The sequence below is a fragment of the Glycine max genome, chromosome 9 (assembly GCF_000004515.6).
Source record: "Glycine max cultivar Williams 82 chromosome 9, Glycine_max_v4.0, whole genome shotgun sequence".
NCBI lineage: Eukaryota > Viridiplantae > Streptophyta > Magnoliopsida > Fabales > Fabaceae > Glycine > Glycine max.
Window position 1 is genome coordinate 20,686,422 of NC_038245.2, and position 64,792 is coordinate 20,751,213.

The following is a 64,792-nucleotide window of genomic DNA, read 5'->3' on the forward strand; positions in this document are numbered from 1 at the left end:
AGTGATATAAAAATATGTATTCAGTAATTAGAATGGTGAAAAAAATGCAAATGATTAATAATTAACTAACATTAGATTGCTTAAAAATTAATATACTAATGATTAATAATTAAACAAATTTATATGACAATGATTATGTATGTACATGTTGAACTGAATTATGTATTTTATTGAATGATGTATTTATTAGATTTATATGACATTTTAATGAAAATGTGTAGTAAATTTGTTTTTTTGTAAACAATTATATTTGTGTCGATAATAAATGAGGTGATTTTATAATTTTGTCGTTGAATTGAATTTGTTAAATGTTTTATTAAGATGGACGAAGACCAGTGGATGTGTGATAGTATGATGTCTGAAGAAGTTGATATGAATGTTGAAATTGAGGAAGATGCTGGCATTAAAGTAGAACACGTTGATTGCTCTGATGCCTTTAATACTTCTCAGGTATTTGTGTAATTTGTTGTTATTGGTATAGTAATTATATTACATAGAAACTTATTGATGCCAAACCTTATTTGAATTGTGTTATAGTTGTTTGCTAGCCGTGATGAAGGTTTACAATGGGGTCGATCGGTGGCTCATAACATTGGATTTGTTGCCATTATAATGAGGTCAGACACCAATACTAGTGTTCAAGGAAGAGCCTCATTTCTGTTGATAGATTACGAAAGGAGTGGTGAGTATAGGCCTAAGAAACATAATTTGGTAAGAATATGCACTGACAGTAGAAAATGTGGATGCCCGTTTAATTGCGTGCGAAACCAATTTTGGGAGGAGAAGGATGGATGGTGAAGTTAATTTGTGGGGTTCACAATCATGAAATGACAAAGTCATTAGTTGGGCATCCATATGTGGGTCGACTGACAAAGGATGAGAAAATTGTTGTTGTTGATATGATGAAGTCCATGGTGAAGCCAAGAAATATTTTGTTGACGTTGAAGGTGCATAATGACAACAGTTATACAACAATCAAACAAATTTTCAATGTCAGACATGCTTACCGTTCTTCCATAAAAGGGAATAACACCGAAATGCAACAACTGATGATGCTGCTTGATCGAAATGCAACAATTAGCATAGGCTGAAGGATGATAATGTTGTACGTGACTTGTTCTGGAGTCATCCTGATGCAGTAAAGTTAACCAATTCTTGTAATTTGGTTTTCTTGATCGACAGTACCTACAAAAAAAAATAGGTACAAATTGTCGTTGCTTGATATTATTGGTGTTACACCAACATGAATGACATTCTCTGTTGCTTTTGCTTACTTGGAAGGAGAACGTGTTAATAATATTGTTTGGGCTCTACAGCGGTTTCGGGGTCTTTTCATGAGAGTTGATGCACTCCCCAGGGTTATTGTCACCGACAAAGATTTGTCTTTGATGAATGCAGTGAAAACTATATTCCTAGATGCTATGAACTTGCTGTGTCGGTTCCACATTGACAAGAATGTGAAGGCAAAGTGCAAAATCCTGGTTGCTTAAAAGAATGCATGGGATTATGTGATGGTGGCTTGAGGGAGTTTGGTTGACTGTCCATGTGAGAGTTCTTTTGATGAGTACCTTAAAAACTTTGAAATGGCTTGCTCTCAGTGACCTATGTTTGTGGACTATGTGTGTCAAACATGGGTGATTCTGCACAAAGAAAGAATTGTGAAAGCATGGACCAACAAAGTGATGCATCTAGGAAACACAACCACTAACAGGTATCAATATTATTTTTTGTTTGTTTCATTTGTTTAAGTGTTGACTTAAATGAAAATGTTGCAGTTGTTTACATGTTGTTGTATATTTCATTTGTAGGATTGAGAGTGCTCATTGGTCATTAAAGAGACTCTTACAAAACTCTCTTGGTGACATACGCAGTGTTTGAGAAGCAATGAATAATATAATGATACTTCAACACACCCAGATTAAAGCATCTTTTGAGACAAGCATGCACATGGTTGGACATGTCTTTAAAGTTACCTTGTACAAAAAAAAACTACTTGGCATGGTATCAAGGTACGCTTTAAATGAAATTACTACTGAGTATGAGCGTGTACCTTATGCAGGCAAAAACCCTTCACATTGTGGATTTGTCATGAGGAGTACCCACGTCTTCCATGTGCATGTGAGTTGTATAAATATGTTGTTAGTTATATACCACTCGAGACAATCCACATTTTTTGGCGGAGACTTAGTTTTTCATATCAAGGGTTATGTGAGACACAAGTGATCATAATTGAGGAGATGGAAACCATATCGAAACGCTTTGAGCAGATCGATGTTTATGAAAAAGTACATTTGAAGTCAAAGCTGTGAGAAATTTCTTATCCTGATATAAAATCCATGTGTCCTCTTCCAGAAAAGGTGAAGACCAAGGGCGCTCCAAAAATATCATTGACCAAACAACAAAAGTCAACAAAATGCGATCCGTCTTATTGGGAGTACGTTGATGCGTTACACTCTGTGTAAAATAGTAATTCTTTAGTGAAACATAGTGCATCATCATCTGAGGAACCAATACAGAGAAGGATCAATTTCATTCGTGCATCCAGGATTCTATTGAAAACATTATTCATGTCAAAATGGATGGTAATTGTGGTTATCGGGCAATAGCTGCATTATTGGGTATGGGTGAAGAATCGTGGTCATTGGTGCGCAACCATCTTTATAAAAACCTGACAAGCTGGTCAGAGAAGAGTATATCAACATGCTTGGTAGCATAGAGAGATTTGAGGAATTAAAGCGTTCCCTACTTGTTGACTGATTATCTATGTGATGTAGCTCCATGTGGAGCTTGTAGGCCTTGGATCTTCTTCATCAATGGATTCCTTTGCTTCTTGAATATCATGACAGTGGAATGGAGAAGGAACAAAGATGATTGGAGATGCCACTTCAAGGAGAAGATGAGTCAAGAAGAAGTTCACCATGATAGGAAACCATGGATAAGAGCTTGAAGGTAGGAGAAGATGAGTGAAGGGAGAGGGAGAGAAGGGGCACGAAATTTTGTGCCTCAAATGAGGTCTGAACTTTGAAGTGTAATTCTCAAATGATCAAAGTTGAAAAAATGCACACTCATGGCCTCTATTTATAGCCTAAGTGTCACACAAAATTGGAGGAAAATTTGAATTTCTATTCAAATTTCACTTGAATTTGAAATTGAATATGTGGAGCCAAATTTTGGAGCCAAAATTTCACTAATTATGATTAGTGAATTTTAGCTATGGTTCAACTCACTAATCCAAGATCAAGTCCAAGATTCCCCACTAAGTGTGCTTAGGTGTCATGAGACATGCAAAGCATGAAGAACATGTACAAAGTGTGACTATATGATGTGACAATGGAATGTAGCAAGAAAATGCTCACTCCAAACTAAAATTTAATTAGATTGGGCTTCTACCAATTCAATTAAATTTATTTCCCAACACACACATCAAATATTCACTTAATACATGTGAAATTACAAAACTACCCCTAATACAAAAACTATAGTCTAGGTGCCCTAAAATACAAGGGCTGAAAAATCCTACATTTTTAGGATACCCGACCTACATTATGGAGCCCTAAATACAAGGACCAAAAATAATGAAACCTTAATCTAATATGTACAAAGATAAGTGGGCTCATACTTAATCCATGAGACCTAAATCTACCCTAAGGCTCATGAGAACCCTACGGTCTTCTCTTGCATCTTTGGCCCAATCTTCTTGGAGTCTTCTATCCAATGCCCTTGGGGGGGTAGGATTGCATCATTCCCTCCCCCTTGAAAGGGATTTGACCTTAAATCCAGAGGTTCTTGAAACTCTAGGCTTCTTTCCTCAACCCCTGTAAAAAGAATAAAAACATATATATTAGTAGTGTTTGGTATGTTTGATGCAATCCTCCCTAAGAAGGGACTAGTCACCTGAGCCATGAGCAAGAGGCTCCAAGAGGATTGGGCTAGAGCTGATGAAGAAGGCCCTAGGGTTCTCATGAACTTTAGGGTAGATTTTTGAGCCCATGAGCCAAGGTTGGGTCCACTTATCTTTGTACATATTAGATTAAGATTTCAATATTTTTGGGCCTTGTATTTAGGACTCCATAATGTAGGTAGGGTACCCTAGAAATGTAGGATTTTGCAGCCCATGTATTTTAGGGCACCTAGACTAGTCTTTGTATTAGGGGTAGTTTTGTAATTTCACATGCATTAAGTGAATATTTGATGTGTGTGTTGGGAAATAAGTTTAATTGAATTGGGAGAAGCCCAATCCAATTAAATTTTAGAGGGGGAGCTGAGCATTTGCTTGCTACACCCCATTGCCACATCATATAGTCATACTTTGTGCATGTTCTTCATGCTTTACATGCCTTATGACACCTAAGCACACTTATTGGAGAATCTTGGACTTGATCTTGGATTAGTGGACTAAACCATAACTAAAATTCACTAATCATAATTAGTGAAATTTTGGCTCCACAAATTCAAGTGAAATTTGAATAGAAATTCAAATTTCCCTCAAATTTTGTGTGACACCTAGGCTATAAATAGAGGTTATGTGTGTACATTTTTTCAACTTTGATCATTTGAGAATTACACTTCAAAGTTTAGACCTCAATTGAGGCACAAAATTTCGTGCTCTTTCTCTCCCTCTCCCTCCACTCAACTTCCCCTACCTTCAAGCTCTTATCCATGGCTTCCTATGGTGGTGAACTTATTTTTGACTCATCTTCTCCTTGAAGTGGCGTCTCCAATCATCTTTCTTCCATCTCCATTTCGCTGCCAATTGATCTTCAAGAAGAAAATGACTTCATTGATGAAGAAGATCCAAGGGCTACAAGCTCCACATGGGGCTACATCAACGTTGGAGTAAGGTAAGGTCTGAAAACCCATTTCATGGGCATCTTCCCATGAGGGAACATGGTTTCTCACCAACTCAATGAGTGGTGCTACAAGTATAAAAAATTATGGGACAAAACTTTTGTAAAATGTTGTTTAGTCATGGAAGCCCCAAATTTTTCTTATACTTGGTGGAGTGGGCCACTCAGGAATGACCTTTATTATCTTAGTGTTTGTGGGAACCCCTTGATTACTTTTTAAAAAATTAAAGAAAGTAATTGAATAAAACATACCTTTTTCTGTATTTTCATGTTGATTATTCCTACCAAAAAGTACGCCAAACCTAAGGTGTCCCATATGAGCACCTAAGTTTGTATTGAAACTAAAAATAAGAACAAACCTACCTAATGAGTTCCTATCTACATGAATCTTGAAGTTGTTGGGCGCATAAGTGGTTTTACAAAAGAGGGTTGTGCCACTCAACACATTCATCATATCTCCTATTTTAGGGATTTGATGCCTAATAATACCTATTTTGGGCACCAACAAAGCACAAGGATTTAAGCTCTTACGAACCAAACCCTCCTCCAACAACTTCTTTACTTGAGGAATAATATCAAGCCCAAGAGGTGTGGCAGTGCTAACAAGTGTCTTTTTACAAAGGAGAAGATGTGAAAGTTGTCTAAGAGGGGAAGTTTCTTTAATATTTGTCTTTATTTCAAAATGACTTTCCTTCTTAGCTAACCTCTTGGAGGAGACACTTACCTCCTTACACTCCTCCTTAAACATTAAAGGTTGTCCTTCTTCTTGGGGGTAGATTTCTTCACTAGATTCTTCCCCTTTTGCTTCTTCACTTTCGCTAGAGGATGGGGAAGTAATAGCCTCATCTTGGCTACTATAAATGTCTCGGTCCCTCATAATTATGGTTTTCTTGGTGGGGTATTGAGAAATAATGTGTCCTCTTCCAAGACATTTATAGCACATTATAGAACTAGTCTTGCATACTAGCTTTAAGGGGTTGATTTTATATTGTCTTTCCCTTATCATCTTTGGGCTTAGAAGGTGTCACCCCTAAGATTCATTGACCTTGGTTTTTCTTTGGATAAGAGTGAGAGCCATAAGATTTTGAAGTAGACCGAACAAAAATATGATTAGAAAGTAGATCTATAAAATTTGAACCATAGAAATGCAAGAACAAGTGCACATATAAGATTTAATCGGTTTATGTTTTTTAATCAACTCTAAATAGCACCAAAACACAAGACAATGGAGGATATACATGGAGAAGAAGATGAAGAACAAGGAATTAAAGTGAATTGACCGAACAAAAAGATAGAGGAAGTAAAAGAACATCACCTAGATGAAGATGCTCTTGATACCACATGATGTAGCTCCTATGTGGAGTTTGTAGGCCTTGGATCTTCTTCATCAATGGAGTCCTTTGCTTCTTGAATATCATCGCAGCGGAATAGAGATGGAAGAAAGATGATTGGAGACGCCACTTCAAGGAGAAGATGAGTCAAGAAGAAGTTCACCATCATAGGAAGCCATGGATAAGAGCTTGAAGGTAGGAGAAGATGAGTGGAAGAAGAGAGAGAGAAAGGGCACGAAATTTTGTGCCTCAAATGAGGTCTGAACTTTGAAGTGTAATTCTAAAATGATCAAAGTTGAAAACATGCATACACATTACCTCAATTTATAGCCCAAGTGTCACACAAAATTGGAGGGAAATTTGAATTTCTATTCAAATTTCACTTGAATTTGAAATTGAATTTGTGGAGCCAAATTTTGGAGCCAAAATTTCACTAATTATGATTAGTGAATTTTAGCTATGGTTTAGCCTACTAATCCAAGATCAAGTCCAAGATTCTCCACTAAGTGTGCTTAGGTGTCATGAGGCATGTAAAGCATGAAGTGCGTGCACAAAGTGTGACTATATAATGTGGCAATGGGGTGTAGCAAGAAAATGCTCACCTTCCCCTCTAAAATTTAATTGGATTGGACTTCTCCCAATTCAATTAAATTTATTCCCCAACACACACATCAAATATTCAGTTAATGCATATGAAATTACAAAACTACCCCTAATACGAAAACTATGGTCTAGGTGCCCTAAAATACAAGGGCTGAAAAATCCTACATTTTTAGGGTATCCTACCTACATTATGGAGCCCTAAATACAAGGCCCAAAAATAATGAAACCTTAATTTAATATGTACAAAGATAAGTGGGCTCATACTTAGCTCATGGACCCGAAATCTACCCTAAGGCTCATGAGAACCCTAGGGCCTTCTCTTGCATCTTTGACCCAATCTTCTTGGAGTCTTCTATTCAATGCCTTTGGGAGTAGGATTGCATCACTATGGTGCGTAAGTTCATTGTTATGTCACTTTTTCTTAAAATAACCTTTAAGTAATTGTCATTTGTTGTCTTTTACATGTTGGTTACTATGAACAAGTGGATGAATATTATGGATATGGGATATGTCATTGCTTCACGATACAACATGATCATTATTTATCTTTCACGACAACAAAGCATGACATTTTTCCCTCTTAGAAGTTAACCACCACTAGATTCTTCTGTGCACCGCATAATATGCATTGGTCATGTGCATGGAAATCATTTTGTACAGGTAATTGCATAATTATGATGCTAGTATAATGGTGACACTGTGGTTGGTTATCTTACGTTCAATTTGTCATTCTCAGGCAAAGCAGTGGCCTACTCCGTACATAGGTAGAATGAAGCGTTACACAAATTTGTCTAGGCTGAAAACCGAATTTGTTGATTTAGGTGAACCATGAACATAAAATATGTTATTACCACTAACGTTTGTGTAAATAATTATTTTTTTGACATTTATAATTTTGTTTTCAGTCATTATTTTTAAGTTAGGAAATAATTAAGTACTTTGAAAATAATAAACATACAGTTTCATTAGCTAATGGACACGAATTCAAACATTACATTAACTTCAACATAGTTGAAACCAAAAAAATGCATGAAAAACTACAACTATCAAATACCAATTTTGCATTGAATCATGTTTACTAAAAACAGCTAAAATTTCTATTGGTCCAAATTGTTTCCAGTAGTTAGACTGGACTAAGACCTTTAGCACGTCATTGTCTGTTTTTAGCTCAATAATTTCAAATTTGATAACTTTATATGAGTACTCATAATGACCTGGTTGTCAAAAAAACAATTGCCTTACCCTTTGTGATTCATGAATACCATAAGAGGAAATCCCTTGAGGTGGAACTTGCTTGATCAAATCCTATCGATGGTACATCCCGAAGGAATGTCAATTTTTTTGGGATTTTTCCTGTGAACGAGTAATCAAGAAAGTCATGTTGGCGTGACATGTTCCACCTCCCGTTGTAATATAGTAGGGCATCATGAGTAGGGGTCATAGTGACTTCATGTAAGTTTAATATGTCCTTTGGTGTTCTACCAATGGTGCATAATAACTCAATCGGGCGAACACACGAGAATTGATCATTACGCATTAACATTGTATTAACATCATCATCATTTTTCAATTGCATAGATTGAAAGGGAAATTGGTTACCTACGTTTGTGAATGGCCGTCGGTAGTATATTTTATCCAAATATTGATCGTCGGTTAGCTGAAGGGTATTGTGCATTCTGCTTTTTAGTGTTTGAAAACCACAATCGTCAGGTACTCGAATGGGTATTGGAGTGGAACTTTGGAAATAAATACCAGTTTCGTTGTGAATAATCGATCCATTCGGAAAAATAAAAGCTAATCTGGAGTTCACAATGGTTTGACTGCTTGTTTCTTCCAAAAATGTCATATTTTGTTGTAAAATGTGGTTTCTGAAGTTGGATTGGGGGAGAGTCTGTGATTTTTGAGAGTGTTGGTGTCGTATATATAGATGGTGTTCATTGAGACTGATTGTATTATTTTTTTTAAAATAGAAGCACGCAAATTTGTCAATGTCTTGTCATGTAAAACAACTGAGTACTCATTTCTATGTCAGTACATACGTGTACTATTCATTTTTTTTAAAAAAAGTACACATGTAATTGACAGTGTGTTGTCAACTTTGACAACGATTTATGATTCTACATGCTTTATTTTTAGTCCACTGGCAGCCACAAGGCCTTCAATCTCTGGAGCAGGGCTTCCGAACTTAGTCATCTTCCTTCCATGGGAAGATAGCTTTAGCTCAGGACTTTCCTGCAAACAATAATATCAATCATGTAAAAAATATTAACTTGTAAACTACATGCTTTATGTTTTTTAAAAATTACATACCTCTCCATTCCAGACACTCAGAGCAATGTGATTTTCAAAATCTCTGAGAATTGATGTGTCATAGGGTCCGCTTGGAAAACCCTCAACATCAGTAGGAGGATCCTCAATAGGTGCTTCTTGCTGCTCTTTGTGTAATTCCTCTACAATAGTAGGGGGCATCATTATCATCATCACTTGCTAGTGTCCTCCCCAAGGCTTTTCCTATTACTCGGCCTAAAGCACGACCAAGACTTCTAGCTCTAGTTTTAATCATTATCTGCATAATTTTTGTTTCAATCTTAAACTATTTTCAATTTTTGTTTCAATCTTTTTTAAAAACTAACAATGTTAAAATATTTTGGCCAAACTAATCTAATCTTACTTTTGCAAATCTAATGTAATCTTATTCTTAGTTTTCGAAATCTAATATACTCTAATGTAATCTTAGTCTCAGTTTTCGAAATCTAATCTACTCTAATGTAATCTTAGTCTTAGTTTTCGAAATCTAATCTACTCTAATCTTATATTAATAAACTTAAAAATTAAATCACATAACATAATAATAAAAATAATTCAACGCTAATAAAAATATACCACACCACATAATAATAAAAATAATTCAACGCTATTTTTTTTTACGAAACAACATAACAACACCAATTTGATTCAAAAAAATAATTCCAGTTTATTAGTTTCAACTAAATTTTTTTTTAAAAAAATATCATACAGATCACTATGGTTCATACGGATACGCAATCCGTATGAACCATACCGATCAGCTGTATGGTATCCACGCTAAATATTTTTTTTCACTCAAACTATATATTTTTTTTCAAATAATTGTCAGTAAAATTATTTAAACAAATAACTAATTTTTTTTTACGAAACATAACAACACTAAAAAAATTTCAAAAAATAATTCCAGTTTATTAGTTTCAACTATTTTTTTTAAATATACGGATCAATGATTCGTATGGTATCTACGCTAATTTTTTTCAAATAATTATCACTAAAAAAAGTAAATAAAATAACTAATTTTTTTACGAAACATAACAAAACAAAAAAATTACAAAAAATAATTCCACTTTATTAATTTCAACTAATTTTTTTAAAAAAATATACAGATCACTGATCCGTATGTTTATACGGATTAGCAGTCTGTATGAACCATGTATGGTATCTATGCTAATTTTTTCAAAAAATTTAACGAAACATAACAACACTAAAAAAATTTCAAAAAATAATTCCAGTTTATTAGTTTCAACTAATTTTTTTTAAAAAAATACAGATCACTGATTTGTATGGTTCATACGAATTGACAATCTGTATGAACCGTATCGTATCTACGCCGATTTTTTTTCAAATAACTGTCACTAAAAAAAGTAAATAAAATAACTAAAAAATATTTTACGATACATTAAAACACTAAAAAAATTTTAAAAAATAATTTCCAGTTTATTAGCAAAAAAAATAATTTCAACTAAAAGAAATTTTTAAAAAAACCATATGGATCACGTATCCGTATGAACCATACGGATCCGTATGGTTTTTACGCAAAAAACAATTTACAAAATAACAAATATTTTTTTACAAAATAACAACAGTAAAAAATTATAAAAAATAACTATTTTTTTTACGAATCAGACAACAACAAAAATTGTAAAAAATATCATATGGATCATTGATCTGTATGAATACTACGGATGATACGTTCGCATGAACCATACAGATTAGTGATCCGTATGGGTTTTTTCCAAAAAAATAAAAATCCGCCATTGACAGAAACCAAACAACAAGAAGAAGAAGAACATCGTTTTTCACACATTCATTCATTCAAACAACAAGAAGCAGTAACACAAGAAGCAACAACAACAAGAACATCATTCAAAATAAAAAACAATGGCAATGGGAAGAACGCAATTGAAATATTTACCTCGAAGGAGAACTCGAAAGCATGAACAAGAACAAGCAGCAAAGCATGAACAAGAAGTAGCAATGCACGAATGCCAAAAAATGAAGCACGAATGCCGCAAGAAGCAGTAACACAAGAACCAACACGAACAAGAAGAACTATTAACGCAAATGAGGAGAACTAACGCGAAGAAGATGGAGCAAGGTGAACAACACACAGGAAGGCGAAGAAGAAACACGAAGCGGAAGGGGCATCATGAAGGCGAAGAAGAAACACGAAGTGGAAGAGGCACTAGGAACACGAAGAACAAACACGAAGCGAAAGAAGCAGAACACGAAGAAGAAGCAAGAAGGTGAAGATGAAGAAATGGAAACGGCGCAGATAATGACTCGTATGGACGAGTCACTATTTCTTTTTAAATGCATAGGGTGAAGGGCATTTTAGTCCTTTCACCCAAGTTACTGGGTGTCCCAACAAAAATGATGAGTGTCCAAAGCAACTCTCCACTGTTTTTTTTTCTGTCAATATGGACTTTAATCCTAATCCTAACACAGCCCAGCATAACCCTAGTAGCAACTGACATGATAACCCTAGTAGCAACTGACATGGAACTCCTTGCGATTAATAAAACAACCCTTCTTAAAGGACAATTTCTTCCTACACCTTAGAACTTGCTTGCTGTACCCTAATCCAGAATGTAACTTACATTCCAGATTAGTCATTTTGGAATGTAAGATTTACATTTCGAAAAGACTAATCCATAACGTAAAATTACATTTCGGATTATGCTTTTCCAAATGGTTAAAAAGGTGTAAAAAAACAAACCTGGAAGTGCAAGAAACAAATTGTCTTTGTAAAGTTGGTTAAGTAGGGTGAAGCATGATGGTGGGTTAATTGGTTTTGGTGGCAACAAGTCGAGTTCTAAGAATTAGCTAGATATGGTTGTGTAATCCTTGACATGAAAGGGTTGATGGTATAAAACCAAGCACGGATCCGAAAATCTAATAAAAGGAACTCCTATAATTATTTAAATATCTAACTTTTAATAAATAATAATTAAAAAATATATATTTACTAATTTTACGCACAAATTTAAAAATATTTTTTATTTTAAATGATATAAACCTTAATTATTATTGTAATAATAAGTAACATCAAATACAACTAATTTTATATAATTTTGCACTAGCTAGTTATAACCTTAATCATATTGTAGTAATAATAACACAATTAATTTTGCACAATTTTACACTAATTAATCTTTATCAATTTCTTAATAACAATAAACAAAACTAATTTTACGCTAGCCAATTTAAAAGTATGTTATATACACAATAAGTTCTATTGGAAGGGGCTAGGACCCTTGCCTTCTCCCATCAGTATCCGTCCTAGTGTAAAACTGTCGCCTCTGGAAAAGAATAAGAATAGTAGGATTTTGGTCATGAAAGGCATATTGAAGCTACATGAAGTACGTGCTTGGTTCACTATTGAGGATACACGTTGAGTGCAAAATCACATTAAAAAAAATAATGTAAAAGCAACTATTAATCTATATCTAGTAGCAACCAACTTCTTAATGTAGTAGCAGACTTATATACACATGAGGGTGTGCAAATGCACCTCAACCTTTCATAAAATTATAAATAATCATCATCAAATTTTGTATTTCACTCCCCTTACATATATATATATATATATATATATATATATATATATATATATATATATATATATATATATATATATAAACTTCCTTTTTTATTTTAATTAGTTCTAAGACATAATTATTTGATTCGAAATATTAAAATTTTATGAATTTAACATTTATGTCTTTTTTATATTTATGATAATAATAATTTTTTAAAATAAATTGTCCCTTTGACTCAAGTTCTAAAATCTGGTATCAAACACACAAGAAAACTGTTGGTACGTGGAATTATTATTATTATTATTATTATTATTATTATTATTATTATTATTATTATTATTATTATCCAATTAAAATTTGTTATATGTCATAAATTTGTTTTTTAGAGCAATGTCATAAGTTTATTAATTTTTATAATAAGTTATTACTTTGTTAAATTTTATAATAAGTCTGATTAAATATAATTTTTGATTAGTTGATAGTATAAAAACTTTTACGTTAGAATTTCATGTATATTAAACTCTATTATTATCTTCTCCCTGTGAGCACTTGGTCACCAAATTTCGCTGCTTCCACTACAATGAAATTGTGCCCTTGAAGCTATACATGGGAAAATTTACTTCGGAATTTGTGGAAACTGATATTTACCTAACTAGCTGTGGTTAAAGTTTTGATCCATAATCTATCAATCCTGTGAATTAACTCACGTGAAATTATTTAATTGGTGGTCTCAAATTTAAATTATGAATATACAGTTATGTTATATACTTGAAGGAAAATTTTTATTGTTCATAGTGATTTTACTAAATTCAAACAGATTTATTTTAAATAAAAAATACATATAGTCTGAAAAAAAAATTCAGATTAACGATCACTAGCATGTTATTGAACATGTGCCCCCCACATATTATCTGTTCACTTGCAACCGTAATCGCATAGGCCATGATGTTTAGCAGTACACACGAGGAGCCAGTGGGGGAAAGTGTGATGATGATATTGCAGACTAAAGTATGTATCAAAATCAAGAGGAAGAAGATGTGGGATTGCAAGTGGGTGATGGTGTCGCACCCTTTCAGTTATTTTTCTTTTTCTAAATTATTGTGTTTAATAGTTTATTGACTTGTATCTCCTGAAATGTTAGGGAAGCTGCCAATAGAATAGACCTGTGTCATTCCAAAGAAAGGTCATCAAGAAACGTCACCCTTCCCTTTTTGTTATTTCGGAAACTCTGGTTCAATTGCATGCTTAGGAAAAAATGTTATTACAAGGATTTTTTTTTTTTTAACCATTGAAATAGCATATGGACATTCTGGGAGCGGTTGGTAACTGGATACTCTCCTCCGGTGTAGTTATATTGTTAATGTGAGGAGTGTTAGGAAAAGACACTAATACACTTCTTCTAACATAATTTTTTTAATTGGTTAAAATTTATTAAAAATTATAAATAAAAAAATATAATTAAATATGACATCAAACCCATAAAATTATATTTTTAATAAATTTCACCAAAAAAAATCAGGTTCAAAAGAGTGTGTTAAATAGTCTATTCATGACATTAGCTTCCTTTGGGATAATCTTATTTCTCTACCTACTTTGTCTCAAAGTTGTGTGTCATCAAAGTATACTTTAATTGAATTATTCATTCATCTTATAATTCTCTAGCCAGAGTCTAGTAGTTTTGTCAATTTGTTAGATAGGTGCAACTTGGTCAATCATATGTGCAACCATTGGATATAAATTCTCTTGGCATAATGGCCTATATGTCGGGCACTGCTTTCACCTTAATTGAATTACTTTATTACTTTATGCTAAGTATTCTATTGCGTTTAATGCTTTCAACAAAGGGTGTTGTGCATGGCCTAAATGAAGTTAGGGATGTTTCTCTTCATTTTAACCAAGTTTTTGGATACAGTTTTGAGAAGAAACATTGTTTTAAGGCTAGACTGAAGAGTATTCTACGCATATTATTATATGTTTATATATCTTCTTTCCTTAGTCAACCTTTGAGAAGTGAGATTTTGAGGTTGCAGCACCAGTTTCTTCCAAACTCAAGTAATTGGAGATATATTAATAACGTTGTCACTCTCGTCGATGGAATTCACTGATGATGATAAGTTAAAGGAAGGGGCATTATAGTATTTTACAGGTTTGTTGATGAACTGAGGAGTGCCCTGAATTCAACCAAATTAAATAAAAGCTCCTAGCCCAATTGGTTGAGCCTTCTTTATTTTCACCTAAAACTTGATGAGATATTGTGGGCGGTGATGTGTGGCCAATGGCCAAGATACATTGGTCAAAAGGGTTCTTGAGTCCTCTTATCTGGGAGACATCCTAAAAAATAAACACTTAAACTCACAACTTGTTACCTCAGCTAAGATTATTTCTTGAATTAATCAAGGATCCAATAAATTAAAGTGCATAATAGGCGTGTGTTAGATTTGTTCTTGGACAAAACACTAAGGAGGGTATTATTTGGATTTTAGCAAGAGTACTAAACCACTCAAGTAATAAAGTGATAAGTAAAGTATCATTTTTCAAAGGAACTTTTTGCGATAATTGGATAATTAGTAGTAAAATTTTAGACTAATAGATATTGGAAGAGTTAAAGTAAGTAGATCTAAATAACAATATGCATAAAATCAAGAAAATTAAGGAAAGAATTAAAAATCTACACAATTAAGGAAAGAAATAAAAAAGGTAAATAAAGGAAAGAAATAAAAAAAGGGAAATAAAGGTAAGAAATATTGATTTGAAGATTGTAACGAAAGTAAATCAACATACATAAGATTGCATAAAAATAAGAATTAAAAAACAAAAAGATTGAGTTTTGAAATTATCAAACACTTGGCGTGAACAGAAAATGGGGATTCAATCAAAGAGAAAGATCGTTGGGGTTTAACTTCATTGGACTTCTTAACAGGCAGTCACCATAAATTACTATTCAATTAAATTTATATTATCATTAACCCACAAAATTATTCAAACCTTAATCCCTTAAGTGAGAGAACCTAAGTTCCTTAATTTCATCATCAATCCCTTGAATTAGTGTAACCAAGGTACTTGCATTAAGAAAAATGGTTTTAATGATGACCAGTCCTTTTTATCCTATCCCTAGGCATAAAAACAATTGGTTGTCTTCTTTAGTTCATAATTCAAAAGAATTTTCCAATTACAATTGAAATTATATAATCATGCAAACGGGTGATCAAGTTATATACAAGCATTAAACATAGAAGAAGAACAATAATAATACTTTATTGAATAGAAATAAGATAGCAATTACATGAAAGTAGGACCAACTGCATTAAACCCAACAAAAGAGAGAAGTAAGGACCAAAGCTGTCAAGAACGTCTCAGTCTCCTTTTTTCTCTACAACATCAAATGTGCATCCCCTAAACTAGATTAGACTTTTTCTATTTAAAGCAATGGGCTAAAATATAGTTTAAGCCAATTACAAAATGAAATGAAAAATAATAGGGAATTCTCACAGCAAGCGTTGCACAGGTGCATGGTCCTGCTATGCGAGTGTATAATTCTCAACCACTTCAGATTTCTACATTGCACAAGTACACAGATTCCTTCATAATTTATTGTAGAAGTGTGTGAGGCTCCTAAACTCTCAAAAACTTCTTTTGCCTTCGCAAAACCTCCGAAGCTCTAGAGTTTGAACAAAAGGATCCTTGACGCCTCAAGATCACTCTTAGGACATTTCCTTTGCTCGGTCCTTACTTCCACAAAGCTCCTACAAAACATAAGAAAACAAACCAAGATCAAACACAAAAGTCATAAACTAGTAAATCCTAGTTAAACCTTGCTTTTTATTCAAAATTTACTCCAATGGACAAAAACAAAATTCAAAAGCACAAGAGATATCAACTAATTGCCCCCAAAATGACACCAAAATATACGAATTTATGGTAATTATCAACATCCCAAAATTTGAGCCTTGCTTGTCCTCGAGCAATAAAACAAAACAAGAAAACAATTAAAATTCCTAAAATATATCAAAACAAAAGGACTCAATAAGTCACAAATATTAAGCATGCAAGCAAGGATCACTAAGGACTTTCTTGGCTTGTAATGTGGTTGGGCTACAACAAAACATTGGTTTTCCTAGAATTCAAAGCATCTAAGAATGAGAGAGCAAAAAGATAAATAATCCTCAACTCAATCTCCTCAAAAAATTATCAACAATTTGGACCTCAATTCCTTCATATCACAAGACCACTTTATTCATCTTCACCTATGTCCCACACTTGTTTACTCTTTTGTTTTCTTTTTTCTCTTTTTTTTTTTTGAGAAAGGCTAGCCACAATTTTCATTTTTTTAAACAGTTTGACTAAGACATTAGAATTCTCTTAGGGTATCCTCAATTTATCACTTTTAGGTGTCTGATAGGACACCTCAAACTTAATGTAAAACCATATTTGATAAGAAAACACTTAGGATCATCTTAAAAATAGGTATAAAGAAAAAGAACTTGACCCTAACTGCAACCTGTCAATGGAACCAAAATTATCAAAAGGAGTATGACCCTAATCGTGACCTACCCGGTAGAACCAACGCTATCAAGTTCTTAACCCAAGAACAAAGAAAAAGCTCCCAAATTTCATTAATCTTCAAATTTTGCCTTTGGAGAGTACAAGAGTTCCCTATTTATAAGCTAATCTAGAAATGCAATAATAAATTCTCACGAATATTCATTTACCAAATGCATTGATAATTGCATGCCACTAATGAAAATAAATAACAATAAACATGAAAATAAATTCCTACTAGCCACTAAATGACCTGGAGCATTCTAGAAAACATTTAGTAAGGCTAAGAGAAAATGAAAAGTCACGAGAAAATTAAGCCAAAAAAATAGTACAAAAATTACAAATAAATTGACGGAAATTGGACTTAGTTATTATCTAATCAACGACTCCCAAAGTGATTCTTCTAGTTGGTCTCAAAGCATCTACATCAATTTGTAGGAAAGTGACCCAAATAGGTGCAACCCTTAATCCACAATGGTCTTCTTTCTCTTTGGTATTTAGAATCAGGCCTTGCAATGCTTGCTTCATCCTCTTAGTCTTGGACCTTTGTTATAAGACATCCAATCCCATGTAAAGGATCATTAAATGGGTTGGTTGCACTTCTATCATTCCCTCCCTCTTTGAAAGGATTCGTCCTTGAATCTGATCCGTTACCTACATCAAATAAAGATAGATCAACCACATTAAAGGTAGCACTTATGTTACCATATTCTCTTGGCAAGTCCAGCTTGTAAGCATTGTCATTTATCTTTTTTAGAACTTGAAAAGGCCCATCTCCTCTTGGTTCCAACTTGGATTTTCTTTGAGCAGGAAACCTTTCCTTCCTCTTATGAACCCAGACCCAATCTCTTGGTTCAAAAATATCTCTGACGCGACCCTTATTTGCTTGCTTTGCATATTGTTCATTCTTCTTCTCAATGTTGGCTCAAACTTTTGCACGCAACTCCTTGATAGAATCTGCCTTTTGTTTACCATCAAAACTAGCATAGTCACTAGAAGGAAAAGGTAAGACATCCAAAGGAGTCAAAGGATTAAAGCCAAACACAAGTTTGAAAGGAGAAAAGAAGTAGTAGAATGAACAGACCTATTATAAGCAAACTCAACATGTGGCAAGCATTTCTTCCAGTTTTTCAAATTCTTTTGAATGATAGCATGCAACAAGGTGGTAAGTGTCTTATTTACCACTTCAGTTTGTCCATCCATTTGACGATGTGCAATAGTGGAAAACAAGAGTTTTGTTCCCAACTTATTTCACAAAGTTCTCCAAAAATGACTTAAGAACCTCACATCTCTATCACTTACTATTGTTTTTGGCAATCCAAGCAAGCGCACTACTTCTTTAAAGAAAAGATCAACAATATGTGTTGCATCATTGGTTTTAGAACATGCAACAAATATACTGTCTTTACCACCTTGAGACTAAGGTAGTCCTAACACAAAATTCATTGAAACATCAGTCCAAGGGTGATTAGGCACTGGCAATGGTGTATAGAAACCATGGGGCATGACTTTAGATTTTGCTTGTTTACATGGTATGCACAAACAGATTGCATGTCATGCTTTATGCTAGGCAAATAAAAGTTCTCATGTAGAATTTCTAAAGTCTTTTTCACACCAAAATGCCATGTCATTCCATCACCATGACTTTCTCTAACTAACATTTCATGCAAGGAACACACATGCACATAATTTATTTTTCTGAAACAAGAAACCATCATGTCTATAATAATTCCAAAAAGCATGCTTAGAACAAGAATCTACTACTTTGCCAAAGTTAGAATCATTAGCATGCAATTCTTTCACAAACTCAAAACCAAGCAATTTAGTTTGCAAAGTAAGCAAAGCATACCTTTTGGACAAAGCATCAACCACTATGTTTTCCTTACCATTCTTGTACTTGATCACATAAGGAAACATCTCAATGAATTCCAACCACTTGGCAAGTCTCTTTTGAAGCTTACCTTGAGATTTTAGAAACTTCAAACTTTGATGGTTAGAATGAATTATGAATTCCCTAGGCCATAAATAGTGCTGCCATGTTTGCAAAGCTCTTACCAAAGTGTACAACTCTTTGTCATATGTGGAATAATTTAATGTTAGTCATGCATCAATATAACCCCTATTCCAACACCAGAAGCATCACATTTAATTTCAAAAGCTTTATCAAAATTAGGCAAACAAAGTAAAGGTGCATTGGTTAGCTTATCTTTCAATAAATTAAAAGCTTTCTCATGCACATCAATCCACTTGAACACCACATTCTTTTTGACAAGTTTATTTAAAGTTGCAGCAAGTGAACTAAAGTTCTTAAAATCAAATATCTTCTATAAAAACTTGTTAAACCATGAAAACTTCTTACCTCATTAGAATTCTTAGGTACAAGTCATTCCCTAATTGCCTTTACCTTTTCTTCATCCACACTTATTCCTTTTGAGATAATGACAAAACCCAAGAATACAACATATTCAAGGCAAAAAGAACACTTTTTATGATTGACATACAATTTATTTTCTCTCAAAAAATTAAGAACAACATGTAAATGATCAACATGTTCCTCTAATGTTTTGCTATAGATCAACATATCATCAAAATACACCACAACAAATTTCTCAATGAAAACACACAAAACATGGTTCATTAATCTCATGAAGATACTAGGTGCTTTAGTTAAACCAAATGGTATTGCCAACCACTAAACCATATTTTGTGTTTAAAAGTTGTTTTCCATTCATCATGTTCTTTCATGTGGATTTGATAGTATCCCCTCTTTAAATCTATTTTAGAAAACACACACAAACCATGCAATTCATCAAGCATATCATCAAATCTAGGGATAAGATATGTATACTTTATAATGATTTTATTTATGGCTCGGTAGTCTATACACATGCACCATATCCCTTCTTTCTTTAGAACCAAGATCACAGGAACAAAACACGGGCTAAGGTGTTCCCTTACAAACCCCTTTTGCAAGAACGACTCATCAACTTGCGTTTGAATCTCCTTTGTTTCTTCTGGACTTGACCTATAGGCTAACCTGTTTGGAAGTGAAGCACCAGGAATGAAGTCAATTTGATGCTCAATACCTCTTAAAGGAGGTAATCCATATGGAATTTCTTCTGGAAAAACATCAAGAAATTATTGTAACAATCTCATAAGGCAAAGAAGAGTTAAGATCGTTAGTGAAATAAACATCCTTGTACATGAGTATAAGTAGCTGCTCTCTAGCCATCAAAGCACTCTTAACTTCTCTCTCTCTCTCTCTCTCTCTCTCTCTCTTTTCTTTTTGCAAATGCACTCACTTTCTTAGACTGCATGTTAAGAGCACGCCTACTAACAAGCACATCTTCATTTACAGGTTCAGTGAAATCAACATCATTGTAATCCTCCAATGATGTCTCCATCATCTAGCAATATCATGACTCTTTTATTTGGACATTGAGAAGCAATATGTCCAACTCCTTGAAACCTGAAACATTTGATATCACAAGATCTAGAAGATGAATTAATTTCCATTTTACCTTTAGGTGCAACAAATGAATTTTTGGACTTAGCTTCATCTTTTGACTTTGTCACAAATTTGTTGTTTTTTCAATTTGACTTCCATGAAGAAATGGAAGCAAATTTGGAAGTACTCATAGCTTTTAATTGCCTTTCCACTTGAATAAATTTGTGCAACAAGTCCTCCATCTCCACATAATGTTGCAATTCTACCACATCGACTATCTCCTTCTTTAGACCTCCAATGAATCTGGCCATAGTTGCCTCACGATCTTCTTCAACATTGGCTCTAATCATGGCTATGTCTATCTCCTTGTAGTAGTCCTCCACACTCATGAAACCTTGAGTTGGAGTTTGCAATTTTATGTGAAAATCCCTATGATAGTAGTTAGGAACAAATATCCTTCTCATGACAGTCTTTATCTCCTCCCATCTACTAATAGGCCTTTCATCATTCCTGCGCCTACTAGTCACAAGTTGATCCCCCCAAATACTAGCATAATTGGTGAATTCAACAACAACTAGTTTAATCTTTTTTTCGTAAGAATAATTATGGCAATCAAACACATGTTCAACCTTTCTCTCCTACTCCAAATACAACCTAGGATCATTTTTACCGTGAAACGTAGGAATTGTCATCTTAATGCTCCCCAAATGATTATCTCTTCTTGGTTCACCTCTTCGCCTTCTTCCATGACTTCTTTCATCTAAATACTCTTCCTTCTCCTCTTCTTCTAAAGTTGATTGTCTATGACTTCTAAATCTGAATGGAGATTGCAAACCATCCAATCTCAAGTTTAGAGCTTGAAATTGTTCATTAACATTTTTAACAAACAACTTGAGATCCACTCCTTCTTCTCCATTCATGATTAAAATTTCTGCAAGAATTGTGTTAGAAATGATCATAAATGGACAAATAAATATCTTCACATAAACACTCTCTCATGAGTTTACACTCAATAATTTTTTTCACTGGTGTTTCACTCTTTTTGGCTCTTTCCCTCTAATAGTCTCACCACTCTTTTTTTTTACCACTCAACTTCTCCTTATGAGCTCTTAAGTAAGAACCTTTGGGGTTAATTATACACGACAAGACGCATCAAGGGATCAATGAGAACTTTAGTGAATAAGAACAAATAGGACAAGGACCAAAGGATTTAAGAAAAGTGTTTTTTTTAAGGAGAATAAAACCAAAGGAAGATTGATAGAACAAGAAGAAGATAAGACCAATTGTCACACTTTTTTTTTGGGATTTTTTTCTTCAAATTGTAAACAAATATAAAAAGCTGTTAGATTTTTTCTTCTTTTTTTCTCACGTTTTTTTCACTTCTTTCTTTTTTTTTCTTTTTGCACAATTTTTTATAATATATATAGAAAGAGAAGACAAAAAGATATTGATACTAGATAGAATTCAGAAAAGAAAGATAGACTCAAAGAAATAAAACAAAGGAAGATGAAATAATAATATAGAATTAAACAAAAAGGAAAGAACAAACAAAGGAGGAAACACACAAGAAGAAAGAAAACACAAAGGATTAGATAACACCTGATTTCAAGAGCGAAGCTCTGATATAAAATGATACGAGAACACTCAGGATCATCTTGAAAACAAGTATAAAGAAAAGGAACTTGACCCTAACTACGACCTACCGGTAGAACCAAAGTTATCAAAATGAGTGTGACTTTAACCACGACTTGCTGGTAGAACCAACATGATCAAGTTCTTAACCTAAAAACAAAGGAAAAACTCTCACAATAAAGAAACTCTCAAATTTCATTAATCTTCAAATTCTGTCTTTGGAGAGTAAAGAGTTTCCTATTTATAGGCTAATCTAGAAATGCAATATTAAATCCCCACTAATATGCATTCACCAAATGCATTATTAATTGCATGCCACTAAATGAAAATAAATGACAATAAACATGAAAATAAATTCTCACTAGCCACTAAATGACTTGGAGCATTTTAGCAAGCATTTAGTAAGGCTAAAAGAAAATGAAAAGTCACCAGAAAATTAAGCCAAAAAAATAGTATGAAAATTACAAATAAAATGACAGAAATTAAACTATCTAATCAGTCCAATATTAATAGTCTACCAAAATTGATCAACTTAACCCATGGATGCTTCTTCTTTTGTAAATTGGGCTTCCCAAAGTGATTCTTCAAGTTGGCCTCAAAGCATCTTCGTCAATAGGAAAGTGACCCAATTAGGTGCAACCTTTAATTTACAATGGTCTTTTTTTCTCTTTGATCTTTAGAATCAGGCCTTGCAATGCTTACTCCATCCTTTTAGTCTTGGACCTTGGCATAGAACCTCCAATCTCATGTAAAGGATCATTAGATGGGTTGGTTGCACCTCTATCACTATTTCTGAAATTGCTCTCCTATTCTTTGGAAGGGAAAACTTTTGTTTTTCTTTTAAGGCTAGGGGTTTGGACATCCAAGAAATCTTTCAATTCAACTCCAAGAGGCTGCAAGGGATTTTTATTCATATAGGACAAGTCTTTTTAGCTAGTGGCTTAAAACAATACATTGCCTTGATCATTTCCTAGCTTAGCATACAAAACGAAGGAATCAAAAGAATCAAGCAAAATCAAATGTACCAGAATCAATGGTGCTACACAACATATATCACAATTATTCCTCACTTGGCTAGGTCTCGTCAAGGAAAACAAAGGCATCCATACAAACATGCCACACACATTTACCATAATTAGAAGGGCACAAGAAATTTTAGGAGTGCATCCACATATGCATTGGACCAGAACAATTTCTTTTAAGCTTCGATGACAACAAATAAACAACTAACTACAGGCCAAGTCTCACAACAAAGTGACAATACTTCACAATTATTCTAGACACAAAAATCAAGAAAAACAAGACACCTAAAAAATAAAAAATAAAAAAGAGTACGAGAAAAGAAACATCGACCTTGCGAAGACTAATCATACTAGTCCTCCCCCATCTTCTCATCCTGTAGGCCTATCCTCACCCTCTTGGCCAAGAAACCGTTGGTCCTCAATTCTCATTGGCCAATCAACATGGACCGTTAACTCAACTTGAATGATGCAAGACACCCCAAACTTCAAAGAATGCTAAGTTTGTAATAAAATATGAAAAAGAAAGGAAGAAAGTTTGTTTTTGCACATGTGTGGGATCTCCTCACACGGGTGTGTGAATTGTGTTGAAATTAGGTTCCATGGTATGCAAGATGTGCGCAAGGGTGCACGAGCATTGCACATGTCTGTGATTCTCAGCCAAAATTTGAAGCTCTTAGTGCCAGATGCATAGGTGTGCAATCTCCTTACACAAGTGTGTGTGATTTTCAGACCTTTTTTATTTTTTAGAGAAAGCCTTCATTGTGTAGGGAAACCTGAAACAATATAAAACAACACCAAAAACATAAAATTGAACAAGAAGAAAAAGAAAATAAAGAAAAAATTAGGATAGAAAAAGAATAGAGAACTGGGTTGCCTACAAGTAAACGCTTCTTTAACGTCATGAGCTAAACAGGTGAGTGACTCAAAAGTCACTGAGAAGGATGATTGTGTTCAACCCCACCCCCTTGGGGGGCTCACGATGTCAAAGACATTGAATGTTACATCTTCATTATCTACTCTAGGCTTAAACTTTCTGTGGTGTGTGACTCAAGATCACAAATGGCACAAGTGAGAAGACTTTAAAGTAATGCTGTCATAACTATTTTCAGTTATTATAACTGAATTGGTTTTGGCACCAAAGCATAGCTAGAGTGTACATATATATTCTTGATCATGTAATGCAGTTGTGGGGGGTTTTTGAGAGTGGCTGAAAAACAGAGAAGCTGAAAAACTACAGAAAAACAGAGAGTTCAATAGAAAAAGAGAGCTAGGAGATTGAGAGAGGTTTTGTTAAAAGAGAAACCAAGAGAGATCAAAGCTAGCTGCTGCTTATATTAAACTTGTAATTACATGATCAATGTGATGATGAGGAGCTGCACTTTCCCGTGGATGTAGGCACATTGCCGAACCACGTAAATCTTTGGGTTCTTGCTCTGCTGTGTTTGTTTGATGTGTTTTCTGTTTTTTACTTTTTTGATCTTGTGCAGGTTAAAGAGTAGCAAACTTTTACAAAGAACCAACACTTTCCATCCCCAACATCAATAACAACATTGGCAGTCTTCATGAAAGGCACCCTAAGATAATGGGAATTTGTGAGTCTTCATGAAAGTTGGCTTTACTTCCACATTCCCAACTTTGTCTAGCTTAGATAGGGGAATCAAATTGATGTTAGTCCCCAAATCAAGCAATGCTCCATCAATAGAGAGTTTCCAATGCTGATGGGAATAGTAAAGCTCCTAGGATCCTCATGTTTGGCAGGCAATGTCTTTTGGATGATAACATTACACTCTGCCTCTAACTCAATGGTGTCCTTTTCAATAAACTTATGCTTCTTCATTGGAAGCTCCTTCATAAATTTAGCATATTTAGGCATTTATTCTAAGGCTTCTAAGAAAGGAAGGTTAATATGAAGCCTTTCAAAGATATTAAGGAAGTAGGCAAATTGTCTCTCCTTATCCTTCTTAGTTGGATTCTTTGGATAAGGAAGATCTTTATCAATGGACGTTTTGGCTTTTAATTTTTCCTCCTTGACACTTAGGTCCCTAGCTTTGCTTACTCCAACACTGTCTGTTACCACTTCTTTTTCACCCTCACTTTCTTTTTCTTTTTCTTCATTCTCTTGAAAGAATGCCACTTTCCCACTCTTCTTCCTCTCATTGCCAGTGTCATACTCACCACCACTCCTAGTAAAGATGGAACTATGATAATTGCTATGCATACTTAGTTTGTGCACTTAAATTACGTAGCAATTACCCAATTTATTTTCTTTTAATGCTCCTTTTGACCTAAAAAGATAAGGAATTTAGGTTCTTTTGAGTTTTTAGCTTAAGAATGTTAAAGTTAGAGAATTTACTGTGTTTTCTTTATGTTTTGTAGAGTTTTGGTATATCAACAAAGGACTAAAATATGTGTGAAGAATTGGAGCATCGCGCTCAGCACGAGAGGTCAAGCTGGAGGAGCACGTATCAAGTGTCTAGTGGCTTCCTTAAGCCAGCTATATTGTGCATGTGTGTGCACATGCAAGCTTAGTGCATAGTGACTTTTCGAAAAACATGATAGTGCAACGTTTTGAAGTGTCTTATAAGGGTATGCACTATTCCATTAGAGAGGTGGTCTAAGGCATGTTTTTGAAGACAAAAATCCACTATGGGAGCTCTTCCTATTGCATTTCTTCCATTTTCTTTGTTTCATCTTCTTGTTTTGAGTCTCTTATAACCATGAGAGGTTAACTTACCCATTGTTGGGGGCTTAGATATCAAAAACTATGTGATGTAATGATCTTTGCTATCCATTTAATGTTATTTCAGTATTATTGCTTTCTTTCTATGTTTATTGTTTTGTTTATGGTTTGACCACCCATTTACATGTATCTTATAAAATTTCAATCATTGGAAAATGTTTTTACTCTAAGAACTTGAAGGAACTTCTAAGTAACCCATATCTAGGGATAATATGGTGTTAGTTAGTCTTATTTACGCATCTTTGTTCTTAAAGCAGATTGCTTGGTTTTACTTTCTAAGGGACTAAAAGTGAAATCAAGTGATTTAGGCTCTTTCACTTGAGGGATCATGGTTATAGTAGTTTAATTGATGAAGGTAATAGTTGGAATAGCTTTAAAGTGTGAAAAATCTTCAACATTACATCAATAGTACTTTTGGTAGGCCAAACACCCAACACTTCTACAAAAATCTGCACCAAGTGTCATTTTCCACACCCAAAGTGTTTATTTTTCTTGTCTCTTGGATCTTGCTCTATTCTTATGTCCATTATTAGTGTTGAATTTTACACTTCTAGGCTATTACTTTGAAATATATTCTCTTTTAATCATTCTGTTACTTAAAATTTGGTATATACAAACTCCGAGTCTAATCAAAGTTCCTGTGAATTCAACATTCGATCTTACTGTTTATTATTACTTTGACGAATTAGTACATTTGCTAAGGAGTTAACACACTAGAGTAAATATGCTCATGAGAAAGGTTTTTCATGACATTTATTTGGTCTTAGGGTTAGAGAGGCGAATCTAGAAAATCATAAGTTATGTGGTTTCGATGTTGCAAAGATAAAAATTACATAGGCTACTATTTAGTTTATGAATCACTTAGTTTGCTATGTCTGGGTATGTCTGGGTTTTCCCCCCTTCAGAGATCATATGTGAAAAGCATACTTCAACTTTTGTAGAGAAAGCATAGACACAATTGAATTATTGCAAGGTCAAGCTTTAGGGCAAATTAACACACGTGAAGTAGTTTCACACAAACTCAATATTAAGTTGTGTCCTTGTTCAATCAATGCGATCTCTCTCTAGGTTCTTTCAAGCTGAGTGTGTTCAGACTTTGGTAGGTTAGTTAGTAGTTTAATTTATTTGTGGATAGTGGTAACATTGATATTGGATCATAGCTTCATATGGTTAATTGAAACACCATTTCTCACCTCTCAATACGGTGATTTGGGTATATGAAGTTTACTTGCTAAAGGCTAATGTAATTCCATGCATGGTAATTAAATTGGATTTTGGGATAATGTTTGGGTTGGAATTCTATCTCACGTGTAATTGAAGGAATTAAGTATCCATCGTTATTTAACTTTCTGGTTTCTGCCAATGGCCCTTCCAATGCATGCCTCTATTCTTTTAGGATGAATTCAAGATGAAACTTAGTAAATGGGAGGTATCTTTGGTATTAAGAGTTTTTATAAATTGATCCAATCCCACGTGAAAAAAAAAAACAATCCAAAAAATCAAAAATCGAATAAACAAAAAATTAAATGGATCAAAAAATTGGAAAACTAATTTTTTTTGTTGAATCAGATCAGATTTCAAATTTGATTTTAGAAACCAATCCAAACTGAATTTATACATATGTATATATTTATACAAATTTATAATATCACTCTTTTCTATTTTTATTTCTTATATATTTATAAAATTATCATATATTCTATTTATTTACAAAAATTATATTTAATTAAAGAAAATTTTACTAATTATTTGAGTTTATATTCATAAATTAGTTATATAATAATGTATAAATGAAATATTTGATTTTTTAAACTATTTTTTTATTATATATCTTACCTTTTATTTAATATTTTATATTAAAAAATTAAAAGTATGATTAAAACTGAAAATCGATCTCATCCAAATCATTTTAAATTAAATTGGATCAAATCAGATTAAAAATTTAAATTAAATTAATTGAATGATAAATTAACCAAATCAAAATAATTAGATCAAATAATTTTTCTGTTTAAAACTAATCCAATCCGTCAACATCCTTATTTGATATGGTGAATGGTTGGGAAAAAAATGGTTCCCCACTTAACATTGAAAAGGTACCTTTCAATCGTCAAGCTAAAGTTCATATCTTGATCAACCACGTTTTATGTGTATTACGCATATATCTATATATATATTTCATATATGATTTGACAATTTTAGGACTACCTGTGTTTTCTTTTTCCAGTTTTAACTAGTATATGTTATGCTTTCTTCGGGGAATATAAAATATATTTTTGTTATTTGTACTAAGACGTATTTTGATATTGAAATCGTGTTATTTTTAAAGTAAACTTTAAAATATTAAAAAATTCAGTTATTCTAAATTTTAGTTTTAAAAAAAGGTAGTTGTTTTATTAGATAAAATATATAATAATAATAATAGTAATTCGTATATCACTTTTTATATTTTTCTTTGTGTTAAGGATATTTTTTTTTTCAAAAATTGAAATTAATAAAACAATTATTTTATGCCTGTGAATAGGTTAACATTTCAGGAAGTGTTTGATAAAGTCAAACAACATTTTGAGCTGTTGGAAGCTATAGAGGTGTAAGTGGTGCGGGTTATTTACGAACTTAAATTGACCAAAACCAACTCAAATAGTTTCGATTGAATAATTTTTGTATTTGGGTTAAATTCGGACCAAATTAATTAAATTCATTGAGTTTTGAATTGAGTCACAGGTTTTAATATCTAAACCCACTAATCCGATCAGTTAATTTGTATTAAATTATTATTATTATTACTATTATTATTATTATATGTAATATATAATATATATATATTTTTAAATTTTTAAAAAATCAAATACTAATAACTATTGATTACATATACTTATCGAGTTAAATTGAGTAAACATCAGTGCATCCTTAATCTTTAGGATCAAAGTGACAAGGATATTATTGATTTAAACCACTTCAGATAGACTTCTAAAAATATTTCAAATTTATTTACAAAGAGTAGACATCGTAATGTTCTATTGATTTTGGTAGAAAAAAGTGTTTGAAACTCATCGTCACTATACTTATTGAAACTCCTTATCTCGAATATGATATGCTATAAATAGTTAATCGTCACTAGAGTGGAGTAGGGTGTAACAACATCACACATTTTTTTTAATAAAAAAATCTAACAAGAAACAATTGTTTATGATTCATTTAGTAAAAAATTTAGCTTATAAAAAATATTGTGTTTTAAAAAAGAACAAACAAAATTAAATATTTTGATCGTTCTGACCCAATCCAATCTAAACCATTTACGGGTTGGGTTTCATTTTCCCCCTTAGAAAACTGACCTAAACCAACCCATTCAAATTTGATTGGATTGAGTCATGTATTTGACCAAACTCTATAGAAACAAGCTTCATGATGAATCAAGATTGATTTAAAGAAGTTTTGATGATAACAAAGGTGATAACAAAAAGCTCAAAGGTCAAAAACACTTCATGATAACAAAGATGATGATCTCAAGAATCAAAGAATGAGTTCAAGATGTTCAAGATTGAATCAAGAACACTTCAAGGTTCAAGAGGAAACTTGATTTCAAGAATCAAGATTCAAGATTCAAGGTTCAAGTTTCCAAGAATCAAGATCAAGATTCAAGACTCAAGATTCAAGAATCAAGAGAAGAATTAATCAAGATAAGTATGAAAAAGTTTTTCAAAAACTGAGTAGCACATGGATTTTTCTCAAAACATGTTTACCAAAGAGTTTTTACTCTCTGGTAATCGATTACCAGTAGCAAAATGGTTTTCAAAAAGCTTTTAACTGAATTTACAACGTTCCAATTGATTTCAAAAAGTTGTAATCGATTACAATGTTTTGGTAATCGATTACCAGTGTGCTTGAACGTTGAAATTCAAATTCAAATGTGAAGAGTCACATTCTTTCACTAAAAAGCTTTGTGTAATCGATTACACTGATTTGGTAATCGATTACCAGTGATAGTTTCTGAACAAATCAAAAGATGTAACTCTTCAAATAGTTTTTGACTTTTTCAAATTGGTTATAAGTTTTTCTAAAAGTCATAACTCTTCTAATGGTTCTCTTGACCAGACATGAAGAGTCTATAAAAGCAAAGCTTTGTTTTGCATTTCACAATAAATTCAATCAATCATTCTACATATCTATCTTTTCCAATTCATTCTTTACACAAGCAATTTTTCCACATTGATTTCTGAGTCTCTTTGAACTTCTTCTTCTTCCTTGTGCCAAAAAGTTTTCCAAAGTTTTCTGGTTTTCCAAACCTTGAAAACTTGTGCTATTCATCTTTTTCATTCTCTTCTCCCTTTGCCAAAAAGAATTCGCCAAGGACTAATCGCCTGAATTCTTTTTGTGTCTCTCTTCTCCTTTTTCCAAAAGAACAAAGGACTAACCGCCTGAATTCTTTTGTGTCTCCTTTCTCCCTTGTCAAAGAATTCAAAACGACACAGTCTGAGAATTCTTTTGATTCTTCCCTTTCCCATATACAAAAGATTTCAAAGGACTAACTGCTTGAGAATTCTTTTGTATCCCCATTCACAAAGTTTCAAAGGTTTAACCGCCTGAGATCTTTGTCTTAACACATTGGAGAGTACATCCTTTGTGGTACAAGTAGAGGGTACATCTACTTGGGTTTGACTGAGAACAAGAGAGGGTACATCTCTTGTGGATCAGTTCTAGTGGAGGGTACATCCACTAGGTTGTTCAAAGAGAACAAGGGAGGATACATCCCTTGTGGATCTTTGCTTGTAAAGGAATTTTACAAGGTTGAAAAGAAATCTCAAGGATTGCAGGTCGCTTGGGGACTGGATGTAGGCACGGGTTGTTGCCGAACCAGTATAAAACTCTTGTGTGTTTGTCTCCTTCCCTACTCTTTTAATTTTCAGTGTGCATTTTAATTTCCGCTTTTACTTTTGGTTAAATTTCTCTTCTACTCCTTATTCACTTAACAACATAGTAAAAGCCTTAGAAGAGTAAATTTTTAATTAGTAAAGGTTTAGGAATAATTAATTCAACTCTCCTTCTTAATTATTCTGAGGTCACTTGATCCAACAAACTCAACCCAAACCGACCCCGCTTACATCCTGGGAAGCTAGGGGTGTTCATGGGTTGGGTTGGGTAAGGTTTGTAACTTTTTTTTTACATATCCGATCCAACCTAACCCGATCGTAAGCGGGTTGGGCTAATTGGGTTTAAATATTTAAAATTAATTTTATATTTTTTTGAAATTAAATTTTTTTAGAATAATAATTTATTTTTGTCTAAAATTTTGTAACTATAATAATGACTAAACGTTCTTAAAAGAGACCAAATTATGATAACATTTGACTAATAGAATTAATGATTTCAATGCTAATATGATATTTTTTTAAATACAAATATATTATATTAGCATGAAAAAATATAAATAAAATTAAAACACAGATAAAAACAATAACTCAAAAAAGAAAAAAATCATTGATGATTTTATTTAATAATTTAATAAATTATGTGAGTTAAAAATTAATGTGTTTTGTATTTATTAATGAATTTATATAATAATAATAAATTTAATCAAATGGCTTGAGTTGAATTAAAAATGATAAAACTTATTAGTCAACCAATATATAATCGAATCTTAATTAAGTTGAATCAAATTGAATTCAAAACTCAATCTCACCCAGACTCACTATTATTGGAAGCCTCATACATAATAATTTATCCGTGGCGGAAGACTCGCATTGACCAAGTCGATTTTTGCGACTAGTATCTCCCCTGCGACGTTTGTGACTAGTATGCAAGGGTTCTATGGCCTAATTAAACTTATTTAAAAAAAGAAATTCCTATTTGTTACAAAAACAGATTTCGTCATAATAAGTGCACGACAAGTGGTTTCCGTGAGTTTTCCTATTACATATTTTTTAAATCTTTTAATCGATATTTATTTTTAAAAAAATCACCACCGTTCATTTTTACATTTGTACAATTCGTGTCATTTTTCTTTCATAACAAATAGCATGATAAACACACATTAAAAGAATAAAACTGATTACTACACTATTACAAAAATGCATTTTTTAAAGAGGGATAGTACTTGTTACGAAAGAAAAATTACACGAATTGCATGGATGTAAAAATGGATGGTGGTGATTTTTTAAAATAAATATTGATTAAAAGATTTAAAAAATATGTAATAGGAAAATTCAAGGAAATCACTTGTCGTGCACTTATGATGTAATATGCTTTCGCAACAAATAGGATTTTCCTTATCTAAATTATTTTTTTCTTAAAAATACTAGTTTTTAAATTGTTTTAAATAAATTCTAACTGCTTGTATAAAATCACTTTTTTTTAAAAAATATTTTCTTATTTTTTTAAAGTTTAAACATGAAGATTCTATCTTGATTGACACCCTACAACATATAAAGGTGCACAATGTGGCATGAAAGGTGAGAGAAAAATATACTTAGACATGATGGGGTTGGTAGCTAGAAAGTTTGTACTTTTTTAGGAATCTTATATTGAAAAATTATGATTTTTATGTTTGGTAGGTAATTCATTAAAAAAGATTCGTAGGAAATTATGATTTTTGAGAATTAATTTTAATCAATTTTCCAGCAGAAAGATTCCCAAGGAAGTGGGGGGAGTCCAAGTTTCCCGACCAGAGGGAATATTTTAATTACGCAAAATGATTAAATTATCTTTTTTTATAATTGCAAATTAAAATCTGTCACGATTGTTTATCCAAAAGCTTTTGTCTCCACTATTATTGTATTGTGTTTATGATATATTTTAATTTTTACATTTTTAAATTTTTCGGTGTTTCTCATTGTCAAAATTTTTTATATTTAACATTGTTCTTGTTAAATATTAGGTGATATAAATCACTTATGTTTATTTTTGTATTATCATACTAATTTTGATCATAGCAATTAGTGATCGTTATCTTCCATAATGTGATTTTGTGAATATAAATCCAAAAACAATCAAAGTTGTTAAGGAAATAATTCAATCGATGTATTTTTTTAATGAAGGATATACCAATAAAAAATATTATATAGCCAGGATAATGTAACAAAATATTAGTTTTCTGAGTGTATTCTCTCTAATGCTAGAAATTTTCAGTAGGAGAGATAAACACGAGTCACTTATATTATTTTTGTGTATATCTTTCTCCTAGTAATTTTCCGGAGGATACACTCTAATTTGCTGGAAAATTTGCAAGCACGCTTTTGGCGCCATCTTAGTACTGCAGAGCCGTGATGTCAATTGTGTAAAGTGGATAATGAGAGAGAGACATATATATATAGAGAGAGAGAGTGTATGGAAAGAGGTTGCACACAAAAGGTCCAGAAGGAGGGTTTCATACTCTCATTTAAGGCAAATTTCCTCATCTGGGGTAGTTTTAGAAACTATTTCCCCAGATGGGGTCGTTTCCAAATTATTTGCAACATGGGACAGTTTTTTACGTGGAAATCATGCATGCAGGACCCAAACCGCCAGAACCAGTGACGAGTTTGGTGTCCTTGAGCAAATCGCCAGCACCAATGGCGTTTCGTGCATGCAGAGACGAAACCGCCAGTCCAAATGGCGATACGGTTTGCGCTTTGGGAACCGCCAGTCAAATTGGCGAGTTCCATGGCCTGAGGCTGCAGGGCTACGTCCCTGCCATGGCAGTGCAGTGCTGCAGGTGCAGGCGAATTTTTGCCAAGAAAACGCTATTACCATTGGCGGGTTGCATTTCGTTTGAATTTTTTTTTGCCTCTCTTCCATTATAAAAGCAGAAGAAGCTTCGTGATTGCACTGCACTTCCTTCTTTTGCTTCCATTGCTTTGCTATTCTTCTTCCTTATTTCCTCTTATTTGGTTGTTGTTGCCTTCTTCTTATTTGGTTGCTGTCTTTTGTTTTTGGTAAGTATTTTTGAATGATAAATATTTATTGTGTATATATATATTTATATATGAATGGTAAATATTTTGTTAATGTTTGTAGGGGTGTGCTTTGTTTCAGTCTTGGTACGTGATTTATCTCCTCTTCATATTACGTGAGTTCTCTGTGCTTGGTAAGTGATTATTAACTTGGTACCTTTAATTGATAGGTTAATGTTAGGTTTTAAAAATTATATGTTATTAGTTGTGTTATATATATAGATATATGTTAGGTTAGTTATAGTTAAATTGATATATATTATTTTCTTTAAATTTTGTAAATTAACATGGTATTAATTATTTTATATATACATATTACGTTTGTTGATGTTAGATGAAATTTTTAAATTTTAAGTAGTACATTGAAATATTGAGTTGGTATATTATGATTTGTACGTTAGTTGTAGTGGATTTATTAATATGATTTTGTTAAGATTTTTTAAATTTTTATCTTATTATTTGTGATAAAATTATTTGTACGTTAATTTTAGTTGTTATGTTATTATTATTTGGTTTAGATTTATTAGGTTTGTATGATATTATTTGTATTTTATATATGGTATTTTAGGTTTAGTTGGAATGTGAATATTATTTAATTGACTTATTTATAGTTTTTATTGAAATATATAATATTTTATTAATTATATATATATATACACGTTCTTTAAATTTGTTTATTCTATGAAATTTTTTTGATTTAATACCATTTTTTGTGTATAATATTTGTTATTTAATTTAAATTATAATAATTGGAAAAAAATATGGTTATTTAATTAAATTTATGTACGTATTTGAATATTTAATTTTGTTATGTATAGAGTTTTTTAGTTAGTAAATTAAGTTTTGTTGTGTTAAATTTATGAACGTGTTTTATTTTATAATTTTATTATGTACGTATTTTAATTTGGTCATTTATTTCAATTTATGTTGCTATGTTAATTTTTAATTTTGTAGACTATTTTAGGTAGTATTTTAAGTTTATTTGTGTAAAATTTATGTACGTGTTTAAATTTTTAATTTTGTTATGTATTTTAATTTGGTCATTTATTTAAATTTTTGTAGTTATTTAATTTGTAATTTTGTTATTTGTAGACTATTTTAGGTAGTATTTTAAGTTTATTTGTGTAAAATTTATGTACGTGTTTAAATTTTTAATTTTGTTATGTATTTGAATTTGGTAATTTATTTAAATTTGTGAAGGTATGTCATTTTTAATTTTTTTATTTGTAGACTATTTTAGGTAGTATTTTAAGTTTTTTTGTGTTAAATTTTTGTACGTGTAACAAATCTATGTATTTTAATTTGGTCATTTATTTTAATTTGTGTAGCTATTAAATTTTGTTATTTTAATTTGTGTAGCTATTAAATTTGTATTTTACGGGACATTACGAAATAAATATATAAAACTAATTTAATTAAAGAATTACTAAAAACTATACCTTCTAACTGCTATAAAAATATAGGTTAAAAAAATTATAACACAAATTATTAATTTCAAAATTACAAACCTGATTCAAATATTTAAGTTCAAGCAAACAAACTTAAAACTTTATGCGGATAAAAATCCCTACACACTCAGAAAACTCAAAGCTCTTTGTGCATTCAGAAAACTTAAACCTACTGATTGTGAGCACACACAACTACAGCTGAAAGAGGAAAGAATTTCTGATTTGAAGAACAACTGAAAACGTGAGTGAGCACACAAGTGAAAGAAGAGTATTTATAACCACAAAATCGCCATTCGTGATGGCTATTTTTTCTGCCTAAATCGCCAATGGGAGTTGCAACTTGCAGGCAACTCGCCAATGGCAGTTGCAACTCCCCTTTCCCTGAAAAAGCTCCTGCAACCTAGCCACTGAAAAGTGCAACTGCCTGCGACATAGGCCTGCACCATCAGACCATGGAACTCGCCAGTTTGACTGGCGGTTCCCTTGCGCTGTGTATATCGCCATTCGTATTGGCGATTTGTGTCTTGCATGGACATATCGCCACTGGCAGTGGCGAGTCTTTCACTGAGACCAAACTCGCCATTGGCAATGGCGGTTTGGCTGCATGTCCCCATGCATTTCACGTAAAAAACTGCCCCATGTTGCAAATAATTTGGAAACGACCCCATCTAGGGAAATAGTTTTTAAAACTACCCCAGATGGGGAAATTTGCCCTCATTTAATGCTCCCGGGGTCCTCAGAAAATGTAAACATGGCTAACGACAAATTTGAATAGTCGTATCCTATCCTACATAGCTGGAGTGTGATATTTGCGTTGGCTTTGGATGTGATATTGAGGAGTCGCAGTGAGTTCGTTAGCTTTGCTAACTACTATTCTCTATTAGGAAACCTTACACTATTATCAGCTTTATTAATTATTATTGTTTTCAAAAAATCTAATTAATCATTTTTAATTAGTTGAGTTTCTTTTTTAATTAATTATACTATCTTTATTCATAATACTTGAATGTGAGAAATTTTTAAGAAAATTAATGTACAAGTTCAATAATACTTGAATCAATGACTTGATAGTGAGTGCTCCACATTTTGAACAAGTACAACTTAACGGTACTTAGCCGTGTTGCGGTAGGGTTATACACAACCATGTCAAAATTCCTTGTTTGGCATACTTTGTGCAAATTCATCAATTGTCACTCGTTCAGGCAAAATTATGGGGCATTTATATTATGATGGGTCACAAATGAGGTCTAAAACAAATTTGAACAGAAATATTTTACATGAAAAATTATATATATTTTTTTTTAAAAATATGATATTTTTTACTTTATAGAAACTAAAAAAAAAATTATTAGCAAATTTAAAACTTGAATTTTGATTATTTTATTCTTGGATCGGTCTTTGATTATGACCTTAAGGTAATTTTTGATCGGTACATCTTCATTATTGAAAAAAGAGCTTTGACGACAGTTTTTTATACATTCAAAGACGGTTTTTGACACATTCAAGAGTTTTAACAACAGTTCCTAAAAAATCATTTTAGAATATCATTCTAAGATAATTTTTAGAAAAATATTTTTATTAAGAATAAAACTTTATAACAAGTCTGAAATTTCTATTAAATATTTTTATTAATGAGCAAGAAAGAACCTATCTCAAGGTTGGAAATTGACAATGCCTAGCAAGGTCCAATCTCTTGTAGTATTCATAGAAGTCAACAAGATTTTCAGCCTGCACAGTAATAATGACCATCAATTCAACAAGTATGACCCTTTAGGAACGCTTCATTGAGCACAAGAAACAATTCAAATTGGACAACAAAGACAACGGGTCTAAAGGAAAGCATCATAGTACTTGTCACTACCAGAAAAAGCTCTTTTTACGTTGTTGTATCTACGTCGGTTTAAGAAGAAACGATGTAAAATAAATGCGGTGGCATTTTCGTAAATAATGGGAAGTGTTTTACATCGGTCTTTAAGAGACCGTGTTTAAAATTAGGCCATCTACGTCAGGTTATTTAAAACCATCGTTGAAGGGCACAAAAACCTAAGAGCCAGACATCTTTTTTCCTCTCTCTTTCTAGCCATTCTTCACCCTAATTAAAATCCACTAACACAATTTTCTTTTCTCTCTCTCTCTCCTCTCTTTAGTTCTTCGCAATCCTCTCCATGGCCCGTCGCTAGGGTTTTCAGTTATGGTTCTTGTTTGCGAGATAGAAGCGTAAGCAGCGGCTACCCTAACCTCGTCCTCCTCTCTACTAATTTCAGGTATAGTCACGACCAGTTCAATTTGAATAAACTTCTTCGAGAGGGAGCGTGAAGTGCTTTAATGTTGATATTGTTTTTCCGTTTTATTTATTGTGGTTTTTGAATGTGTGAAGGGGTATGTTCCCGGTTGAGCAAGGGGATCTTCACAAGCGCTGGAAGTTGGTTAGTATGGAGTTGAGAAATTTTCACAAGTGTGTTGTGCTTCCCATTGGCAGCTTGTCTAGTGGGCTTTGTAGGCATCAAACTATTCTTTTTAAGGTGAAGTGTTCATGTGTTTCCTGAATTTATTTGTGGTATCTATTATCAAAGAACGTTTTTGTTGAGTTACTTGAGTAAGAATATTGTTGAGCTGAGTAATTATATTGCCGAGTGTGCTTGGGTGTATGAAGAAGCTGCATTAGTGTTGCTTGGGGTTGTTTTGGACCGAGTTGGATGCATTAATGTGTCTTGATAACCTTGTTACATATTAGTTATTATTTACTCTTTACTTGGGTTTTATGAACGCAGAGATTGGCAGATTATATTGGATTGCCCTGTCGCATAGCTCGAGGTTGCAAGTATTGTGTTGCAGATCATAGATCTTCTTGCCTAGTCAAAATTAAAGATGACAAACAGCTCTCAAGGGTGTTTCAGGTGTGTAGAAATTAAATTAAATGAAGAAATTAAATTATTTAACTATATGGTATTTTAGGAAGAAGTGAAAGAATAATCGCTGTGTAATTTAAAAATTCAGATGTTGTAGAGGTGTTTCTTTTCTACTGTATAACTCTTATCTCTTGATTGGATCAGGTAAAAGTAAAACACTTCATACTAATTATACACAATAAAATTCTAAATCATTTGAGTGTTAAGGATTCATTTATATATAGAAAAGTTTCTTCAGTCATTGTAGGTGGAGTCAAATAAGGCTTACTAACATTATAATTTCTTTATACTAACACTAGATCAAAATTAAGTAGTTTTGACTATACATTTATAACTTATACTTAATTTTAATTTATTGCTTGCTGTAGTTTTTGAATTTCCCTTTAGGACTCTAGATATACTCTAGTTGTTTGCCATGTGTAGGAGTATCTCTAGATATAGTCTAGCTTTTTGAATTTTACCCTTTACAGAGAAATTCTTCTTAACTAGATTGTATTTTTAGTTTAATTTTTATATATTATTAATTATTAATGGGAAGTTTTTTTCTCGGTAATAATGGGAAGATTTTTATATTGGATCAATGGGAATTATTTTGTATCTATGGCAGTTTTTAAATAATAGTGATTTATTATTGTTGTAAAAAATAGTGGTTTATTCAAACAAACAATTAAAAAATTAATAAATTTAACATAAAATAGATCCTTAGTTTGTGTACTGATTGATTGGTATTGTTATCATGTTATGGACATTTAAAAAACACTATTATTAGGTACTAGGGTCCCCTTTCTGTCAATTATGAAATCCCTTTTGATTACAATTGACAGAAAACCTTAAGTTGCATACATCAATGGGTTTTAAGTGAGAAAAGGGCCCGTGATCAAAGTACTATTAATCACTGCTGTTGGCTTGCTTCTTGCACTGGACAATGTAAATTTGTTGGGAAAAGATGCAAGGATTCAAGTGAATCATGTAACTCCATTAACACTTAATAAAGTCTTTTCCTCTTTTTTCTTATTTTTCATTTGTCTGTTATACTTATATATCTTATTGACAACAGTGTTTCATTTATATGACAGCTTGTGCATTATGTTTTCAATCCTGCACTGGTGGGTGGCAATTTGGCCGACACGATCACTTTTTAGAATGTTGTTTTATTGTGAGTATTATTGATTTTATTCAGAATTTTGGTGATAATTTGAGGATTCGCTTTCTTCCTTTGAATTATGGTTTCTAACAATTTTTGGTTGTGATTTAGGTGGTTCATGCCGGTCAATATCCTCTTGACGTTTATAATAGGCTCTGCCTTAGGATGGATCCTTATCAAATTAACAAGGGCTCCCTAACACTTGGAAGGTTAGAATTAAAATTAATGAATCCTGGAAGCCTAACATGTAATCTGTGTTATGTTTTCACTGTTTATTTCCCCTGAATTTTATTATTGAATAGTGAATACCAAAGAGTATATAGACCTTCTTTGCTACATGGGTTACTGGCATTGAAAAGTGTATCTGAGCAATCTTAAGGAAAAAAGATCTATGGACCTCTATTGGTGTCTACACCAAGAAAGATATAGGAAGAGATGAGAGATAGGTGATGTGAAGTGATAGAAGAGAGATAGAGAAATTGGGAGTATCAATCAGGCGATTAGACTGTTTAGGTGTTTAAAAATCAGAACTTCTTAAGGAAAAAAACTTCTTGCTTCTTGTTGTCCTGTTGCTGCATGCCATTATGTTTGAAATGCTTCATATTTTCTCTAAAGCTCAAGCTGTAGCATCGGTTCTTGCAGGATACATCTTGCGGTTAAGCTTATTTTTAGACTTACATGAATAGGAAATTTAGGAAACTTGCCTATAATCATTACTTAAAGAGAGTAAGCAATAAAGGGACACCCAAGTTCTTGTTTCCTAATTTTTCTCTTTCTCTTTAGCCAGTGTGACAGTTGACATAAAAATGAATTCAAATTGAATGTAGTAACACATAAAATTGTAAATTGAATCCCTATCCCTCAATAGTTTCTTATGTTATTTTAAAAAAATTCACCTATCAGATGAACATTTATTTTTGGCTATGCAGATTGTTGGCTTTATTTGAAACTGGTTATTCATTTGTTCATTCCTTCCTGATTAATATAGACATTTTTACTTTTAATTTAATTTATAAATTTTGGACTTTTGGAACATAATACTTTAGTTTCCTATTTGAAGTAAAAAATAATAAATCAGGTGGGGCTCTCATAGGAGGAGTGATTATATTACCAAGCATGAAGGTCAAATTTCATTTCAAACTATATTTGAAGTTTCAATATGCTATAACTTTTAGGTTTTATGCTTTTAGATTTAAATATGTTTTATTTTTAATTATTTTCGTAGCTTACTATGCCTGTCAGAGATGCAATCATTAAATTATTATGCTTTAACTAGGAATGCTCATTTTTGACCTAGTGTTGAAGATGCAGTAGTAAGGAGCTTCAATGTTTGCTGTCATTTGAAAAGGGCTCAACTGGTATGCTACAAAGGTAGATCTTTACAAGGTCAATTATAGTCTAAATGCTGTAATATGTTACAGAAAATCATGGCCAAGAGCCATTTCTTAAAATTATTGAATTTCATGATATTAGATCCTAATGTGGCATCTCTGTGTGCTTTCACTACTTTTGAAGCAATTTTATTTCTAACATGCATGAATGTTGTCCATTTGTGCCTTGAAATAGAATTTTCACATTATAGAAATTAAACATGTATATAATTATGTCAAACATGTATATAATTTTTATTCTCTTGTGTTCGGCTTATAGATAAGAAAATAGACCAATCAAAACAAATATCTTTATTCTTTGTCCTACGCGTATTCTTTGGGCCACATACCAAATCATATAAAAAAATAAAAATATAAATTAAGTACTTGCTGAAGTGCTCATATAAAAACAAACCCTTATTTAAAATTTCTACAGCCTGATTGGATGGGTTTTGCTGTTGTGTAGGATGAAACAAAAATAACACATTACTCTTCTTATCATACTGTGCTAGATAATTCCATACATTGCTAAGGTAATTTTTTTATTCTTTGAAAAACAATGTGCTAGATTCCATATATTGTTGAGGTAATTTTTTTTATTCTTTGAAAAGCAATATCCTGGTCTGGGTACTTCTGAGCTAGTTGCTTCTGAATTCTTGATTATATATATATATATATATATATATATATATATATATATATATATATATAAAAGCCATTTAAAGCTTAAAAATTGAATATGCCCTGCAGGTGAATGTTGATTACCTTACAAAGCCTCTTTGATGTTTTCAAGGAGATGTGCAGGATACTTAAACTAGGTGGACTGGCCATAATGAGGTGATAATCTTGTCAACCATTTCGGAATTATTTCATATTAACAGTTTTGTAAAATCTGATGATAATTGAAAGAATATTTTCCACAAACCATTTCCATATAAAATCACAAATTTCTTGGATATTTAATAATTTGAACTCAGCTAAATAATCCGTCCTCATAAATTTTCTGGACCCTTCTAACCATCTGGTATCTAGAATGAATATTTTAGATTAAGAATTATGTTTAGAAATTCCCTAATGCATCTAGTATTATTAAAATGTTATACTTTTTATGAAGTAAATTTTATATATAGTATAAAATTTTAGATTAAATAATAATTTTAGATCAACTAATTTTGTATTAAATAATAACTTGTACTTATAATTTTATATTGAACCAATATATAATTTTAGATCAAATAATAAATATATTAGATCAAATAATTTTGTATTAAATAATAACTTGTACTTATAATTTTATATTGAACCAGTATGTAATTTTAGATCAAATAATACATATACTAACGTTGCAAATTATAATGTCTTTTAATTTTATATTGAACGTTTTATATAAATTATGCCAATGAGAGGATTCAACAAGTGATGATTTAAGATATTTTTTAAATTTAAATCTTAAATACCATATCACATCAAATATTAAAAAAAAAATTTGCCACTGATACCTAGTTTCTTAAAAAGACTCTTAACTGCCTCTATATAATAATAATAATAATAATAATAACATTTGTTTTATATTATTAAAAATTAAAAATCACATATTTATAATAATAAAACTCACAGCTGATGACGCAAATTCTGCTCCATGGGACTCTTCACGCCACTGTCAATGAAGTCGATAAGCTCAATGGTGAGTGAAACTAATTTTAATAAAAAAAAATTAAAATAGATCCTTGGTTAGGAATATTTGTGAGTGAGAACTTAGTTGTGAGTGAAACTAATTTATAATAGCCAATTCATATGATGATAAACTCCTCTGGAATTTCAGCAAGGACGGAATACACGGCCAAATTAAATCAGCCTACTATATAATATTATGGAACCAATGATTGATAATTCTCATTTTTGTTCTCTTTTATGAATAAATTATATTTTTGTAAATTACTATATAGCTTCAGATGGTGGGAACACCTTTCTCACATAAAATATCTAATCTAGGACTAGGAAAAAAGATAAGTGAGAAGTTTTCAAACTTAAAAAGAAGAATACCATGCTTCAAACAAAGGAAGAACTGAATCCATTTTAAGAGATATTTAGAGATCATTGCTTGATCTCCTCTATGGACTAACCCTCTATTAGGCAAGTTCTTTGATTCTACCCAGCAAAATACATCACATTGGAGATTTTGAAGCTTGTAGAAACCAAAGAGATCGAGATATATAGAGAAAATCCAGCTTGTAGAAACCATAGAAAGAAATAATTTTTTTGAATTGATTTTTTTACTGCTTTGAGTTGCTTACTAATTATAACAAAATTTCACATGAAGGCTTGTCTGTTTGGCCTTATTGTGAAATATTGTGGAGTACACACGTTGACAACAATTTTGTGTGTCTGCTACTCTGCTGTCATATAAAAACACTAAAAAGAATTTTGGCAAAACACCATGAAGAGTTAAAAGATATGTCTAGTTTTCTACATCGGTTCAGGCCAAAACCGATGTAGAATTCTAGACATTCTACATCGGTTATTAGAATGACCGATGTTGAAATCTGATATTCTACATCAGTTACAATGACACGTGATAACCGATGTAAAAAGGTGCCGATAACCGATGTAGAAAGCCTATTTTTTAGTAGTGTGTTGGCCCGCTCTTTTATAAATATGTAATGCCTTCACTGCATCATATTTTGGCATATCAAAGAACTGCAACTTTCATTAGTTAGTACAATTTAAAAATCAAGTGAAGTAATCAAAATTACATGTTAAACTGAGATAGACATTACCACATCCACAAGATTTATGATTCCATCATTTAGGGCGCAATATATTTTGAAGCTCTCTTTCAATATCTGAATGATATTTTCCAAAAGCGGTAAAATAAAGTTAAAGAAATAATAAAAGTAGTAATAAAAATAGCATGGAAAAATTAATGTGTGAATAAAATTAAAAGGCAAAGAACACACAGACACCTGAGTTTTAGTCAGTGATGGTTTTGTTAATCTCTCTACTTCGATGGGATATCTTAGGATTCTAAAACATTCAAGCTTTTCTTCTAAAAATAGTGGGTAGGTTCGAACCCTTGCTGAGCAGTCCCAAGCTGCATAGAGAAATCTAATTAAGCAAAAAATGAAAGAAAATTTAGATAACAAGAGGACTTACTATCCAATTCTGTGTCTTTGAAAGCCTCTTGGCTAGTGTGTGTATGCAGTAAGCTATCAGTTGCCAATCAAATTAATTAATCAATGATAATATATAACAATTTTTGTTGGGAGAGATATAAAAATATTCATTCCCCTCCCCTCCATAAAAAAATGACAAATATTAAAGGTTGAAGACTTAGTTCATGAATTACCCTTTTCTGGAAGTATTAAATTTCAGTCAGTAGCATCTCATGCTGTTGTAGTTAGAGAAAAAAGAGGAACAAAAACAATATTAGCAAATGGCCAGCTAAAAGATTTAATCATTTTTCTAGTGGGAAAATCTCAATTAAAAGGTAGAACTAGCTTTAGCTTTAGATATGCCAAATTATATCACGTTTGAATACTACAAATTATTAGTTCATCACCCATATAGTCGTGGTTGCCTAACACTGCATCAACCATAATTGAAAAATAACATGAAGGAATGAGCAATTGTTAGAATTTTATGTGCACAACTACAAATGATGGGAACAATTAATTAATTTGAGCATGTTTGGCCTAACTTATTTTGAAGAGCTTCTAAAAAATAAGTGATTACTCTCCTTGAAATAACCTAATCCAAATATGCTATTAGATGGATTCATCATATAATTGAGCCTCTACCTCTATAGTAATAATATAGCAAAGGGTGTGTTTGATTGTGTTTTTTTTTCTTAGCTTTTAAAAGCTATTTTATAAAAAAGTTTAAAACTAATTTTACTAAGCAAGAATGAGGGAAGAAGATGAAACACTACAGGAAAGAACATAAGTAATAGAAAACCACAAATTAACAACTAAAACAACTTACAAACTGGAGATATTTATTAAACATTTTTTCAAAAACTGCTCTTATCAAACAAGTTTTAAAAACAATCGGGCCCTGAGTTCCTAAAAACAACCTATACAATTATCTTACTAAGTCACAACTTACAATTTAAATTGTTAGACTTGATGTGATATGATAGATAAGATATGCTATGGAATGGTCATGGCATTACACTGTTCCAGTTGTAAAATAACAACAAAACTTTTATCGTGGATGCATATGTTGATGGCCTTCCAATCCCAAGCTCCTCAAGCTTCTTAACCTATAATATCATTGGGTAAATCACACCATAAAAGGAAGCCAATATATATATATATATATATATATATATATATATATATATATCAAGCCCCCCTCCTTTTTGAGAAAACAAATGGCAAAGCACACCATAAGGAAGCCAAGAACAACATCCTATCTAAATAAACAAAATTAGAAAATAGGTGTATAGAATTAGAAAACATATATAGCAGGAAAAATTGGTTCCATTTCATTATAAATAGATTATTTATTTTTAAGGGAGATACATACAATCTCTTGATTCATGTAACTGAATTTTATCAGAACAAATTAGTATACATTTTCATAACTTCACAATCTAAAGGATTCATCATATAAACATATAAAAATAAAGGTATGAAGGTAAAGTCATTAAAGATAATAAATATCTGACCTCAGGTAGTCTGGAAGCAAAATATTTTACATAATCTTGTTCGACATTCTTAACAATATTGTCTATGAGATAAAGAGATGACAGTTTTTGATCACTTGGAACCTAGAAAGTCACGAACTCATTTCAATTAAACAAGATCTATTTTCTATAATACAAAGACACAATGAGAGAAATAACATTGCCCTAACATATGAAAACAAGGGAAACAACTTCAATCAACAATATCTAATCCAATTAAAAGTTAGCATCAAATTTCACCAAAAGTGAACTTTAGCATTGATTGAGATTGAAAACTGTTAGCGTTCACAAATTAAGACCTCCAGAAATTCTTCTATGAGGCTCTAGATCCATGAGCACTACCCTCAAAAACAAAAGAAACATAATAAAATTGACTCACAAAAATACACACACATCTCAATGTTAACAACTTTGTAGAGAAAGACCTTAAGCAAAGCAGAGCATCATAGGGAAATAAAAATAGAAGGAGAGAATATAAAGAAATAGACATTCATTGCCATCATCATGGATGATTGAGCCCTGTCGTGCTCCACTTCCGGAACAACTTTCAACAGTTTCCTTCTCCTCGTTTTCTTTTCTTCCCTTCCTCTATTCATGGCCAAAACGATTGTCGAATCAGAGAACAGACACCATCACTCCTTATGTCCCCTTTCCCTAATCGCCTTTCTCTCGCTCGTGCTCTGTCATGCTACCACGATGAGCCCCACGACAATGGTGTTACTGTGGTTCTTTTCCCTTTCCTATCTAGCATGTTTCCCTCACACACCGTGACGACGACGTTCGTAACTAGAACAGTACCCATCGTTGTGCCTCCATGGCATGGCTTTCCTCCCTCACCCGCGCATTCTATCACAGCACCACGGAGCCACGTGGAAACGATGTCATTTCCACACGATTGTTAACTTCATTAATCTTGTTGTTGTTGTCGAGTTTCTTTGAAACGTAAACGCTTTTCTCTGGAAACCCTTCGTTGTTGTTGGTTTGAGCAATGGTAGAGGTGTTGTCATTGTCACTTCTAGAAGATTTGGATTCTTTGGTAGATGAGAGTCAAATTGATGCTAACGCCTTTGGTTGTTGTTGTTATCAATATTGTTTGGAGGGTGGGGTGGATGAAATTATGCGGATAATCTTTAAGAAGCACATTTAGGCCTTGGAATACTCATGGCATGAGGAAACCATTGATGTTGAACAAATAAAGAGAAAGGCTAGGGTTTTTCTTCTTCAGTGGAAGCGTAAGGTCCTGTGAGTAAGCCAAAAACACTTGCCTTTTCAAAGACGGTTTTGTTCCAAAACTGTCTTTGAATTAGTGCTTACAAAGATGGTTCTCCAAAGAACTGTCTTCAATTTCCTGCTTCAACATTATTTTTTCAAAAACCATCGTTGTAATTTTACTAATAATTACAAAAATGCCACCAAATTTTTAACTACCAAAACCATCACCGAATCACCATCGTTGAAGCTTTCTTATTTAGTAGTGGTTGAGACTAACTTCACGCTTGCAATTGGCATGTTGCATATGTCTTCTGAATAGTATTGTTTGTGTTGCTTCCATGTCCAGTTTCACATGTTGTTGGCATGTTTTTGGTGAATCAAACCAGGTTTCGGACATGCTTCTCAAGAAAGGTTTTAGCTTAGAGGATGAGTTGTATATTTGTATATACCCGTTTAGCCTCAAACTTAATTGTTAGCTTATGTTTGAGCTGTTCATTAATTTATATCTCGATTTTAGTTTTGGTTCTTGCTAGCTAAATCGGTTTATTAAACAAATAATGTCCATTTAATTATTTATATTTTATATCAATAAACTAATAATAAAAATTTCATTTGAAATGTTATGATATACATATATAACATAATTTGTGATCAGTTTAGTTTATTGTGAAGATTTTTGTGTGTATATGTAGTTATTTTAATATATTTTAAATTAGTTTAGTTAGTTAGCTAATTATTTTTATCTTTTGTAAATAAATAATTCATTAAAATTTTATAGAAACTATTAAATAAAAAAGAAATACTGTAGTAATGAAAATTTGATGGCTTATACTTCACATGAAAAAAAGATTATTATATACATAAGCATACTTTTGCAATAAGTGAAATATTTAATTTCTTTGAAATCTATACTTGAGAATGTTTTTCTTTGCCAAAAAATACCATGGATGTTTTCAATGGCTTTTTGTTTTGTCAAACATAGTTTTTTGTATGTCGTAGTGTATCTTTTAGTGCTTTTGACATGTGTTATCAAGGCTAACACTAAAGTTAATGGGTCATTTTCAATCAATGAGTGGATACTTATATTGATGAGCAAATAAGATAACTTTGCATGATCTTGTGATTTCAATCAATGAGTGGATACTTATATTGACAGGATTCGAACATGTATGGAGTTCATGAAGCTTTCTGATTTGTGATTTCTTACTTGCAAGTATGTATGTTGCACTGTATCTCCAAGCACATTCATAGTCATCACAATTGACAATTAGCTTTGTTGAGTTTGATAGTTATGTCTTGTAATTAGGCATTTTGCTCACATGATACTGTTGCAAAACATGTTGAACTTTTTCTTTGGTTTCAAAACACATTCCTTCAAAGAAAGTTCTCATTGGATGTTGGACTTTTTCACGATCCAATGTATGACAACATTCAAAATCTTGAAAATTAGATTCAAGGTCTACATTATGCATGTGAGGTGGCATGTAGTATGGTGATACGGTTGTCAATGGAGATACATGCTCAACTTCTTCGTCACAATCTTTTTGGGGTTGATTGTGTAAAATTTCATCTTCATTCTTACTAAAGGGACCGAGTTCTTCGTTAGGCAAGCCAAACTCTATAAACTCAGGCTCATTTGGTTGAGTTAATGGGATAGACTCTGTTGTAGGGGTAATTTAGTATGCATGAGGTTGATCCTCAGTAAGACCAAATGATTGTGAGCCTAACAAATTGATGAAAAATGGTGCAAAAAGAAGTTGAGTAAAAGAAGATGTGGCTGGTTGGCATTCGTTTACTTGTGATTAGGTTAAATAGAATGTTTCTTGGTACAAATTGACATGAGTATATGATGGGGTTGCATATGATACATGTGAAACATTGGACTAGGGATTTAAATAATATTGGGGTTTGTGAGATAATGGTTGAGGATTTAGGGTGAGAAGCATATTTAGCTCAATATTTGCATACAATTCAAAACATGTAAGAATCTTATGTTGGCAAAAAACAATAATCATACATTTAAAGTCTTCATCGTCAACAAGTTACACTGTTGTATAGTTGAGCATTTCATGTAACACCCCAAATTTTTTTTATATATTGTGAAAATAATTTTTTTAATGATTAAATAAATAAATATTATTTTAAGTTATTATTGTGGAAAAATAAAATGAGTTTATGTTAAAAATAAAATAAAATAAAATAGTTTTTTTTTATTAGAATGTGTTTTATGAGTTAAGTTTTGGACTTTGTCTTCATGTCTCAAGCCTTTCTTAATCCAAAGCCTGACCTCTTCTCTTCTCTATTTTTCTATAAACCTTGCCACCGTAGAGTCTTTGGAGGGAGCCCGTTAGCAATACTAGAAAAATACAGTTTAGCGATCGCGAATATTCTATCGCTATCAGCGATCAAAATAGCGACTGAAAAGTTTTAGTCGTTCTTTGCGACCCATTTTGTGACTGAATTTATTTATGGTAGATGACGTGTCAACCACCGAAATAGCCACCAAAAGGAAGGGTCGCTGAAACATTCAATCACAATTTCGATAACTAGATATATATAATTACTTAAGTACTACAACGACTTAATTAACGACTGAAATTTAATTGGATATAGCGACTGAAATTATATTCGGCCGCTATGTAATGATGTTAGCGACCGAACATACTGCAGTCGCTAGGTTATGATGTGAGCGGCGAGATATCTTTTGGTCGCTATAAGACAAAATTGTAGTTCAGGATTGGTGACCGCATGCATATTTATGTAAAATAGAATAATAAAATAAAATTTAATTTTCTATAAATTATTGTAAATATTTAATATACTTAAATACACTTTATACTTGAAAAGTATTGAAATTAATATATTAACAAACCAATATTTTATAAATCATAATAAATATATAATATTTTTAATTATACTGTGATAATTTTTAATAAAATTAACAAACCAATATTTATATTATTTTATTATGATAAATAAATCATGCTCATCATTAGTCTTTTAATTTGTGTTTTGTAAAAAATAATTGTTTATTTTATATAATTATTGAAATCTTATAATAAAAAATAGCATTTACATTATGAAAATATGTCATAATCAAAATTTGTAAAATTAAGTATTTTAAAATATAAGGCATAAGTGTAACACTAATTATTCATTAAGGTTCAACATGATTTAAGGCTTAATTGTAAAATTTGTCCCATTATTTTGCCTATTTCACCAAATCGATCCTCCTATTTTTTTAATTCACTATAGTGACCACACTAAAAAGTTGACCAATATTTTCGAAAAATATAAGAACTTTAAAAATGCTTGAGAAGGACTAGAACTATGGTCCTTGGAGTGAGAAACACACTTATTCATCACTACAACCATGAACTCATTTGAAAATTTGGTGTAAAATATAGTATTAATATAAGTTTTATGCGAAAATAGTTCAAAATTTAAATTTTATTCTTTTTTAATATATTATATTTTATAATCTTATATATTATCTTTCAAAATATAATGTATGATATTAAATTCTATTTTCACATAAATTAGAATATGTATATTTAAATAAGTTTAACTTAAATAGAATTTAATCTTATATATTATATAAGTATACATATGATTGATTGAAACCCAATAAGACTTAATCAAGGCTCAACATCACTTTAGTATAACATATATACCAACTAATTAAAAGTTACTAGTGTGTGTTCCCATGTGATGCATAGGTTGATAAACTAATAATATTTATCATTTTATAAAAACTTATTTAAGAATAAATATATTTTAAAAAAATAGTAAAATTAATTATATTATGAGAAAAAAGTCATGCACTAACACATATAAATGTATATTATACTCTCACCTTTTTTAAGACTTAACTTTTTTTTTGTGATACCACTCTTACTTGATTATGTAAAAAAGTCAAGCTCAAGTTTTTATTCTTTTTTAATTTCATATATTGCATGTTAAGCTTCTTTTTTAATTATCTTCTATAAAAATAACTATTGAATATTATATTAGTAAAATTATAAAATAATTTAAGAAAAATCAATAAAGATAATTGAGTGATAATTAAGTTAGGAAAATTAACAAAAATAATTAAATTTTAGCCGCACATATAAGTTTTATACGGATATTACCCACAAATAGAGTTGTGTTAGTCAACTACGATCCAATGAATTTTTTGGCCAGTCTGTCATACCCTAATTTTGTCCGGGGACCATTATTTGTTGGCATGCGACCTCTGCTTGACCACCTCAAAATGTTTAACACCCATTGTTGTGTAATCTGTAAAGTCTCGCAACATTTTGGAAGTCAAAACAAGCATTGTTGCGCAATCTGTAAAGTTCCGCAACATTTCGGAAGTCAAAAAGAGCATTGTTGCATAATCCGTAAAGTCCCGCAACATTACGGAGGGCAAAAAGAGTATCTTTGTGTAATCTGTAAAGTTCTGTGATGTTTTAGAAAGAAATCGATATAAAAACACAAAATGGGGGTGTATTTAGTAAAATGAGTGGTGGAAATAGCAATTACCAAATCTGGGCCCTTCTAGAATATTCTGGGCACTTCCTTGCTTAAGGTGGAAGCAACCTAGCTCGCCTGGGCGAGCTGGGCAGCAACCACCTCCCCCGATTTGTCAAAAAATTGTTTTCGGGACTTCCGTAATGCTTCCGTAAAATTTCTGAAAACCTTGGATAAACATATTTCACTTGGTATTGGTGAAAGGGAAGAGGAAAAAGAAGAAAATGAAGTCCTATATGTTTCCGTAACTTTTGCGTAATTTACGAAAAAGGGGGGGGGTGAACTTATCAAGATAGGGGTGCAAATAGCAATTTTCTAATTTTGAATCTAGGCCCTTTCAGAACATTTTGGACGATGGGCTACTTAAGGAGGAAGCAACCCAACTCGCCTGGGCGAGCTGGGGGGCAACCTGCTCCCCCATTTTCCTATAAATAGGCGAAGGGAGGTTGTTCCAAAGGGTCCCTAACCCCTATGCTATGCATTTCAACTGTTTTGGGTGAAAAAAATTGTTTCCGTGAAGAAAATCCAAGCCGAGGTGCTTCCGTAACGCTTCCGAGACGTTTCCGTGAGCAAATCCGTGAAGGTTTTCCGTCGTTCTTCACCGTTCTTCACCCGTTCTTCGTTCTTCAACCGGTAGGTTTTCGAATCTGAGAGTTTCAATTCATTTCTTGTTTTATTGGCTTTCATCTTTATTTCGTTCACTTTCGGTTTTCTTTTCTTCCGTTTTTAACGAGCTTTAACCGATCGTTTAAGCCGTTATCTCGCCTAATAAATGATAAAATGAATTTCAACCGATCATTTGTGTTGTAATCTCGTTTAATCACTATTAAAGCAAAATCTAACCGATCCTTCACATTGTTATTACGGTTAAACCAAAAAAAGGCAAAATAATAATAAAATAATCAAAATATCTTGAAAAAATAATAATAGAATAATCAAAATATTTTTGAATAAAATAATCAAAAAAATCAATTAGACGTTTTTTCTTTGGAAGTTTCCTTGAATGAATTGACTAATAACCAAAGTGAAACTAAAGCTAAAATCAACTCACAAATCAAGCTTTTGTCCGCAAAAATCACTAAAAACCGTTTTAAGGTCCAACGCCTTAAACGGTCCTCTTTGCTTTTATCGGATAACATGAACCATTCAAAAAGCATAAACTTAACATGTAACTTTGCCGCTTTTGCAAGAACTACGTAGGTCTGATTTCCTCATCGCAATTAAGGATACGTATGAGCAAAAGCCCCGCTTTTGTCGACCACCCCAAGAGATCGTTAATGGTCCAACGCCTTAACATTTCTCTCCTTTCAAAAACAAGAGATCGTTAATGGTCCAACGCCTTAACGTTTCTCTCCTTTCAAAATCAAAAGATTGTTTAATGGTCCAATGACTTAAACGACTTTTGTTCGATTAAAATCTATCTTGCGAAAAAGATAAAAACAACTTAACCAACGTTTAGTTCTCAAAGAACTACGTAGGTCTGATTTCGTCATCGTAATTGAGGATACGCAGGAGCGAGGGAAACACCCTTGTCGACCACAAAAAGATAAAAAATACAAAAAAAAAAAACATAAAAAGCATAAAAAACACAAAAAGACATAAAAAAGGGAAAATAAAACATTTTGAAGTCATATTTGCACACTTGATTAAAAGGCTGTCGTCCCTTGTGACGGACGCGTGGGGCACTAATACCTTCCCCGTGCGTAAAAACAACTCCCGAACCTTTCACACTTAAAGTTCGTAGACCACACCTTTCCAGTTTTTCTGACCTTTTCCTCGAATAAACGTTGGCGACGACTCCGTGCATTTTCCTCCCATGGAAGACACACCCGTGAGCCCTCGCGTCGCCCTCCCGCCGAAGGGTAGGTTGCGACAGTTGGTGACTCCACAGGGGACTGTTTTTAGAGAGTTAGGCCTTCTAAATCTCGTGCAATATCATGACTTCCTCTTTTGTCAGTTTCCTTTTATTTCTCTTACGTTCTTGTATATAACTCTTTGATGCATTTAGTGTGTTTTTGAAATGTATGCATGAGATAGATATTTATTCATTTGATGCACACAAACACCAACACTATTTGTACACACGATGAGTTGAAAAGGGCCCTATACCCGGGTCCATGGGAACATAAGGAGTGGAGGTGAATCTGTGGTCATGCCGGGTCTCCGACTTGCTTGATGATAGTGAACCCTCATCTAGAGTTTTTCTCTTTGACAACATATTGTTGCTGGTAGTCCCTACTACCGCAATATGTTTTTTCGAAGGGGGTGATACCTCTAGAAACCATCAAGAGAGATATGATAACCTTGGGAATTATCACTAAAAGCCTTTTAGTTCCTCCCGTTTAGGTCCCTAAAATAGGGGCGCGAAGCGAACACGCTGCGTGCCTTTTAAACACTGCCATGCATATAACCTAAATGTCATGTGTGCCTTTGCTGTGTGATTATTTAATGATATTGCCATGTTGTGTACATCCCCCTGTTGCGCTTTTGCGCATCTGCATCATGTCGTCACGCATGCTTTGTATGTTAGTCTCGTCTGTTGTCACGGGAAGCTGAAAGGTCCATATCACCTTCTTAATTGCACACATGGGGCACCGCGCCCTTGAATGCGCAAGTAAGAAGAGATGATTTTCCGGGCTCTCGTGTCCGTAAATGCCTTCATATCATGCATCGCATAAGCATCTCTTCATGGCATCGTAATGGACGTATCATTCCTGCATTTGTCACTTATCATTTCATGCATTGCATTTTGCATAAGTCATTTCATCACCATGTATCTCCATCTAACATGATTTTTGCATACCTTTTATTTTCATGTTTACTCATGCATGATCCTTGTGTTTTCCTCTACAAAACAAAAAAACAAAAAAGGGAAGCGTGAAAATTCACACTACATTCTTAGTTGCCTGTGTTAGGTACCATGAGCCAACCATGTTGGGATCATAAACCCATTTCTGAAAAAAAAACACAATAAAACAAAATGATTGAGCATGGTACCTAATGCATGGTTAACTAGGAAATGATGTTTCTTCGGGCATCTCAATCTCATAATTACATTTTCCATGCATAGCATACGTATTCCCGAGTCTTTCATCTCTATGAAATGTTGTCGAAGTATTGGCAATCAGAATTGCCATTCCTTGGATTATAGGGTTGAACCAAGCTCATGCTTTTACGAAAAGGTTCATCAAGTCAAGTTGAAGCATGGAAGTAACCATCTTGCAAAAATTGGGGCAAAAGATGGATCGAGTTACATTGCTTCTTCGTTTACTGCCAAACACATTTAAGATTGTTGATGTCCTTGTTACTTCCCAGTTTCACCTTGACAAAGATGTCATGGACCATGCTGAAAATCTAAATTGATTCAACCCCATGTCCTGCATAAAAATTCACAATACTTCAACTGTGCATCATTCGCATACATCCATGCTTTTCATTGGTTGCATTGCTCATTGCATTCTTTCCTTGAAAAAAAATGAACTTAATCATTGTTATAAAAAAGAAAAGAACACGCTTTACGGCGCCCTTACCGAACTCGTGCTAGAGCTAGGGTAATGGGTGAAGTAGAGGAGGTGCAAGAGCAGATGAAGGCCGACATGGAGGCCATGAAAGAGCAAATGGCCACAATGATGGAGGCCATGATGAGAATGAAGAAGATAATGGAAGCCAAGGCGATTGCAGTTGCCGCTACCAGCGCTGTTGCTAAGGTAAACCCGATGCCCCCATCTGATCTCAACCAAATGAATCATCCAACCTCAGATATGGTAGGCAAAGATTTGGGAAGTACGGACGACCCCATGATGTGCAAATTCAAAACGAGCACGCCTTCCCGCCATATGGCTTGCCTCCTAACTATACACCACTCAATGTGGCGTACACTCCCAATGAGAATGTCAATAACTCTACTCCTATACTCATTGAGAGCCAACAACCTCAATGTGATCATGCACATGTCTCTCAACCCATGGGGGAGACACATGAAATACCCCACCATAATCTAGCCGACTTCGAGCCTTGCTTCGGATATGCCACTGAAGGGCAAGCAGTTGGTGGTATACCCCTCCAAAACACTTTGGAGGGCCCTCAATTTCGCCCCCAACCACAACCCTTGCATTCCACAGCGGGTAAAATCCCTCCTGCTATGGAAGAAATGGGAAAAGTTGGATCATCTAGAGGAAAGGCTCAGGGCCATTGAAGGAGGCAGAGATTATGCCTTTACTGACATAAAAGAGTTGTTCCTAGTACCCAGACGTGGTCATTCCCAAGTTCAAGGTGCTGGACTTTAACAAGTACAAGGGGACTATTTGCCCCAAGAACCATCTAAAGATGTATTGTCGGAAGATGGGGGGCTTACGCAAAAGATGAGAAACTACTGATACATTTCTCCCAAGAAAGTCTTATTGGGGCAGCGGTCATCTTGTATACTAACTTGGAACCTTCCCGAGTCCATTCTTGGAAAGATGGTTGCCTTTGTTAGGCAGTATCAGTACAATTCTGATATGGCTCTAGATAAAATGCAACTATAGAACATGTGCAAAAAATAGCATGAATCCTTCAAAGAATACACCCAAAGGTGGAGGGATCTGGCAGCCCAAGTGGCACCCCCAATGATGGAAAGGGAGATGATAATCGTGATGGTAGACACATTACCAGTATTCTACTATGAAAAGGTGGTGGACTACACACCTTCAAGCTTTGCTGATTTAGTTTTCGCCGACGAAAGGATCGAAGTGGGTTTTAAAAGAGGCAAATTTAATCATCCTTCTTGGACGAATGAGAAAACTGGGGCAAATGAAGAGGGAAAGAATGAAGGGGAAACCCATGCTGTGACTGTCGTTCCTACATGGAAAATCCCCCACCAGCTCAACAACATTATTACTCAGCCAATATCAGCTCTTCTCATTACCCACCACCCAGCCATCCACAAAGGCCATCCCTAAATCAACCACAAAGCCTGTCTACCGCACTTCCAATGACGAACACCACCTTTAGCACAAACCAAAACACCAACCAAAAATGAATTTTGTAGCAAAAAGCTTGTAGGATTCACCCCAAATTCCAGTGTCATATGCTAACTTGCTCCCATATCTACTTGATAATGCAATGGTAGCCATAACCCTTGCCAGGGTTCCTCAACCTCCATTTTTCCGAGGATACGACTCGAACGCAACATGTGCATATCATGAGGGAGTTCCAGGACATTCCATTAAGCATTGTATGACCTCGAAGCGTAAGGTGCAAAGTCTAATTGATGCGGGCTGGCTGAAATTTAAGGAGAATCTCTTGTGAATCCTAACATTGACAAGCGACACCACACATGGGGCAATTTTGAAAGCTGTTGTTAGATGTCTTTAATGACTCATCAGGATTTTCAAGTTTATGCCATTATTGTAAACCACAGTTACAATGCTAAATAAAATGAATAAATTTGACATCTTTGTCCCTCATCCTCTCGTAATTACATCTTTGCTTCCACTAGAATGTGGGTGCAAGCCATTGTTTGTTTGCTCAAGCGACCTGCGCTCCTGAGTTTGGACTTCCAAGACCATTCAATCAGAAGTTACTCGTGCTACACATTTGGTGAGGGTGTCGTAAACAACGAGTAAAGCAGAAAAGTTCAAAAAGAAAAGGAAAAAAGCATTTGATTGACTGTGTTTTCAAGTAAAATATAGACGTTCATGTGACCTCATTTTATCATTCCGGAAAGTTTGCCTTTTTTAGAGAGAAGTGAGTTATCAAGAATAGGAGTCATTTGACTTAACCCGTTAACTGAAAAAATCCTTCAACTATTTCTCGTCCTTGAAAAATTCTTTTTGCGAGAATCAACTGATTCTTTCATTCTTCCTTGCTACAAGGTTGTGAAAACAAAACAACGATGGATACCTTAGAGCCCTACATGGGGCAATGAGGGGCACCATATATGAGCCTCAAGTGAACCTAGGGGCAGATCAAAAGTTCTCACTTGTCGATGTTTTTTAAACAAAAGAGGGGACAAACTTGGGAATTTTAATGGATTAATTAAAAGTCAAACAGCTCCATTGTCGTCACTCCAAAATTATCAAGTGAGTAAATAAAAAAAGACATATACTTTGAGGGAGTTCCCGGAGAGATTTACGAAAGATAGGATAAGGTTGCATGAATTATCACTGCTTTCAAAAGGACAGCCAATCTGTGTTTTTTCAAAAAATCAAATCAAAATAGAAATCACAAAATAGGGAAAGAATGTCATGAACATTGTACAACTTTCCATTACATTGCATTGTTGCATACGAAGTCCGCATTTACCGCATTTCAACACAAAGGTTGCATGCATCTGCATCCCTAAAAATCATGTTAAGTGCATAGATTTCCAACATTTATTGTCCAATCTTTTTGAATTTGGAATGACCGGCCCTCTCAATGAGTCAATATCTTGCTTTCTCATAAAGGTGGACCCTTGGGTACTAGTACCTTCACCTTCAGAGGGCTACACGCCCTTGCCTTCAGATGACTGCACATCCTCGCCTTTAGAGGACGACACGTCCTCGCCTTTAGAGAGCTACACGCCATCGCCTTCGTAGGGCTACACGTCCTCACCTTTAGAGGACTACATGTCCTCGCCTTCAGAGGACTACATGCCCTCACCTTCAAAGGACTACACGTCCTCACCTTCAGAGGGCTACACGCCCTCGCCTTCAGAACACTACACTTCCTCTCCTTCAGAGGGCTACACGCCCTCACCTTTAGAGGATAACACGTCCTCCCCTTTACAGGGCTACACGTCCTCACCTTCAGAGGACTACACGCCCTCACCTTCAGAGGACTACACGTCCTCACCTTCAGAGGGCTACATGCCCTCGCCTTCAGAACACTACACTTCCTCGCCTTCAGAGGGCTACACGCCCTCACCTTTAGAGGACAACACGTCCTCCCCTTTAGAGGGCTACACGTCCTCACCTTCACAGGACTCCACGTCCTCAACTTCAGAGGACTACACTTCCTCGCCTTCAGAGGGCTACACGTCGTCGCCTTCAGAGGGCTACATGTCCTAATTTTAGAAGGACTACACGTCCATGCCTTAGAGGACTACACGTTCTCTCCTTCAAAGGGGTACACGCCCTCGCCTTTAGAGGACTACATGTCCTCACAATGAGAGGGCTACCCGGGCACACCTTCAGAGGACTACACGCCCTCCCCTTCAGATGCCTACACGCCCTCGCCTTCGTAGGGCTGCACGCCCTCACCTTCAGAGGACTACACGTCCTCGCCTTCAGAGGACTACACGTCCTCCTCTTCAGAGGGCTAGACGCCCTCATAGTCAGAGGACTACACGTCCTCGCCTTCAAAGGGCTACACGCCCTCGCCTTCAGAGGACTACACGTCCGCCCCTTAAGTGGGCTACACCCCTTCGCCTTCAGAGGGCTACATGTCCTCATTTTCAAAGGACTACACGTCCATGCCTTAGAGGACTACATGTCGTCTCTTTCAAAGGGGTACACGCCCTCGCCTTCATAGGACTATACGTCCTCACCTTCAGAGGACTACACGTCCTAACCATCAGAGGGCTACACGTCGTCGCCTTAAGAGGACTACGCGTCCTCCCCTTCAGAGGGCTGCACGCCCTCGCCTTGAGAGGACAACATGTCCTCGCCTTCAAAGGACTACAGGTTCTCACCTTCAGAAGACTACACGTCCTCACCTTGAGAGGGCTACACGCCCTAGCCATCAGAGGACTACATGTCCTCGGCTTTAGAGTGCTACACGCCCTCACCTTTAGAGGACTACACGTCATCCCCTTCAGAGGACTACACGTTCTCGTCTTCACAGGGCTACACGCCCTCATCTTAAGAGGACTACACGTCCTCGTCTTTAGAGGGCTACACGATCTCACCTTCAGAGGAGTACACGTCCTCGCCTTTAGAGGGCTACACGCCTTCACCTTCAGAGGACAACACGTCCTCCCCTTAAGAGGGCTACACGCCGTCGCATTCAAAGGGCTACACGTCCTCATCTTCAGAGGATTACACGTCCTTGCTTTAGAGGACTACACGTCGCCTCCTTCAGAGGGGTACACACTCTCGCCTTCACTGGGGTACATGTTCTCCCCTTCAGAGGGCTGCACGACATCTCCTTTAGAGGACAACACGTCTTCACCTTCAGAGGGTTACATGCCCTCGCCTTCAGAGGACTATAAGTCCTTACCTTCAGAGGACTACACGTCCTCACCACAAGAGGGCTACACGCCCTCGCCTCTAGAGGGCTACATGCCCTCGCCTTCAGAGGACTACACGTCCTCACCTTCAGTGGGCTACACGCCCTCGCCTTCAAAGGACTACACGTCCTCGCCTTCAGAGGACTACACATCCTCCGCTTCTGAGGTCTGCACGCCCTCACCTTCAGAGGGCTACACGATCTCACCTGCAGAGGAGTACACGTCCTCGCCTTCAGAGGGCTACACGCCCTCACCTTCAGAGGACAACACGTCCTCCCCTTAAAAGGGTTACACGCCGTCACATTCAAAGGGCTACACGTCCTCATCTTCAGAGGACTACACGTCCTTGCTTTAGAGGACTACACGTCCCCTCCTTCAGAGAGGTACACACCCTCGCCTTCACTTGGCTACATGTCCTCCCCTTCAAAGGGCTGCACGACATCGCCTTTAGAGGACAACACATCTTCACCTTCAGAGGGCTACACGCCCTCGCCTTCAGAGGATTATAAGTCCTTACCTTCAGAGGACTACACGTCCTCACCCCCAAAGGGCTACATGCCTTCGCCTCTAGAGGGCTACATGCCCTCGCCTTTAGAGGACTACGCGTCCTCGCCTTCAAAAGACTACATGTCCTCACCTTCAGTGGGCTACAGGCCCTCGCCTTCAAAGGACTACACGTCCTCGCCTTAAGAGGACTACACATCCTCCGCTTCTGAGGTCTTCACGCCCTTACCATGAGAGGACTTCACGTCTTCGCATTTAGAGGACTACACGTCTTACCCTTCAGAGGGCCACACGCCCTCGCCTTCATAGGAATACATGTCCTCCTTTTCAGAGGGTTACACACCTTCACCTTCAGAAGGCTACACACCCTCGCCTTCAGAGAGCTACACGCCCTCACCTTCAGAGCAGTACGCGTCCTCGCCTTCAGAGGACTACACATCTTAACCTTCAGAGGACTACACGTCCTCCCCATCAGAGGACTACACATCCTCACTTTCAGTGGACTACATGCCCTAGCCTTCAAATGACTACACGTTGTCGCCTTGAGAGGACTACACGTCCTCCACCTCTTAGGTCTGCATGGCCTTACCTTGGGAGGACTACACGTCCTACCCTTCAGAGGGCAACACACCCTCGCCTTCAGACGACTACACGTCCTCCTCTTCAGAGGGCTACACACCCTCACCTTCATAGGTCTACACGTGCTCACCTTTAGTGGACTACATGTCCTCGCCGTCAAAGGGCTACACGTTCTTCCCGTCAGAGGGCTACACGTCCTCGCCTTCCGAGGGCAGCACGCCCTCGCCTTCAGAGGGCTATATGCCCTCGCCTTCCGAGGGTAGCACGCCCTCACCTTCATAGGACTATACGCCCTAACCTTCCGAGGGCTGCACGCCCTCGCCTTTAGAGGGCTGCACGCCCACACCTAAAGAGGGCTGCACGCCCACACCTGTAGAGGGCTACATGCCTTCGCCTGCAGATGGCTACGCGTCCTCGCCTTCAGAGGACTACACGTCCTCACCTTCAGAGGGCTAGACGCCCTCGCCTTCAGAGCACTACACGTCCTCGCCTTCAGAGGACTACACGTCCTCCCCTTCAGAGGTCTGCATGCCCTCACCTTCAGAAGACTACACGTCCTCACTTTCAGAGGGCTACACGCCCTCACCTTCAGAGGACTACACGTCCTCGCTTTCAGAGGGCTACAGGCCCTCCCCTTAAGAAGACTACACGTACTCACCTTTAGAGGGCTACACGTCCTCACCTTCAGAGGGTTACACGCCCTCGCCTTGAGAGAACTACACGTACTCGCCATTAGAGGACTATACGCACTCCCCTTTAGAGGTCCGCACACCCTGACCTTTAGAGGACTAAACGCCCTCGCCATCAGAGGGCAACATGCCCTCACCATTAGAGGACTACACGTCCTTGCCTTCAGAGGATTACACGTCCTCAACTTCAGAGGACTACACGTCCTCCCCCTGCACGCCCTCGCCTTTAAAGGACTACACATCCTGACCTTATGAGGGCTACACGCCCATGCCTTCAGAGGACTACACGTCCTCACCTTCAGATGGCTACACGCCCTCACCTTTAGAGGGTTGCACGCCCACACCAGCAGAGGGCTACACGCCCTCATCTTCAGAGGACCACACGTCCTCGCCTTCAAAGGACTGCATGTCCTCACCTTAAGAGGGCGACACGCCCTCGCCTTCATAGGGTTACATGGCCTCACCTTCGAGGACTATTCGCCCTCGCCGCTAAAGGACTACACGTCCTCACCTTCAGAGAGCTGCACTCCCTTGCCTTCAGAGCACTATCCGTCTTCGCTTTTAGAGGACTACACGTCCTCCCCTTCAGAGGTTTGCACGCCCTCACCTTCAGAAGGCTACACTCTCTCGCCTTCAGAGGACTACACATCCTCGCCTTTAGAGGGCTACACGTCCTCACCTTCAGAGGACTACACTTTTTCCCCTCTAGAGGGCTGCACGCCCTCGCCTTCAGAGGACTACACGTCCTCCTCTTCAGAGGGCTACACGCCCTCACCTTTAGAGGACTACATGTCCTTGCCTTCAGAGGGCTACACGCCCTCACATTCAGAGGACTACACATCCTCCTTTTCAGAGGGCTACACGCCCTCGCCTTCAGAAAGCTACACGTCCTCATCTTAAGAGGACTAAACGACCTTGCCTTAGAGGACTACACATCCTCGCCTTCAGAGAGCTACACGCCTTCGCCTTCAGAGGGCTACATGTCCCCACCTTCAAAGGGCTGCATGCCCTCGCCTTCAAAGGGCGACACACCCTCGACTTTAGAGGACTACACGTCCTCACCTTCAGAAAGCTAGACACCCTCGCCTTTAGAGGACTACACGTCCTTCCCTTCCGAGGGCTACCCGCCCGCGAGTTCAATGGACTGCACGTCTTCCTCTTCAGAAGGCTACACGCCTGCGCTTTCAGAGTACTGCATGTCCTCACATTCAGAGGACTAAACGTCCTCACCTTCAGAGGGCTACACGCCCTCGCCATCAGAGGACTACACATCCTCGTCTTCAGAGGACTACACGTCCTCTCCTGCGGAGGTCAACACGTCCACCTCTTCAAAAGGCTACACTCCCTCGCCTTCAGAGGACAACACATCCTCGCCTTCACAGGACTGCACGTCCTCCTTTTCAGAGGGCTACACGCCCTCACCTTCAGATGGCTACAGGCCCTCATCTTCGAAGGACTACACGTCCTCGCCTACAGAGGGCTACAAGCCCTCACCTTCAGAGGACTACACACCCTCAGCTTCAGTGGGCTACACATCCTCGCCTTTAGAGGAGTACACGCCCTCGCCATTAGAGGACTACACGTCCTCGCCTTTAGAGGGCTACATGCCCTCGCCTTCAGAGGACTACACGTCCTCCCCTTTAGAGGACTACACGCCCTCACCTTCAGATGGCTACACGCTCTCACCTTCAGATGGCTACACGCCCTCACATTCAGAGGACTACACTTCCTCGCCTATAGAGGGCTACACGCCCTCGCCATTAGAGGACTACACGTCCTCGCCTTCAGAGGACTAGAAGTCCTCACCTTCAGAGGACTACACGTCCTCACCTTCAGAGGACTACACGTCCTCCTCTTCAGAGGGCTACACACCCTCACCTTCAGATGGCTACACGCCCTCACATTCGGAGGACTACACATCCTCGCCTAGAAAGGGCTACACACCCTCGCCATTAGAGGACTACATGTCCTCACTTTCAGAGGACTACACGCCCTCACCTTCAGAGGGCTACACGTTGTCGCCATTAGAAGACTACACGTCCTTACCTTTAGAGGGCTACACGCCTTCGCCTTCAGAGGACTAGACGTCCTCGCCTTTAAAGGGTTACACGTCCTCACCTTCAGAGGACTACACTTCCTCCCCTTCTGAGGGTTGTATGCCCTTGCCTTCAAAGGACTACACGTCCTCCTTTTCAGAGGGCTACGCGCCCTTACCTTCAATGGGCTACACGCCCCCCCTTTAGAGGACTACACGGCCTCACCTTTAAAGGGCTACATGCCCTCGCCATCAGAGGACTACATGCCCTCGCCATCAGAGGACTACACATCCTTGCCTTCAGAGGACTACACGACCTCCCCTTCAGAGGACTACACGTCCACCTCTTCAGAGGGCTACACGCCCTCGCCTTCAAAGGACTACACATTTTCACCTTTAGAGGACTACAAGTCCTCATCTTCAGAGGGCTACACGCCATCACCTTCAGATGGCTACACGCCCTCACCTTTAGAGGACTACACGTCCTCGCCTACATAGGGCTACACATCCTCGCCTTTAGAGGGCTACACGTCCTCGCCTTCAGAGGACTTCACGTCCCTGCCTTCAGAGGACTACATGCCCTCTCCTTCAGAGGACTACACGCCCTCGCCTTTGTAGGGCTGCACGCCCTCTCCTTCATAGGACTTCATATCTGTGCCTTCAGAGAACTCAAGGTCCTCCGCCCTTAATGCTTATTCGAGGCCTGCGCTCCGGGGTTAGGTGCTAGTAGTTTTCTTTTATTAGTTCCTGGGCCACGCCCTGATATTGGAGGGCGGCCAATGGTGCGAGCACAACCAGAGAGGGAGGTTATCGCGCAGCTACTATGTATACCGAGGTAAGATTTCACCCGTGTCGCTACAAAGAAACAAGTGCAGATCATGCGCACCAACATGACCACTCTTACACAGATATGGATGACTTTGCTACATAGCAACGTTCTGCCCAACGACCACAATGCCGATCTCCCCTTTCGGAAGTATCAGTTGGTCTGTGCCGTCATGACATAGGTAAGTATGCACGTGACTCAATTGATTTCTGATGCTATACACTATTTGCAGGGATCGCGCCCACAAGACACCTAGTGGACCCAGAGAAGTCCAACAGGGCCCTGGGGTTTCCAGCTCTGATTACGGGCCTCTGTCAGTTCTACGAAGTGTCTGTCGCCCCTAGTGGGGTCATCAGACCCCTATTAACAGGGCTTTCATCGAAAAGTACTGCGCCCCCAGGCAAGCGCAGGGCGAGGCATCACAGTAGTGGGCAACAGGCGCACCGCCACCACCTCTAGAGTTCACCTCAACTCTTCCACAAAAAGGTTAGAGCGTTGCCTACGACACATGGCCGACCAGCAGGCGACCAAGTCCAAAGCCAAAGGTAAGCAAAGTACTAGGTCCGTGATCGACAAGTCATCACGCGTCCAGCTAAAGACGTTAAAGAAGCACTACTAGGAGGCAACCTAGTACCTTTTAAATCTCTGCTTGTTATTAGATCACCTTTGTTTCTCAAGTCATAGTAGGACACACCTAGTTGCTCATGATTCTAGGAATTAAATAAAACAAGCACAAGCTCATACCTC

General features: G+C 35.4%; 1 protein-coding gene across 1 annotated transcript; it reads left to right on the top strand.

Annotated features, from left to right (window-relative positions):
* Positions 1-37,575: 37,575 nt before the first annotated feature.
* Positions 37,576-41,873, top strand: LOC102660180 (uncharacterized). Its single transcript, XM_014761642.2, has 8 exons — positions 37,576-37,601; positions 37,762-37,810; positions 38,156-38,281; positions 39,118-39,262; positions 39,370-39,449; positions 39,549-39,646; positions 40,735-40,808; positions 41,558-41,873. Exons 1-8 carry the CDS (start codon positions 37,576-37,578, stop codon positions 41,566-41,568), a joined length of 609 nt encoding a protein of 202 aa, XP_014617128.2. The 3' UTR covers positions 41,569-41,873.
* The last annotated feature ends 22,919 nt before the right edge of the window (positions 41,874-64,792 follow it).

Excerpts from the sequence above, each read along its gene's own strand:
- LOC102660180 (XM_014761642.2), top strand. The coding sequence starts at position 37,576 with ATGGTTCTTGTTTGCGAGATAGAAGC. Across the intron at positions 37,602-37,761 it reads CTTGTTTGCGAGATAGAAGC|GGGTATGTTCCCGGTTGAGC; the intron begins GTAAGCAGCGGC and ends GAATGTGTGAAG. Across the intron at positions 39,647-40,734 it reads GGCTCCCTAACACTTGGAAG|TGTTGAAGATGCAGTAGTAA; the intron begins GTTAGAATTAAA and ends TTTTTGACCTAG.